We start from the raw sequence: 72,089 nt of genomic DNA, 5'->3' as shown, positions 1-72,089 counted from the left end.
CGAAGATACTTGGGTGGGAAGGTTGCACAGATCTGGACATCGACGCCAACCCAAATTCCAAATCCCTTGGTGGAATGTCTATCTTAGTACTTTAAACCAAGAGGCTAAAACAAACAACAGTGTAGAAGGGTGGCATAATGCTTTCCAAGCTACCACAAGCAGAGCCAAACCCACATTCCATAACCTACTAGAAGCTTTGAAAAAAGAACAAAGCTATCAAGAACTAAGAATGGAACAATCTGTGACCCAAATTGGTCCAAAACTAACTAAACAAACTAAACAAGTGTTCCGACTACTGCAAAGTCAAGTCACACTATATCCTACAACTAGAGGATTAGAATACCTGTCAATAATAGCTAAAAGCCTACTATAAAAATGTCTACAAAATATACTAATGTCTTCTTACAATAATGGTAAATATAAAAATCATAAACATTTCTAAACAATTATAAATAATACATATTTGTTTAAGAAACTTGTCAAAATTTGGGACATTATTTCTGAACAAATATGCAATATTTATAATTACATCACACATACACATTACATAAAGATCGACATTTCCCACCCAATAAAAAAAGTACTTTAAATACTTACAATTTTTGTAGATGAAAAAGACGTAATGAAGCAAAATACAATCCATACAATCCATTGCAATGTAGGACAATTCCAATATGGGAAACCCTCAAAAACCCGAAAATTATGTAAAAATGAAATAAACGCTCCAGGAAATCCCGAAAACAGTAGTGTGGACACTTTAGTATTTAAAGTGATATACACACAACTTTTAAAAAACGGTCACGCATATCAATGTATCAATCCAATACGAAACCCTCCAAAAACCCGAAAAATGTTTACAAAATTTAGAAATCCGCTCCTGGCAAACACGAAAAATAGTAGATACATGTCAAAATATAACCATAATAAGTCATACATTAGTTTCTCCGGAAAAAAACACGCTTCCTTCCATGTAGTTTTCATGCAAGGAACCGGAACCTGTAAAAAAACATACATAACGAAACCCACCCACAAATAGCCCATAACATTTGTAAATACGCTCACAATTAACATTAACCATGTAAGAAGACATTTCCTAACACTTAAAATAACACTAGAACTAAAACATACACGACGCATCTATAACGACGACATTTCACCTAAACGCTACATAAACAATTCATACATACACACAAAAACACTACACAGTTCGAATATACCCTCAAACATTACCACTCAGTTATAAATTGTATGTAAAATTAACCTTACCTCTCTCCACGCGAAGCAACTCCCATCCGCGAGCTTCTTCGGTCCTGAATGAAGCGCAATAACCTTACGCGGTAAAAAAGTAGTCCCCTTAAACCATTTTTGAAAAGGTATCATAGAAAATACAATGTTATAGTAAAAAAATATAATACATACACATTGTTATTTTAACAAATTAATACACTAGACTCATTATAATTTAAACTGTTTAAAAAATAGAAATATATTTAATATTAATTAATATATAGTAATTATTATATATTAATAATATTAAAAAATTATGTAACACTTGAAATAATATATGTAAATAATTTCTTATTGTGTACATTTATTGGAATAACTTTGTGTTTGTTTATAACTAAACATTATAATTGTTTATGGTAATAATTAATAATAATAAATAATATAACTTATTTATTGTTATTAATAAAAAAAATTATAACCATTTAATATATAAACAATGCCCTGAAATAATGTATTTTTATTTCTCTGAATGTATGTTTTTCAGAAAAGAAGAGATAAATGATTATGTTTAGTAATTAATAATAATAATAATAAATATATTTGTTATTATTTTTATTAATTATTACAAAATGTTTTATAATAATTTCTAAGTATTATAAAAGTATATAATTGCATAAATAATCTTTTGCCAATACCAGATATTATTATTAAACATATTCTTCCCCTATACAGTTATAAAGTTTACAACATAATATATTTATATGTTTCATTTAAAAACAACATTGTCTGAAATATGTACCAAAAAATTTCTTAATTTGTATTTCCATATCTTGAGCAAATATAATAATTGTCATGTTACTTTATAAAAATGTAAATTTAAAAAATAAATATTTAATAATATTAATATATAATATTAACATTATTAAATATAAATGGAAGAAGCTGAAAAAAAACTGGTTTTTTATTTATTTCAATATAAATACTTGTTACTCAAAGTTAATGATGATAAATATGTTTATTTACAGAAAAAATGTTGTTAAATAATTTTGTGTGATAATTTACAACATGTACATAAATGATAATGTGTTATTCTGCAAATACTACATTTCAAAAAAAATGTATGTTCTTTTTGATTGTGATTGTATTGTAGTACACATAAAAAAATTAAAAAATGTTAATAAAGTTTTGTGAAAAAAACCATTTTGCATTATTTTGTGATATAATAACACGGTAATGTACAATTATATGCAAATGTGCTGGACACTGACCAATTAATATTTACTATTGCTACTCCAGTCAAGCTAATATCATGGAAGGTGCTGGACACTGACCAATAATTATTTACTATTCCTACTCCAGTCAAGCTAATATAAGGGAAGGTGCTGGATAGAGACCAATGATTGATTACTATTCCAACTCCAGTCTAGCTAATATCAGGGAAGGTGCTGGACTCAGAAAAAAATTATATTCCTATTCCAACTCCAGTGTAGCTAATATCAGGGAAGGTGCTGGACACAGAACTATTATTAATTACTATTCCTACTCCAGTCAAGCTAATATCAAGGAAGGTGCTGGACACTGACCAATTAATAATTGCTTTTCCTACTCCAGTCAAACTATTATCAGGGAAGTTGCTGGACACTGACCAATTATTATTTACTATTCCTACTCCAGTCAAACTAATATCAGGAAAGGTGCTGGGCACTGACCATGTATAAATTAGAATTGCTACTTTAGTATAATGTTATTGTATAAAATGTTGTCAAATAATTATATATTTTTTATTAATTTTATTTACATTTATTTTTATTATATTTTTTGCAGAGTAGTACTAAATTTATTTTTTTGCAGAAAAATTTGCTACTTTTTGTCACTAAAATGTATTCAATTATTTTTAATATTTATATTATTTTTTTGCACACTTTATATTCCTAATACTAATATTATGTTGAATGTATGACATAATATCGACAGACCAAATATCTACATACAAAAATATCGACACAAAAATATCTAAATCAAAAATATCGGAGTCATATCTTCATAAAGGTAAGTACAAAAATATAGAAAAAATAATATCGTAGTACAAAAATTTCGAATTTAAAAATATCGTATTTTTAAAAGTATTATTAATAATGTAAAAATAATTGTAAAATACATAAAATTTTACAAATATTAAATAAAAACATTAAAACATATTAAAAAAATTAAAACTAATACATATACATTTAAAATAAAGTAAAAACTTAATAATTTAATGTAATTTTTTTTTAAATTTAATTTCATTGATTTAATATAAATTTATTTTATATTTACCCTGTACGCCTGTACCCCAAAAACCCAATACTGACCCTGAACCCTAAAAATATCCCTGTACCCCAAAAACCCAAAACTGACCCTGAACCCTAAAAATACCCCTTTATCCCAAAACCCAAAACTGACCCTGAACCCTAAAAATACCCCTTTACCCAAAAACACAAAACTGAACCTGAACCCTAAAAATACCCCTTTACCCAAAAACTGAAAACTGACCCTGAACCCAAAAAATACCCCTTTACCCAAGAACTGAAAACTGACCCTGAACCCTAAAAATACCCCTTTACCCAAAAACTGAAAATTGACCCTGAACCCAAAAATATACCCCTTTACCCAAGAACTGAAAACTGACCCTGAACCCTAAAAATACCCCTTTACCCAAGAACTGAAAACTGACCCTGAACCCTAAAAATACCCCTTTACCCAAAAACTGAAAACTGACCCTGAACCCAAAGATATACCCCTTTACCCAAGAACTGAAAACTGACCCTGAACCCTAAAAATGCCCCTTTACCCAAGAACTTAAAACTGACCCTCAACCCTAAAAAATACCCCTTTACCCAAAAAACCAAAACTGACCCTGAACCCAAAAAATACCCCTTTACCCAAAAACTGAAAACTTACCCTGAACCCTATAAATACCCCTTTACCCAAAAACTGAAAACTGACCCTGAACCCAAAAATATACCCCTTTACCCAAGAACTGAAAACTTACCCTGAACCCTAAAAATACCCCTTTACCCAAGAACTTAAAATTGACCCTGAACCCTAAAAAATACCCCTTTACCCAAAAACCCCAAACTGACCCTGAACCCTAAAAATACCCCTTTACCTAAAGACTGAAAACTGACCCTGAACACTAAGGTGTCGATTCCGATCCGGTAAAATGCGCTCCGAATCGTCGTACGGGGCGTTTTTTCCCCGTACGAATCGTATCCGTAGACGTCCCGTACGTACGATGAAGTACGATCCGTACTAGGTGCCGAACTCCGTACGAGTCGTACAGGACTCCGTACGACTCAAATCTCCGTACGAATCTCACTCGGAACCCGCTGTACGCGACATCGCGGCTAGTTTTTACGACCCAGCAAGTATGATTCGTATCGGGTACGCACCGTATGACCCTTTTCCTACGGGAGCTGAAAACAGTCGTAAACGCACAGTTCGCGCCGAAACAGGTACGGAACGCCCCCCCCCGGGTACGGCACATACCCCCCATGATCGCAGGGGTACGGCGCGTACCCCTGCGATCATGCGGGGTACGTGCCGTACACCCAGCGTACATGGGGTACGCATCGTACCCCATGTACGGTGGGTGTACGGCATGTACCCCATGTACGCTGGGTGTACGGCACGTACCCCGCATGATCGCAGGGGTACGCGCCGTACCCCTGCGATCATGGGGGGTACGTGCCGTACAGAGTGTAGGTGATCGTGCGCTTTTCCGTACGAATCGACGTGTACCGTACGAATCGCGTCCAGGTCGGCCGATCGGGATCGGAATCGTCCGGTCGTACGGCGTCCGTACGAGTCCTACGGAAACGGCTCCGGATACGATTCGTACGGACGGGGATTTTACCGGATCGGAATCGACCCCTAAAAATACCCCTTTACCCAAAAACCCAAAACTGACCCTGAACCCTAAAAATACCCCTTTACCCAAAAACCCAAAACTGACCCTGAACCCTAAAAATACTCCTTTACCCAAAATTAATTAATATGATTTAATTACCAATTAATTATTAATTAACAATAACAAAGAAGTTAATATATTAGCACATTAGCTGTAATTAATTTAATGTAATAATTAATATTATTTTTTCCCAATTAATTAATTAACAATAACAAAATATTATATATAAAAAATTACTCTAATTAATGTAATTAACTAATTAATATTAATTAATTAACAATTAATTACTAATAAAAAATATGTACAAAATTATATTAATTAATTAACTAATTAATATTAATTATTTACCAATTAATTAATAATTAAAAATATTTACAAACATATATTAATTAATTATTTATTTTAAATTACTCCCCACCCTTATCCCCTATTAACCCAACATCCCGCTCCTAAACATTAACTACAATTTATAACAATAACAAAGAAGTTAATATATTAGCACATTAGCTGTAATTAATTTAATGTAATAATTAATAATAATTTTTCCCAATTAATTATTTAACAATAACAAAATATTATATATATTAAAATTACTCTATTTAATGTAATTAACTAATTAATATTAATTAATTACCAATTAATTACTAATAAAAAATATGTACAAAATTATATTAATTAAATAACTAATTAATATTAATTATTTACCAATTAATTAATAATTACAAATATTTACAAACATATATTAATTAATTATTTATTTTAAATTACTCCCCACCCTTATCCCCTATTAACCCAACATCCCGCTCCTAAACATTAACTACAATTTATATTACTATTAATACATTTTTTTTTTTTACCTTTTTTCTACATATTATCGATATTTTTCACTTTGACTATTTATCGATATTTTGTCTTGTCGATTTTTTTGAGTCGATATTTTTGTACTCGATATTTTTTATCATTATTTTAATCGATATTTTTCCCAACGATATTTTTGTTATCGATATTTTATTATTGTCGATATTTTTAACTCGATATTTTGTTCATTCGATATTGTGGAGTCGATATTATGTCTAGTTACCGAAATAATCCATATCTAACACCAATAGCTCACAAAGGGGCACAAAGATAAAAAAATTCCTTTCTTCTAGACGCAGTAGCATTGGAAACATCTTGAGAGAGAAAAACTCTCTGACCTAGCCAGGAAACTTGACATTTAGATCCAGCTGTGGAGAGAACTGAAAGAAGAGCTGTGAATCTCAAGAAGAGCATAATGGTTTAGTTGAGGCAGATGAACGAGGCTCGAGTCGATGAGCCCTTTAGATACTGACAGAAGTGGTAGAGGGCATTTCCAGTAGTTTCTCAAGGAAGGAGGTAAAGAACGTCACAGGGTCATCACCTTCCAGAGATTCCAGTAATCCGTATATGCGTAGGTTATTCCTCCTATTCCTGTTTTCTAAGTCCTCAGTGTGTTGTTGGAGAGCGAGAACCGACTTTTCCAAAGAGGAGATGCGTTAAGAGTTAACTTGTATCTCTGAAACCTGCTGCTCAACAGGCGTAACTCTGTTATCCATAGTCGACCATTTCTCCTCAAGAAATTACATTTTATTATTGGTTTCCTCTACAAACGGGCACAAAGCGCGTATCTCCTTTAAAAGTAGTTCATTGGAGATAGGAGATGGTGTTTTGTCTGGAGATGGAGGCTTGTGTTTCAGGCGTTTAGTTGATGTAGTGGGTGGAGAAGATTTGTTTGAGGTGGGCTGCGTTGAGGAAGAACGCGTAGAGGCAACTCTCGCCATTTGGTTTGTGCTAGGAGGAGAACCTGATGCTGAGGAGAGTGAAGATGTAGCCACAGATGCACTCTTTGAAGGTACAAAAACAAACTTCGGATGACGCAGTTTGCCCATAGAGATCTAATGTCTTCAGTTAGTAGGGTAACTGAGGTACCTTTTATGATAAAGGAGGTTAATGACACCAGAAATTATCTGCTCAGAAACAGTGACGAGAATCAGTGTAGAGCAAGCAAGTAGATGACAGATGCAGTGAAGTGCTGTGCAATAGACAACCAGAGCATCCACCACAATGGAAAAATGGGCATACAGCAGCAGTGACACAAAGACCCCAGAAAATATTATTATTAGAGGGGCAGAAGCACAATTGGCAAGCCCGTCAACATACCAGCATAAACAGTCTGCTCACATAGGAGACTCCGGGGAAGCCAGCATGTGAACTGGCGGACATCTTGAGGAAACAAAAATAGCCCTGTATAAACAAATGGTTTAAAGCATGACAATAAGACAATTTCCTCCTCAGTTGTATGACAATTGGAGAAAGTCATGTAGAGAATCCATGCACCAGCGGAGGAGCCAGCGTATAAGGAACGTTCACATGAGAGCGCTGAGGTCCGAGAATTGAGACACGCACACTCAAAGTGGCGGGCGTCGTGAGGGAATACTTGCGGCGCTGAATAAATTCATTTAGCACGACGCGCCGAGAATCGAAAAAAATGCTCACCGGAGGCTGCTTACATTCCGGCACGTGTTGTGGGTGTTTGTTAGCGCCGTGCTGCAAGAAAAACGCATTAGAGGCTCCTGATTGTGTCCCGGTGCGGCAGAGAAGACTCTCTTGGCGGCCATCATGTTCACTGCCTTAGCCACTCCCCCTTAATGCAACCTCTTTAAGCGGTCCATCAGCCTTGCCTAAGCACATCAAAAGCAATCAAAACAATAGTAATCACGGGGATAATCAGCTGTTTAACAAAAAAGTGCCCCCCAGCTGACTCTCAGGAGATGTTCAATATTATCTCTAATGCAGGCAGTGAAACAATTACCTCTAGCTCTGGGCAAGAGACAGATTTAGATGCCCTGGATTTAGAAGCAAGAAAGGATCATATAAAAAAAACGATATAATAAACGTACGAAGGGACACAAAGGTAACAAGGGGCATCTAGTGTGGAAATTGTCAGGAAAGTTGAGGGAGACAGTAACTTGAAGAAAAAATGGGAAATACTATGGGACATGTATATGTTAATACTCCTAGGCTCAAAACAATGCTAAATGTATATTATGCACCTAAAAAACTGCATCAGTGTGGCTTTAGAATGGACTATCTGTTTTTTCACTGTGGATCCCGAAGGAGCTCAGCTTATCCACTTGTTTGCAACTTGTCTTATGTACTAGATTTTCAGGCACTTATTTTGCTATTTTTACAGGATTTCAGTGCATAAGAAATGCTATATTGATCATATTTAGTAAGTCGGTATAACCACTTAGAGTATATGGAGGAGCGTTCAGGGCTGGACTGGGAACAGCAACCAGCCCTGGCAGATTGCTGCTCGACCTGCCACGGGGTGGTGGAAGGGGGCTAGTAAAAAGCACCGCTTCTGCTTTTGTTACAGGGGGCTGATAGTGCAGCCCCCAAACCAGCCTCCAGTGACAAAACCAGGCCCCATGGCCAGAAAACCGGCCCCCACCCCTCTGGACTACCAGGGAAATGCCTGGTTGCCTGCTACAGCCAGTCTGGCCCTGGGAGCGTTTTTATTGTAATATTAGTTACCAGGGTATGCACTGAGAAATGCTGGCTTCATCCTGAACCTCCTAAATTCCGGTATTGGGGGGTTGACGTCATAGATTAATAAAACCTCAATATGGCTAATAATTAGGAGGTCAGTACAAATCGACACCAATTGGGTAGGATATGAGTTCTTGTCAAGCAATTGATGGACTTGTGGACTAAATAATGTGATTATTGTGGAAAAGGAGCATAATTTAGTAAATTATAGGAAAGGAGCCCTATCCAGTTTTCTGACACATATGCCCAGATTTATCAAAGTTTCATGCAACGCAATGCACCAAGACACTAAACTCATGCCGGACAAGCTAGAAAGAAAGAAGCTCTTAAAGAGTGTTAGGCAAGACATGACTATATATTGTTTGATGTCTAAATTTGAATTCTGGAAAATGTTTTTGATTAGCAGGCACTGAATGTGCTCTGTGGTGTATCAATGGGGGGTACTGAGACAAGAAAGAGTAAATGGGTGCTTAATATGGAACATAAAGAAAACTCAGGTTGAGACAGGCCCTGGTTAGAAGGGTTACAGCGACAGGGGCCACCAGCGAGTGAATATTACACATGACAAAAGGGGAAAAGAGAGTTTGGTGGATTGGACTGCAAAAGGCGCCTCAGGATAGTATAGCCACATAGTATAAGATATAATTCAGCTCCATTATTTGCTTCTGGTCAGTGAGGAAAACAAATCCCTGAACTGTCGGTACACAGCAGAAACAAACCAATCATGAGCATCCCATGAAGATGACTATTGTATTGCAAAAGTCGGTGCCCATTCACAGGAGCCTAGAAGATAGCAGATTTCACAAATCATGGGAACCATAGTGTAACAGGACTCTTACATCTTTTCTTATGTATTCATGTTTCAGTGGGCACATGAGTGAAGAGAAATGTGTTGACTTTTTTGCAAGATTATTCAAGAGCAGGGGTGGCTCCTCCGTTATGGAGGAGGAACGTCACCCCACTGAAAAATAAAATGATAACAAAACCATTTTATCATCATTTTATTTTCTTCCCTAATCCTACCATTGCCAGCCAAGGTTAGGGCATGGGTGGGGACATTGTGACAGAGCGTCACAGTAGGGAGGTATGGTGGGAACTTAAAAGTGTGATTGTTAGTTTGGCTAGGCAAACAGACCTGCTCACTTTGGTTTCTCCAACCCAGCTGTGTTGTACAGCCAGGTTGGAGAAAAGCTGCAGGCTCCCTGTACCTGAGCAAGCATCAAGTCAGTTCACTCAGGCCAATCACAGCGCTGCTCTCATGATGCTAAATATTATTACCAGCATGAGAGCAGGGCTGTGATTGCCCCCTGGGAGCCTGTGCAGCCTGACCAGCGTCAGGAGAGGTGCACCGAGTCAGCGGCTGCAGGTGAAGTTCAGTTGTTTAATTTATTTATCACCCCACCCCCGTTTGTGTTGCCCCACCACTTTCAGTTCAGAGCTGCTACCAATGATCAAGTGTGTTAGCAGTTAAGTGCAAATTGTAATCACCCTTGTTTGCCCAGTTATGAAATTAACATGGTTTTTGTGAGTGAAAGCAGGCAAAGTTTTCAGACTTCACCTACCTTTGGCAAGGAAAAGTGTCCCCCATCTAATCAATTGGGTTGTTTTCAAATGTAGTATGGCCACCCAGGAAGGGTAGAACATCCATCTGAAGACATGTGGCAAGGTTAATTGCTAAAGGGACAGCAATAGGGGCGGGGTTGGGTTGGCGACATGTTGAGAATTGGTTGTCTGACAGGATACAGTAGTCCTCATGGTAGCTGGAACAATCCTGTATGACCAAGAAGGGCTCCTGAAACTGCATTTTTTTATCTCTCCATCGGAGCAGTGAAGAAATGCAGAGATTCCAGAGTTCCTGATGACCTCTAATACATCGCAATTATAGACTTCTGTTTATGAAAGTGTACTTCAAACACGGATGCCTTTGTCGTGGCTCAAGGTGGCCTAATTTGTACAGGATTAGGATTTGTAACCCCGTTGGGTGCCGGCGACCGAGTGTCCAAATTGGCAGCCATTCAGCAACTAACTTTTGAAAGTCTTGGTTTGCCGATCCACGACATCACACCGCTACCACGATCAACCGTTTGATGTTACTAGGGATATATCCACCAAGAGACAAGGTACTTACCCCCCCTTCTATCGGGACTACTGTTGTAATACACTGATACGTGCGTCAGAGTGCCTGACATCTTAATGGCGGCAAACTGGGACATGAACGAGTTATGTTATTAACTTTAATTAAGTTGCAAAATACTTGTCGGGCAAAACAAACGGAGGAGCTAACACACCAAGTTGTGAGCTGAGGTACGCTTTATTGTAAGAAATGCTTACCACTTGCTGACAACCTCCGATGCAATGCCTGTGCCCAACTGAATGGCTGGTTGTGAATGATAGACTGGGTGTGCTCGCCGATCTGAATACTGCCGAAATCTGCGCTGCCTGTGCAGTGATATTACATCCTGTTTCAGCGCTGGCCCATGTTTGATGCGCGCCGGCACCAAGTTCATTCTGCCGGTGGTTTTGGAGGTGAGCTTGTTGGGAATGTTTTAACACTGCTCGGTGAGAGATTCTGATTTACAATCTACACGCAAAATGGCTGCCAACCAGAGATGCTGTATCTAAAATCGCTGCTAATCTGTTTTGCAGTGCATTGCGACCCCATTCCGATGGCCGCTTGGAGCTAAGCTCTGTGAAGACTCCGCGCACTGCAGCGCAATACGGCAACTTCATCAAAACAAACTGCTTTAACTACAAAATGTATGCGACCGGAAGACCAGCGGCAGCGACGGAGCCGAAAACCGCTGCATAAATTGAACATTTAAACCTGATTTCGGCCCCTGTAAACCCCAGGACCTGATGTGCAAAATGTGTAAAATGGCGCCGGCAGATAATTAGCCCGATGCCAGACGAATTAACCCCCAAAACGACCAGACAGTGCAATCCCTGCTGAGCTTCTGGGGCAATCTGCACCTGACTGCTCGGCTGAAGCCTGAGAATATCATCGGGGCTCCAGCTATGCCGACGTCGGACACGCCCTGAGCAACACCGAAACTGACCAGACACATCAAGGCGGGCAGGGCATGGCGAGTGCGTGTAATCTTTCTCCTTCGGAGTTCCTGTAACAGGGCTTTGATGTGTTTCTCGCCCTTCAGTGTATGTGCTCCTCTGGAAAAGTGCTCATACTGTTAATAATTCCTGCCAGACGTCATCCTGTTTACCTCAGCGTCTGCACGTTCAAAGCCTGGTCAGTTTCTCTTTCGTAATCTGGATTATAACACTCCCTCATTTCTGAACATAGTGATGGGGATCTCTGGGCAAAGTAAGGAGAACACCTCACCCAGCAGTAACGATTCAAATGGATGTGGGATGGGCTGAATGGTTTGATCTGCCCCTGCAACGCTGCCTCCTACCACCTCACTGTAGGGCTGTTTACATCTCCCACCGCCGGCAACGTGTGTGACTGCTGATGTGCCTGGTGGCAGTAGGAGTTGGTGCAGTGCCGTATGGTTGGGGGTACTACAAGTTGTAGGTGCTACAAGTTAAGTCGTAAGAGTACCTGGGTAGTAGTGGTTACTAAGTATTACTACAAAACACAAGTAGTTGTGAAGATAATGAATATTGCAGCAGCAGACTGTGGCATGAAGACTGTAAAGTTTTGGCGAGCCTGACTGTGGCATGAAGGACACAGAGCAGTAAATTGAGATTTAATCCCAAGCGCATGGGAATCCCATCTCAGAGTGACCATAACTGTAGGACCCGGAGGAAATGAGATGTAGGGTGGGACTTAATGGTGGCTGCACAAAGCAGCAGCAGAAGAGCTAGATAATGGTGGGCAACCTGAGAAACAAGCAAAGCAGTTTTGATCATAGATCCTGCAATAGGAATCCCTTGCCTGACCCTAAGATGGCTGCCACAGTTTTCCCAACCACCGGACTAATTGGCAGCCCCAGCTCCTTCTCTGGTTTGTTTGTACTCCCATCCCTCCACCTCCTTCTTTGCCTCTATCCTCTAGTTGGGACATGCTCTTCCACTACTTGACTCTGTTACTGTAGCCTATGTATCCATTCAAATTTTTTTTCCCTAACCTGAGCAACTTGGCTGATGCCAGGTGGAGCTGCTAGACAGCTAATGGGGAGATTGGCCCTGGTTTCCCCCTCGACCTACTCAGCCGGACATTGGACACAGCTCTTCCTTGTCTCCCTGCTATGGCTCCTTCCTCCCCTCCTTTCCCAAAAATTCTCTCAACCTCGTTGTTTGTTTACTGTATCTTACTACGCTATTGTAACTGATGTAACTTGTAATGCAATGTTCCTCTGGTTTTGTGCTCTGATACCTCCGGGTCTAGCCAGCGCTATATTAACCTTTTTAAATGTACACTGTATTGCAACAATCCTCTGGTTAAGCGCTCTGATACCTTCGGGTCTAGCCAGCGCTATATAATCTTCTTAAATCAAATACATTCACACCTGAGCAACATGGCCGATGCCTGGTGGAGCTGCTTGACAGCTAATGAGGAGATTGGCCCTGGTTTCTCCACCTTGACTGTCACCTACCCAGCCAGACATTGGGAACAGTTCCTCCTCGTCTCCCTGTTATTACTCCTTCCTCCCCTCCCTCCTACGAATTCTTGCAACATTGTTTATGTGTACTGTACCTTATTATGCTCTTGTAACTGATGCAACTTCTAACACAACGATCCTGAATGTAAAGCGCTCTGATAACCTCTTGGGTCAAGTTTGTGCTATATAAAACTTTATGAATAAATAAATAAAATACATAGTTTGCAAGCTTCACCCATAAAATGTATACAATCTAAAAAATATGAACATTCACATTGCCCGACCCTATTCACTAATAGCCTTTACCTTGTGATTAATGCCCAGCAAACCTGTGTCACGAAGTAATATCAGGCATACAAAGGGTGTAATCCCTACTTGTAAATAATATTCTTTATAAGGGTATTGGGTGAAAAAAAACGCAGTCATGGCACAAATGTTAATTATGCTGGGGTAGCTTAGCATGAATCCATGCATGTTTTACCATTCAAAAGGAACAGCAGCTAGAAGTAAATTGCACAGTTACAATAGTGATCAAGGCAAAATTGTGCTTGTACCAAAATACCCTGTGAAGGCCACAGGTTCATACCCCCATGCATTCCTAGGCACTCTTGCTAATGTCAATCTCTTTAACACGAGGTGGTGACATCAGGGTGGTAGAGAGGGCACATGAAACACCAAGTACTCTCAGGGCTTTGCAACATCAGGTGTTTAAGGAGAACAAGATGGGAAGGTGCTGAAAGGGGAGGTGGGCTCAATGGTTTAAATGCTGTAAGATCTTTAAAAGGATGGAGAGCTGATACTGATTAGGTGAACATCAAGCGAGGAAAGGGCCTTGGACACTGGTATTGAAGGAAGCCTTAAGAAAACATTGTATGATGCAAAAATGCTGTTGGTTCAGGTGATCAGGGAGGTAAATGAACATTGGTAGGGGCGACTCCTCTGCTATGGTGCAGGAGCGTCACCCCACTAGTAAAAGGCAAGCACAAAGAAGAAAAATAAAGGGCCATATTATCAAGCAAAGGCGATAGATTATCGCCGCTTTTATCGGCAGTTTCCTGCCGATAAAGCGGCGATAATGGGCTTGATAATATGCCCTTGTGAATTCCCCTAGCAGCCCAGGTTAACACCAGAACCTGGGCTGCTATGGGAATTCACAAGGGCATATTATCAAGCCCATTATCGCCGCTTTATCGGCAGTTTCCTGCCGATAAAAGCGTCGATATTTTATCGCCTTTGCTTGATATTATGGCCCAAAATGACAATAAAACTATTTTGTCATTTTATTTTCTCTTCTAGTCTGGGACAAGTGTCTGAATCAGGGTGGGGCCATGTCTCCGCATCAGCTGTGGGGGAGGGGGGAGGGGGGGTTGTAGTAGACGCGAAAATTGTGCATGTAGGCCAAATCTATATGCGCATTTTGATATCTTCAGGCTGTTCCTGGGAGATATTATCAGTGCTCAGGGCACATGCTCCCTCTACCCATGGAGTTCTAAGCCTGCCCTCTCAGCCCAATTCCAGTGCTTCTCTTATGCTGGGAGAAGTGCTGAGATTGGGGGAGCCTGTGTTCCTGGGGATTGCAGTGACAGGAGCAGCTAGACGTGGCACAACGTGAGAACGAGGGAGCAGAAGAGCGCAGGCCAGCGAGGGAGCAGAAGAACGTAAGCTGGCAGCAAAAGGTAATTGTTTAAACGTTATTTATTTATTCTCCCCCGACTGCCCCTGTTGCCCCCTCAAGTTGGATTGGCAGCAGCCGCTGCTGAACATTGGGCTAATGTGTAAATTGAGTGAATCTGAGTACTGTTTAAAAAAAGATAATAATTCTTTTAATATCACTGCCACGCTTCCTTATACATCCTTTATATGCCACTATTGTATATTTCATCATTGGATTGCGAGATAATTTGCAAGTTACTTTGGTACTTGCTCTGCAATAAATAGCTGCTTGCCCATGAGAAGGTCTTGGCGAAAGAACTTGTGCTAAAATCCATCTTATTGCAATGTTCCTCTATTTTTTGCTCAAAACCCTTATTGTTGTTAAGCTCTGCAGTGGCTGAACAAATTCTAATCAGGCCTCTGCTTCACGTCTGCGTACATAGACAGTCATATTCAGAATTTCCATAACAGCCACAGTGTTCAGCTGGTTTTCTTTGCACAGAGTGCCTGAACAGCTGTGCAAAACATCGGCGTTTAGTAGCGTGTGGTTTCTGTGGCCAGGAAACAGGATATTTTTTCAGTATGAAACATGCATTAAAATTTAAATTTTATTCATTCTTTCAAGATGGTTCCTTTCTATCACTTGAAGAGTGATAGAAAACATGGCCCCGGGGGTATTGAGTGCCCATTCTCCTGCCTTAAGTGCAAGTGGGGTAGTTGGGCAGTGTCCTAACAGCACTTCCGAGACAAAGGCAACTCTACTAAGCTTCTATTGAACTGTATTTATTTGAACTCCAGAGCATTGCCCAAACATTGCCTGGGGATCTGGACATCCTAGCGTAAAATAAACCAGACTTGGTTTTTATTACCGAAAGCTGGTTAGACAAAAATAATTCCCCTGATACTGCCTCTGTTCTTCCTGCTGGCAACAAATTCCTAAAATGCGATAGATAGGAGCGAAAGGGAGGCCGAATAGCCATAATTTTTAAAGATTGTTCACCTGTCTCACCGAACCATCGACACTACTTGGAGATCACAAAATCTTAGCATTCCAGGTCTCCAGTGGGGAATACAAACCTTTTGGTGGTGCAGATATTTACAAGCCCCTGGTTATAAGCCCAAACAGTGCCAACTACTAGCTCAACTTTTTCCCACTTGTCTGAAACATAATCACTTACTGGTCATACGTGATTTTAACATCCATTCTAAAGACAGGGACGACCCTATGTGCAAACAACTAAAAGGTGATATGCAGATTCTACAGCTCAAACAATTACCCACCCATGTTGCTGGGCACACACTTGATCTCTTATTTTCCAATATAGAGTCTATAAAGGTCGCAGGAATCAAGCCCCTTATCTGGATTGACCATTCTCTAATAAACTTTTCCTTCACTTTGCCAGTCAATCAGCTTGAGTACTCCTTCAAAAGGGCGAGAAGACCCTGGAACCTTATAACCCCTGAACTGTTTGCTTCTCATTTTCTTTAAGAGATCAAAGTACCCTAAGGACACTCCCAGTCCAGACAATGGTAGACAATTTAAATTCAGCAATAGCCTTCACATTGGATCAATGTGCTCCTAAGATAATGAACAAATTAACAGGGAAATAACCTCTGAAAAGTGGTACTTGCCTGGCCTTAGACTCCAAAAAAGAAAATGTAAATCTTTAATACATAAATGGAGAATGACCAATGATAAAGATGATAAATTATCATACAGAGAAGAGCTAAAGAAATATCACACAACCCTTAAACATGCTAAGAATGTGTATTTGGTGGAAAGAATCAAAGCAAATAGCAATTCAAACAAATCACTATTTAAAATAGTGAAGGAACTGTGCAGACCAGCTGGCATGTCACAAACCTTGACCCCGTCTGCAGACAACTGCGAGAAAGTTAGTAACTATTTCTTTTATAAAATAGCCCAAATCCACTCCGTATTTAAAAAACAGCCAACTCTAGAGGATATTGATCGGGAAGCTATGGAATCCCATCCTGGTGCTCGCTCTCATTTAGGAAACGTTGTCCCTTTTTCAGAAGAACAAGTTGCGAAGGCAATGTCAGAGGTCAATTCAGGATCTTTGCTCGACCCATGCCCACATTCAATATTTTCTTGACTAATAACAGTTATATGTTCCTAAATAACACAAATTCTTAATCACGCACGAGAAACAGCCATGTTCCAAGAGTTTTGGAAACAAGCAGTTGCCACCCCTCTGGCAAAAAAAGCTGGCAAGGATGTCACCAACTTAACTAATTATTGACTAATCTCCCAACTTCCTTACTTGTCCAAAGTTTTGGGGAGATTGATCAATAGGCAATTAGCCGACTATTTTGAGACTATCGATCTCCTGGATCCCTCCCAGACAGGCTTTAGGGCCTCTAACAGTACTCAAGTTACCCTGCTTGCAGTATTGAACAACATTAGACTATTGATGGACCAGGATAAAGCTGCTGCCCTGATCCTTTTGGACCTGCTGGCGGCCTTTGATACCACATCACATGTCTCTTGTTGAGAATCTTACTTGAAAAAGACCTTCACTCCAAAAATCTTCAATGGGTCAACTCAGTTTTTGCTTAAGAGAGCTCAAACAGTACAAATGGGCTCATTTTCTTCCAACCCCGAAACAATTAAGTGCAGTGTTCCGCAGAGAGCTTCCCTTAGCCCAGTTCTTTTCAGTGCTTAAGTCTCCCTTTGGCCATGATCGGTAAGAAATGGGGTATTAATAAATGGTCCTATGCTGACGATATGTAGTTGTTGATAGCTATTGAGGAAAAATACGGGAATACTAAGTGTAACTTGAGCAACAGAGTTAGACCTCGCATCATTGGCGTGAGTCTCCCTTCCATTTTTACTGATTGCATCTTCTGTTTTTGATCTGTTTTGCTGGTTATATACTTTGGGCACTGTGCCACTGCTATTCAGTGCCACAATGCAAGTGCTCCCTATGTTAAATTGAAGTATTGATTAGTGACTCTATGATTGGGTTATTTGATTTACTTGTCAGACCCTACTACAGTGCACCATGTATTCCCAGGGCTTGTAAATCAAATGTTGCTGGTGGGCTTGAAGCACTGGTTGTGCCACCCACGGAAGGAGTTTGTAAAGTGTGTCTCAGGCCTGCCATTACAGAGCCTATGTGCAGTCTAATACTGCCATGTCGACTTGGCCAGTGCACCCACTTGCCAGTTCCTAAACCTTCCCTTTTCTTCATATCAGACACCCCTAAGGTAGGCCCTGGGGCAGGGTAAATTGTAAGGATAAGCAAGGACATGCCCTGGTGTTTGTGGAATGTCCTAATAGTGAATTACAGCCATATTCATTTTTCACTATTGTAAGGCTACCTGTTCTCCATAGGCCAGAATGGGCAGTTTGATTAGTACATCTTATCATCCTAACTGACTCAGGGAACATGGTAGAAAATCGAGTTTAGCATGCCTGAACTCAGAATGATACAATACATCTTTTAGTGAAATTTATTTTAACGTTCTGTGTTTGAAAATACCACTTTTAAAAAGTAGATATTTTCTTGCCTAGCCATCCAAGCTTGCCTCTGCTAGGTTGTGATTTGTGTCTGGTTCTGTGAGTGACAGGGGCTGGGGGATTCCAGGAGACAGGGTGAGTCAGCACAGGATTGAATAGAGAGATTTACATGCAGATGGGTGGAAAGAGTTGCACCTGGGACCTGAATGGGGCTGTAACTTCCCTCCACAATGCTGGCTCCACCTCCTGTGGTGCGTCTGATGTCTCTGTCCTGCATTGTGAAAGTAAAGAAGAAGTCATGTAAATAGAGTGCTCCAGGACTGACCAGAACTGGTTCGGACCAGGCAAAGGCCTCTCTGCCTTCAGAGAACAAAGAGAAAAGTAGTATAAATATGGGGACCAAGACCCCAAGACTTTAGATCACTTCTGGAACAACAAAACGAACCTCTGCCAAGGAGAAGAACCAAAGGAAGCTGTAGGAGTGGACTGCCCCCTGCCAGTGTGCTGTGTTGCTGGGTTGGCCTACAGTGGTGTATTCAGTGCCAAGGAGAGGAGAAGGAACTTCGTCATCTTGCAGAATATTTCTCCAAGGGCTTGAACTTGTGCTTGCCTCCTGCTGAAGTCTCAGGGACAAAAGACTTCACCACCAGCTCCCCTCTGAATTCTTTTGCTGGGAATCCTATCTGCAGAAGCCTGCGAGTCGTTGGGACCTAGAAGTATGATGTAACGAAAGTAAGTGTGTTGCCGCCGCAGCTGTGGTTGTCGTATCGCCAGAGAAGCGTGCTGCCGCCGCATCTCCCCAGAAGCGTGACGCCACCGAGAGGGTTACCGTTGCATAATCGGAGAAGGGTGTCACAGGGCCTGTCGCGGCTCCAAAATGCAGAGTCGTTGTAAGGGTGCCAGGGCATGTACGCATCGTCTTCGCATTGTCGCTTCAAGGGCGCCAACTTATCGCATTGCACCGGATTGTCTCATCGCATCGAGGCGCCATCTTGCGCATCGCAACCAGGCCGCAGGATGAGAATTTACGCATCACCTCCACTCCAGTAAGGATCAAGATGCATCCCCTACTCTGTGCAAGCATTCAGCCACGCCGCATCATATCCCCCGAAGTACGGAGCCGACGTATCTCCCACTCTGCGAGCCTTTTGTTTGTTTTGCGTTAACGCATCCAGGTACTTTTGTGAGAGCTGTGTCGCATTTATCACCAACTTGAACTAAGTAACTTCTACCATCGTTAAGTCAATTTTGAGTACTGTATTGTGGATTGTTGTCGTTTGTGGTCTTGTGTTAAGTCTATATAAAGAATACTTATTTTTTATAAAACCTGTGTTGTGCCCATCTGTAGTGTTTTCACTGTGCTACTGTTTATATTCACAAATGCTTTACACACTGCCTCTGAGATAAGCCTGTCTGCTCGTACCAAGCTACCAAGGGGTGAGCAGGGGTTATCCAGTAGTGTAATCCCCTTTCTCTGACTTAGAAGCAAGGGTCCCTATTTGGTCAAAGGTGTATACCATTGTCAACTAGAGACCCCCAGTTCTAACAAACTGCCTCTCAGAAACCGCAGGTTGGATTACAGACCACTGCCTGAAGTTAAACGCTGAGAATTCTGAGATACTGCTCTTTGGTGGAGAACCCCTAGTTTGGGACACATCCTGGTGGCCCCAACCATTAGGCACTGCTGCTGAGCCTAAACCTGTTGTGAAAAACCTGGGATTCCTGGTAGATAATGCTCTAAACATGCAAGATCAAGTCCCGGGATTGTGTGGTAAATGTTTTGCCATGCTAAAATTACTAAGGAGAATTTTTATGCGGCTCCCTCTTAATTGGAGAAAAACCATCACTCTGGCTTTACTGACCAGTAATCTAGACTATGGTAATGGCCTTTATGTTGGCATCGCTGACTACCTATTCTCTTGTCTGCAGGTCATTCAGAATGCAGCAGCCAAATTGGTTCATAACAAGAACAAGTACAGCTCGGCTTTGGTTTGCTTAAAAGCGCTTCACTGTTTATCCATGAGACAAAGAAGCAAGTTTAAACTATTATGCTATGCACACAGAACTTTATTCAAACTTAGACCTAGAATCATGTAGGATAAACATGAATTATATGTCCCTTCACAAGACCTTAGGTCATGCAATCATGCTCTAGCTAAAATCATACGCATTAAAAAAAGTCAGTGCTGGAGGTCGCTCCTTTTTTTATCTGACTGCTACTCACTGGAACAAACTCCAGTTGGAGCTTCACCTCATTGATGAACGTATGAGGTTCAGAAAGAAGCTGAAAGTGTGTTTTTTCTCAGGACTCAAGTACTGATGTCCACGGGTTATTGTTTCAGACCCAGTGGTTTATGACTCATGTTATTAAACCTCTCCCAAATAGGTTCTCACTGATGTCCCTTGGGATGAATGTAGCATTCTACAAATACAAATACAAAAGTTCCTTGGAACTCTCTGCCATAGAATAAAAGCAACACTTAAACAGATAGGGCCCGATTCACAAAAGAAATCTGAGACAAAATCCTAACTTCATGACTTTCGGTATACACAAAAGTAATTTAGTAGTAGTAGAGTTAAGATTCCTAACTTTACTACTATTAAACTGAGATAAAATACTAACTTTATGACATTCGGTATTCACAAAAGGCATTAAGTAGTAGTTAAGTGAGGATTCCTAACTTTACTACTACTAAACTGCAAAAAATCCTAACTTTACGACTTTCGGTATTCACAAAAGGGATTTAGTAGCAATAAAGTTAGGATTTTTCTCAGTCTCTTTACTACTACTAAATGCCTTTTGTGAAAACCGAATGTCGCAAAGATAGGATTTTCTCAATTTGGTAGTAGTAAAGTTAGGAATCCTAACCTTACTACTACTAAATCCCTATTGTGAATACCGAAAGTTGTAAAGTGAGGATTTTTCTCAGTTTAGTAGTAGTACAGTTAGGAATTCTAACTTTACTACTACTAAATTCCTTTTATTAATACCGAAAGTCTTAAAGTTAGGATTTTGTCTCAGTTTACTTTTGTGAATCGGGCCCATAATGTATACATTCCATAACTAACCACTCAAACGTAGTCAACTTTCATATTTCATAATGGCATCTGGGATGAAACAAATAGTTTTGTAACTATATCACAAGTCCATGGTCGCAAAGCCCAAAATAAATTTAAAGTAATATTGAGGTGGGAGGTAGAGTCTCAGAAAGGAGTTGGTAGAGAGTTGACAGAGGAGGTATGAAAATAGTGTTGTCTACAAATGCAAAAGGTTTCTTTTTTTTTTTTTTTAAGTTTAAGTTTATTGAAACCAAAAACATAGCATAAATACAAAATCTAATACAGTCAATCAAAAGGTTTCTATTAACGGCCATCATAGAGCTGTACATTATAAATATTTACAAATCGCGTATTACACTCCCTACTAGGCTACGGAATTTACGGCTTCAGGAACAAGCAACGTGCCAAACGTGCAGTTATTGTGAAACAGACTTTTATCATCTAGCATGGAATTACCTGGCAATATTACCATACCTGGGAAAAGTCTTCAGTGATTGGTCAACTATTTGTGATCGGCAGATAGCTCTAGGCCTAATGCTGACACACCTGGGTGTGTTATGGTGCTTCCCAAGGCCACACAAACGTTTTCAGGACTGTCACTGTTGCTAGACAAGAGACACTTGGCAATGAGATGGGGTCCGAGCCCCTCTCCAGCAATAGACTCGTGGCACAAAGATTTTACTGCAATGATAATTGTAAAGCCTATACCTGATTGCAGCCCCCAAGTGCCCATCCTTGAGACTTCTGGCAACCATTGCGCAACTACATGGCCATGAGTCATGAGGAAAATCAAAATGTAAACAATATGCTCTGTATGTGTAGGTAACATAATTGTGTATGCATAAATTATTCAACTATTATAGCTGGTTGATGCTAGTCACCGCCCTGTTACAATTTCTGTGTGGCAGATTTGGTATGTTGTGAATAATGCTTTTTCTCTTCTTCTATTACTTGACTTTTAAAAATGCAAAAATAAAGACTGAAAAAAAAGAAATGTAATGTATAACTGTTTAATGAATAGTGATAAAAATCAAATTTGCAGGGTATAAGTAACATAGGGTGACGAAAACATTGGTAAGCCTTGATTTGATTTACCTACAGATTTTTTATTACTTTGCGATATGACATATATTCTAGTTGGGCTCAGATGAGTGTTTAACAAAAGGCATCCATCTCCTTGCTAAATCTATGTAACTTCACACCTAGTTGGCAGCACTGCCAAACAAGAGGCCACAGCTTCCAGTGCAAAGTAAATCTATGCAAAGGGCAAACGGGAAGGGAGGGAAGATTAGCCTTAGAGTTTCCTCTTTTACATCTGCCTCTGAATCACCTTTACAGAACTCTTCTATCAAATTTTTGGATCTGGACAAAACCATGGAGGTAATGGCATATGAATACCTATGGTGTTTGTTGGCAGAGGGGTGGAAATATAATTTGTAGATTAGAGGGCTAAATCTGTCAGACCTCCCAGGAAAGGAACTTCTGATCAGAAACCTTGGTCCGAATGGTGTTCTTAGAGTCCAATTTGTGACAGTTTTAGTCTGCCAGAGTAATGGGTGACCCCTTCCAGTAGTCATGATGCCACTAACACGTTTAGTGCCTAAGCAGATCGTGGCTCCAGAAGATCCCCCAAGAGGAAAACCCCTAGAGGGAAGTAATCTTTGTAGAACGTGGTATGACTCCACATGACAAGGGCTGAGACAAGGAACTAGACGGGCAGGTTCTGAATACCAGAGTACCAGTAGGAGCACAGGCAAAGTGTAAGACATCAACAAAGAAAGAAGGAACAGTCAGAAGCAAAGAACCAGCAGAAGTGCAGGAACCAACAGAAGCAAAGCATCACACCAGCGGGAGCAAAGAATCAACAAGAGTGAGGAAACACACCAGCAGGAGCGAAGAAGTGTTGCAAAGCAAGGAAAAATGAAACACCAACCCCTCATATACTTTCTATACAGAAAGTTGCATCAGAAAAGGGCTGCCACCATCTTGGATTGGAAATCAGGGAATAGTCTCCATAGTGCTTTCGAGGAAGAAAATACCCAGAGCTTCTTCCCAGGAATTCTGGGAAAGAGAAGGAAGACAATGGTGTCCATCATTGTGGCCCCCACGGAGAGAACTGCCAGAGGCTACACTGGTGGTCCTGCCGTTGTGAAGAAATACCCTTAAACTTGTGTGGCAGCACACCAGCAGTACACCTGCCCTGCAAGTAAGAGGTGAATGTGTCCTGCTCAATATAGCAGAAAGCGATGGAAGCCATCAGTCGAGGAGCGGGCCTTAAAGTTATCTGTCATGTATCAAAACTGAGATGTACACACATGGAGGTAAGTGGCAGGAAAAACATAGCAGATTTGAAAATGTGGGGCTGCATCTTGAATTTTGCGGTGCATGTAGGATAGCATTTAGTCATACATCTTGATCATAATACAGTGAAATATGGGAAGAAACTCCTGGAAACTTCAGTGCATTTGGTCAGGGGGTTAATATTAAACAGTTTTCCCCTTTAAAATACCCTGCTTGACTCAAAGAGATGATAATGGTAAGCAATCACTGCTGCGTGCAACAGATAATTCTTGGCTGCCCTTCAGAGGAGGGTAAAGAGAATGGTCTTCAGTTTTGAATTTCTGAAGGAAGAACTGCCCAAGGTAATAGTGGTTCCCACTTCCCACTGACCTACACAGTATCAGCATTCCAGCTCTTGCCATTGTTAGCTTGCTTGCCTCTGTGAACCTCCATCCTTGAGAAGAGAATACAACATTCTGGCTGGAACTTAAACACAGGACTGTTAAAACTGGACATTTCTACCAAAATGGAACTTCTGTTCTCTGATTGAAATGTATACATGCTTCTGTGAACAGAGGAGGCTTTTGCAGCTGCAGAGCAATCTAGAGGACCAATTCATACTGAACGTTTTGTTGTGGATCTGAAACAGAATGCATGAAGCCTCCTAGAATTGAAAACCATTGACTAAGTCTGCAGCACCTGTAAAAGGTGCGAAGACTATCTAAAAACTATGCGAATTTAGACTTCTTCCTAGCAGGCTTATCAATACAGAGGACTATTGAACAGATGTGTCTGACCATGTGGAGACATTTTGAACTACAGCTTCCAATCTTGCCCTGCTGAAGATGTGGGATCTCCCAAAACCATTCAAAATCAGAAGGTAAAACTTTTGACTTGGACATATCATAAATATTCATGTGCCTGTGGTCACATGCGAGTCACCAGCAATGAATATGTAGGCTTCTGTTGGACACACATCATACATTCGAACTGGAATTTGTAACAGGCTCTGTGGCCATATAATATATGTAGCACATTTCCTTTCATTGCACTGGGTGCACCTTTTAAAAGGTGCACCCAGTGCAACGAAGGGAAATGCGCTTCATCATGATGAAAGCGCTGCCCCGGGGGCAGCCACAAACTCGCACTGTGCCCAGGGCAGCCACAAACTCGTGCTGCCCTGGGGGCAGAGAATTGATGTGAATAATGGAGTGGCTGTTTTTAAGACGCTCTGTCTTTTCACAGGGGGCAAAAAACACCCGTTGCGTCCCCGTGGCACTTGTATAATATGGTCACTGGAGTTTTATGGAACCATTTGTATTCTTGCTACAACAGTCTCTACATTAGATTTTCTTCATTTTTGTAGTTTACTTTTTTCTCATTGTAACTAAGTTAGTAAGGACTTTGTAGTGTTAATGCTATGCCTCCCATTGATTTACAATCTGATATCCTGGAATATTTTTTAGACTATTTGTTTCATGCAGCAGATAATAAACTAACCCATAATCGGCACAGGCAGTCTGTAACATAATATAGGCAGTCTTTATTCAATGAATTAGTAAGTTTGAGATTTCAGTTCAGTTCACTATATTACCAAAAAGTCTTCATTAAATTTCAATCTTTAAAGAAAGGATACATGTTAAGCATTTACCTGTCCTATATAAGGTTCAATTAGTGTTATTCGTATGATGATCATCATCATCATCATCAGCATCATCATCACCATTATCATCATAAATTGTTATGTCAAATAGTATTTTTGAACATTCTGAACTCATTTCTCCATCCTAAATTAATTATGACAAATTTGCCAACAAAATCAGCATGACAAATATTTCTTTAAACACTTCTTATAGGTCACCAATAATTGACTCATTCTAGCGCCTGCTTTCAAGTTTACCTGGTGCATCACTTATGCTGGCTACCTAATATACTTCCTGTGTTTGGTAGGCTAAAGTATGCTAACTCTACCATATAAGGATCCTGCAAGTCACAGTGGACCACATAAATATTCAAGGTGCATTTACAATATCTCAAACTCAGTGGTGACTTGCAATGGCCTTTTTAATGTAAGCTTTACTCTTCTTACTCCTTACAATGCAAATTACAGCGAAGACATGAATGAATAAACAAGAAAAGGAAGCAGTATTTTTAGAGGCATGAGGATAAAAAATGAAAACAGAGGACAATTATTATTTAAGCACTTAATTTCCATCTGTATTTATGCATATCCAGTTCTCTGTGTTGTAAGGGTGGAAGCTGAAGCTTGTTCTTCCGTCTGGGATTACCTATGGTGCTCTAAAAAACAAGCATGCCTACTATTTAATTTTCTTTTTATGGATTCCGGTATTCACATGCAAATCTCTTCGTTGTCAATTTCGATGCTGAATTTACTAGGATAGGAGTGAAGCAGTGCTTAATTTGTAAACAGATAAGTGCCAGGGACCTCAGCAGGAGTCACTGCTGCTTGCACAATCTATTACCCCAGCCAGTGCTCTTAATGACAGCGCCAAAACAGCTACTAACCTTCACACACTAACAGGTTTTACAAGTCAGGCTTTATCAGACACCCAAAGCTATAAAATAGCTTGGGCCACAGGTATTAGTAATTTTTAATGTGTATTGAATTAATAAATGTTAGACCTGGCATCTTCGGTTTGGTTTGCCCCCTAACTTCTTACCTTCAACCCTCCTGGTTGCTGACTGTTTCTGCTGGCTTTAGGGGTCTGTGCACTACTCCACTGCTAACCAGTGGTAAAGTGCATGTGCTCTCAGCTTAAAACATAGTACCAAATTGGCATATTTAGTTGAAGTCCCTAGTAAAATGGCACTGTTTTGCCAAGGGCCTACATATTAAAAACTACTAGTGTGCCTGCAGCACTCTTTGCGCCACCCACTTAAGTTTCACTTTAAACATGTCCCAGGCCTGCTATTGCCGCCTCAATGGGCAGCTTTAAACTGCCATTTTGAACTGGCAAGATAGGCAATTTGCCAGGCACAAACCATTCTTTTTAATACATATAGGTCTGCCATAGGGTAGGCCCTGAACAGCCCAGAGCGTAGGGTGAAATGCTCTTAAAAAGTAGGACATGTACTTTTACATTTCACCTGTCCTGTTAGTAAAAAACGATTTGTTTTTCACTACTACAAGACTATCCCTCCCATAAGATAGCATTGATGTTATCTTATCACATGTAATAAACTGTAATTTCCAAATGGGAGCAGGTAAACAGCACTTGTTTGGTGACTTTGAAATTGTATGAAAGATTCTAACTTATGGTGAAGTCGGAAGTTAAATTGCAATTTTGAAAATTCCACTTTTAGAAGGTTGCCAGTTTCTTGCCATTTGGTGCTTGCAGCCTGTCTGTGTGCCACATTTCAGGGTGTAATAGCGATAGCTGCATCACCTTCACTGCATGGTGCATATATGATGCCAATCTTCTCATTACAGGCCCTCTTCAATGCGATCCTTAATGATGACGCACAACCGTACATCAAGAGCCTTGCCACACCTCGTAGCCGATACATCAATTTGGCTGCATGATACATCTTCAAAACAGAAACTCGCAAAGCTCAGTTAACCAGGATTTAGGTTACTTCGTTCTGTGGGCCTAATTGGATCCCCGTAGCTGGGCCAACTTCCACTGTGGTCAGCAGGATCTTGTGACTTTGTCCTAGTCTGGCACGACCAAATATCCACAGTTGGTGCTTTGTGCTTTTTGGCACTATTTTTAATTAAATCCTTATACTTGTATATCTCCAGTTCTAATGATTGAATTATTAACATTTTCATCTTGTTTTATTTTTTAAAGAAAGTTCTATTTTACTAACTTGGTATGGGATTTTTTTGTGTGGTGCATTAATTTTTTTTACTGTTTGACGTGTTGCGTAAATACTTTACACGTTGCCTTTAAGTTAAGCCTGACTGCTCTGTGCCAAGGTGCCATAGGATTGAGCACAGGTTTATTTAGGGGGGGCACGTGCCTTAACCTGACAAGGTTTGTGGTTGTTGCTTGACCGGAGTTCACACCCCAGTCAACCAACAACTCAATTTCTTAAAATAAACAACTACTGTTGTGCTCATCTCTAAATTAGACAAACAGTGTTGCATTTTGGCAGACTGTCATAGGTGTCAGAGTTAACAATTAAGTGCTGTGCTAAGCACCGAAAACCACTGGCTCAAATTAAGCACTGGTGTGAATGGCAAGTTACATGGGATGCAAAGTGTTTAGAGCTGCTCACTTCCCCCTCAATCAGCCAGTGCACCCATCCCTGTCAGCAATACCGTGTCATCAGCATGCGCGGAATGGAGGTGCATAGAAGAGTAACTGCAACAAATGATGGACGAAATGCTGAATGATTCAAACATTCTCCCCCAGTCAAAATATCTGGGTTAAATCCTGTGTTCTTTTGCCCTCTATGCCACCCCAGTTTGGACCCAGCCATATGCAAATCAGTCTTGACCCTGTGCTTCACGGGAACAGTCCAGACCAAACTGCCAAGCCAGGTCCTCCCTGGACCGGACACAAGCATCCTGGGACCAGTTTTGGGATATGTCACCCTTCATCAGCCAGGCTAGCTTGAATCCAGTGCACAGTGAACAAGGGATCCATGTCTGGGCATACCCGTCCCACTTAGGGCGGAAAGTGTAACTGCAACATGATGGACGGATTTCTGAATAATTCAAACATTTTTCCCCGTCAAAAGATCTGGGTTAAATCCATTGTGTTTTTGCCCACTACACCACCCCAGTTTGAACCCAACCATATGCAAATCAGTCTTGACCCTGTGCCTCATGGGAACAGTCCAGACCACACTGCCAAGCCGGGTCCTCCTTGGACGGAAACAAGTGAGTAGAAGAGTCTCATTTCTAACAGTGACCAACCGGCAAATGAAGATGACTTGCAACCTAGCACTGTGACATCACTATTAGGCGTGGGTGAAGTTGCATACAATAAATTATCTTATGCACCTTTCCTTTGTAACTGTCCTTTGTTATAAGAAAATTCTGCTGTAGCCTAATGCCCTACCATAGAAAATCACACGGTCCATATAGGAGTTAGCAAAACAGGAATCTATTGATCACATGAGATTACATTTGCATCTTAGAAATTATGCAAGGGTTCTTCGTTATCTATCTTACTGTAAAAGGTAGGGCGATTTGAACTGTAATACATCCAAGTCAGGCAAAGTTCTATTAATCCCGTTAGGACAAGTTTAGGGCAACAACAATACATTTTATTATGAACACAACCCAGTTATCCCCTTGCCTTACTGCACAGCAGATCATTATACACAGTATTTCCTCAGTTATACTCTTTGTTGAGAAGTTTTAACATTTCAGTCCGTATCCAGTTGAATGAAAGAAATGATAACTAAGACATAATTGTATGAGTCACTAAGCAGTCATGAGCCACTCATAATAGGGAAAGTTTTATTTTAAAATATATTTAAATTAAAAAACATAGTACACATACTATAGTCAGAAGTCCTAATATTTCTGCACAATAATTTGAATAATGTTCAGAAACAGCTTCTAGAATAATAATTTCGCATTACAAAAAAAACTTTTCATATATTTTTCCGAGTTCTGGGTGAAGATGAAATAGTTGGATTTGTATGTATGCAAACCTAGCATAATTATGCCACCAGGGAAAAACACCTGGGCCACTAGTATATAAAAATTCAAATCAAATTTGCTTTCTAGGAAGAAATGATAAACAGGATGCTGCATCGAAGCCTCTGAACTGTAAACAGTTTTCCTCTGAGAGAAAGTAAATACCGATGGGTAGAGATTTTTTTCTTTATAGGTCCCTCTGTGCACCATTATTTATAGCCACAATGAATAGAATGGAGTTGTGCTAATCTATGCATAATACATAAGAGTCTCCTTTCAAATGGTTATCTGTTTGACGATACACCTCACATGCTGGTGCTTTTTTGGGAACTAAGATGTAGTTCATTTTGTGCCATCAGGAATCCTAACTCAATTTTCTTCTTTTTCTTCAGTAAAAGCCAGGATAAGATACACATTTTCCAGTACCCCGCAGCATGCCCAAACTTTCTAAACAACAACACCAAGTATTTTTTTCACAAAATGACTTTTGTGGCTAATATCAAAGGGCCATAAAAGGGGAGCAATCTCAACTAATTGTATTGCCTGCTCAACAGTTTGATCATTACACTATTATCTTAACAAAACAATTATTTAACACAATTGACCGACTCACTACCTCCATTCTTTCCCTGAACTTCTTCCTCGGCTCTTCCTTCAAGTCCAGCACTAATTGAAAGCGCTTTGGGCCTATCCGGCATACTCACTGTGCGTGCTCCACCAACCAAAGTCAGCACACCACTCTCCTTTTGCGTCACTATACCTCAGCTTCACTGATGGCCTTTCACCTCAAAAAGTACCTGCCATTTCTTACTGCTTCTGCTAGCCATACCTGTATCATGAGAGCCTCGACACCAGCTGAGCTTAGCAATCCCAGCCATAAATCGGAAAGAGATGGGAGATAGTGAGAGTTTAAAGAACAACAGAGTACAGATGTTTCCTTGGTCCCAATCTGCAGCAGTAAAGTGCCAGCCACAGAGATACCACAATTAGCTGCACATGTGATGTATTATTTGAGCAATCTGATGAGATGACCACTTAAAAACATTCAATTTGTGGTGATAATGTTGGAGTTGGTTAATTCTGACTAGTGATTCCTGCAAACAAGTCAAATCTGCAAGTGACCTGCTCGAGGATATCTATACTATAAAAACACAGAATTAAACAGCCAGGTGTCTCGCTCGAAATTCAGAGAGTGAATCTGCAGTTGCCAAGAATTTGCTACCATGTAGAGAGGGGTTGGAAGAGATTTCTGGGTCCCTCATCATAGTCAAACTTGCTACCAACATATGCAATGCTGTGCAAGAAGGGTTCCTTGCTAATCACCTAATCATGCGGATTACAAATTCTTTGTCGCAGGAAATGGTTGTGCCTTCACCTTTCAAAAGGGCAGTAGTCACTTCATTAACGAAAAAGAATGCCTCACAACATACGAAGTCTATTGCATGTTTACAGGTCTTCCTTTTCCTAGATAGATAAAAAAACGCAGTCTCTGGGTTGTTGCAAACGCAAATTGAAAAATGGTTTATTGGACATTGTTCAATATGCGATTAATACTCCTGAGACTAAGGGCTTCATTTATAATTTGGTGGACACTAGGGGCGCGGACTAAATTACTCTGTCCTAATGTTGGCGAGACTGCACGCCAAATATATAAATGACCACTAAGCAGGAGGTCATGTCTAATCCATTGACTGGAACCGCAGTTCCTGCCAATTCATTTATCTGTTTTGTGCAGGGATGCATCAGCACGACGCATCCCTGCACTAAACAGGTTTATTTTTATTTTCCTAACAGAAAATCCTGAAACATGATTTCCTTATTGAAAATAAAAAAGTAATTATCTCCTCGCCATGAGAGTCATCTTCAGTGGTGAAGGGGTCATTATTTGCATTTTGGTGCTCCTCGCGGTCAGTGTGTGCCTGGTGGTGGTGGACAGTAAAGAAATGGCTATATGTCCGCTCAACCTGATTGGGTGGCTGGCATATAGCCATTTTTCCATTGGCTGTCACTCCTCTGGAGAGGTTTGTCAATAGCCGTGATGGAGTAGTGACCTGTTGGTGATATGTGTACTCTGTAGCAGTTGCTCTGGAGCATGCATACTAACAACATATAAATTAGGTCCTAAATCAGTTTTCTTGAATATTATATATTATATGTGATAATCACAGAACAAGACAATTTAACATTATTGATGATGCTGAACTTCCCTGCAGCCTTGAAGTGAGGGTTGGTTGCCATGGTGAATTTTAGTGAGATTTAGGGGAGACAAATCAGTTCAGTTTCATCTTATTGAGCCGGTTTTGGTCTAGTTGGCACTGAAAGCAACCAATGATCGTGAAGTTTTACATATTAGTGACTGAAATTCTAAACAGTACTACAATATTTGGAGCAAGCCTTTAACATTCATGAAACATATCGTATCACCAAATAATGGCTAAAACATTGTTACACCCTTTCTTGCTACACTGGAATGAATTACCCTGCTTTCTTTACTATTGATAGATGATAAAAGGTAACTTTGACCACTTAGTTTGCTTGATAAATGGTAGAGATATCTAAAACTAAAGTACATTCTTATACATTAACTATTCAACTGTTTAGGCTAGGTGATATGGTTATGTATCACCAAACAATAAGTTCCTTAGTTTAGCGGTAATTCTAAACAACATAATCTTGTCATGACCAAATTATGTTGGAGATAGCTTTTGTATGCAATTGCTCTCTTACCTCCAACAATTACTTTTGAGGAGTATCTGGAAGGGGTGCAAACATTTATATTCCAGTGTGTTGGATTTGGCACCATCGACATGGTCTTCCCCAAACATTTTGCCTTGTGCATGGTTTCTAAATCCGTTTTTGTTGGCTTTCAGGACTCTGTACACTTTACCACTGCTAACCATTGCTAAAGTGATTATGCTCTCTAAACATGGTATAACTGGCTTTCACCCAATTGGCACAATTAATTTACTTGTAAATCCATAGTTAAATAGTACTACATGCACCTGACATGTGCCTGTAAATAGTAGTGGGGCTGCAGCACTTATTGCACTACCCACTTAAGTAGTCCTGAAAACAAGTCTCAGGCCTGACATTGCAGGCTGTGTGTACCGTTATTAAACTGAATTGTCGACCTGTCAAAATAAACATTTTGCCAGGCTCAATCCTTCCTTTTTAGGTCGAGTCTGAGTCAGCGCGCATGCGCTGCTCTGCGAGGCTTGCTGTAGTGGAGTATGGAAGAGAAGCCCCGTCCACTCTTCGACCATATTTTTCAATGGCATATGTCATTGTCCATCGGGCTTCTGGTTCAGTAGTTGGCTTGTTAGTCCCTCCTTAGTACGGCCTTGTCTTAATTTGTAACTTCCCATGGCTACTGGCCCCTTGACTTCGTTTGTTACACCATATGTCTTTTTAAGTCTGAAACCACTACTTTCTTTAATGAGTAATTTATAATGATTGCTTTTTTTGTACATCATCAAACCTGGCCCTCCCAGTGCCCTGTCTGGGGGTGGGCCCGCCACCAATGTCACGCCGCTAAGGTCGCTAGCCTGTGACAAAGGACTGGATAGAACACAAGTGTAGGGAGTATTCTCCTGCCATGCAGCTTCCCCTTCTGTATCAAGCTTCTGCCACCCGTTGAAGACTCATGCTGTCAGCACAGCAGTGTAAGGGAGCAGCGGGTCAAATGCCTGCAGGGTGCTGCTCCCCGCACCGCACACAGCGCCCTGGCAGGGCAGTTCCACCCCACTCCGATCACCATCAGCAGACCTGAGAGGCCGCACATGTTCAGCAGTCATCCACCATGGCACAACAATCAGAGCACATGTCTATCGGTTCCTCAGAGTCCAGCAAAGCACGGCGAGCAGGCGGGTGGCACCTCAAGTTCCTGCCCTTCCTAATAGGCCTATACGTGTGGCTCAACGTTATAAGGGATCTGTGGGCCCGATGACCACAGGGTGCAGCCTTCCCCCACTACTACACCTAGGTAAGGTGGCTCCAAGGATCCGTGCCCCTCTGATAAATGGCAGCGGCCTCCAGAGGATACACAAATTCAGCAGTTGTCCGCAAGACCATGTCAAGCAGGACTCGGGTAGTGTGTTGGTAGGGCCCGGTCAGTAAGCAGGATTGTCCAACAAAAGTTGGCGTCTTCAGGGCTCCCCTAATGCTGGATGGGCAAATGTGTCATGACCCCGACATACCACTGCATGTAAATGCAGTTGCTGCAGTCAAGCAGTGCAATCACAGGATGGTAACGGCGGTGTGGTTTGAGTGCCTCACATCCCTGTGGCCAATATAGGGGTCCATGGATCTCATTATTCCTCCACAAATGGCCACTCCTCGTAGTCAATATTAGCCCATAGTGGCACCCTCAGCATTGACAGACAACCTAGGAGCTGGATGGCTGCCCATTAAGGTGAATGAAACAAGATAATTGGAGAAGGGGCGCAGAGCTCTACTAGCACGCATCCACCCACTTAGAATCCCAGGTCATGTGCCTCTGACATCAGTACCTACCTATGACATCAAAGAAGCTTTACAATAATGCAACCCAGCCCAAGGGGTCATCCAAAGTTGGGAACAGCATGTTGTACCTGGTCCAGAATCTCCCTGAATGTGTATGGTTGGTAGGATACAAGGGCTAGGGAGGGAGGTTAGCTCACAGCCCAGCAACAGAGTTCAAAGTAAATGTTCTGAATGCAGTAAATATGATTGTCATTGAGCTAACAGGAACACCAGATGGCACTTGGAGAGGCTGAAGTCATTTGAAGGTTTTAAAAAAATATATATTAATTTTTTTAATTTTTATATCTCCTAACTTAGTTCTATCTGGATCATCTTCAGGATGTTGGTTAGGCTAGTTTGTTATAGTGAAAACACAGAACAAACGACAGGGCAAAGGCAATTTACATGAGTTTAGAGGCAGCTTTGGAGGAATTTCATGTTCATAACACCAAAGTCAAAGATAATATGGATGGACATTGCCTAACAGAGAGATCAATACAGTCATTGAGCATACTACAGTCTGGCATAGTTAGGTGTAAAAAGAAAGGAATTGACTCCCGTAAAGTAAAATCTATTTTGTTTTTAATACAACAGAAACCATTATTTCCCTATAGTTTTAGAACTCGTTGAGCACGCAAAGATGTGCTTGTAGTTGAAGGATGATGCTTGCATGATACTGCAGTCATCTGAGAGAACAGAAGTATCATTAAACCCAAGTTGTCTTTAATGAAAGGTGTATAAAGAGGTGGCAATTTAAAGCAAAAAAAAAGAAAGCAGGGTTGTTGAGCTCACGATTGTTAAGCAAAGGATTGGACTTCTAATCTATTTATGACTAGGTCTGAAAAGTGGATGATCTTCAGCTCTATTTCCTCACTATCTAATATTACATCATAAGATATATCATTAATTGTGATACCTCATGACACAGTAGGTTCTGGGGGGGCATATGCCATTATCACCAAATACCCAAATTTGTATACTTTCCGCTCTATGGCTAAATACTTATGAGGTCTCAAAAGCGAGACCAATTGCAGTGCAAATGCTTGTTAATACATATAAGTCAATCCAAGGATAGGCCCCAAACAGCCCAGAGGGTAGGGTGCCATGTATTTAAAAAAGAAAGTGGACATGTGCTTTTAACTTCTTACATTTCCTGGTAGTTAAAAACTCTTACATATGATTTGCTCTACTACAAGGCCTGTCTGTCCCATAGAATAACATTGGAGTTACCTTATTACATTTGATAAGCTTTAACTTCCAATTGGGAGCAGGTAGACCGATCGAGTTTGACACCTATAGAATTGGAATTAATAGCCCCCCTTTAATGGTAAAGTTGGATTTTTAGTCACAGTTCTAAAAATGACACTTTTAAAACATTTGCAAAAGAAACAATTGATGGACGGAATACTGGACAATGCAAACATTCACCCCCAGTCACAAAGATCTGGGTTTAATCCATCATTCTTTTGCTCACCACACCACCCCAGTTTGGACCCAGCCATATGCAAATCAGTCGTGACCCTGTTCCTTGTGGGAACAGTCCAGCCCGAACTGCCAAGCCAGGTCCTCCCTGGACTGAAAACAAGCATCCTGGGACCGGTTTCAGGGAAGCACCCTTCATCAGCCAGGCTAGCTTCAATCCAGTGGTGTAGTGAGCACTGGACCCACGTCTGGGCCTACCCTTCCCACTGAGGGCGACATATGCAAAAGAAACAATTGATGGACGGAATGCTGGACAATGCAAACATTCACCCCCAGTCACAATGATCTGGGTTTAATCCATCATTCTTTTGCTCAACACACCACCCCAGTTTGGACCCAGCCATATACAAATCAGTTTAGACAATGGATTAAACCCAGATCTTTTGACTGGGAGAGAATGTTTGCATTGTCAGCATTCCATCCATTATTTGTTTGCTGTTATACTTTTTACACTAAGTGGGATGGGTATGCCCAGACATGGGTCCCTTGCTCACTGTGCTTCTGGATTCAAGGTAGCCTGGATGAAGAAGGGTGACATACCCTGAAACAGGTCCCAAGATGCTTGTTTCGGTCCAGGGAGGACCTGGCCTGGCAGTTCAGTCTGGACTGTAGTCATGAGGCACAGGGTCAAGATTTATTTGCATATGGCTGGGTACAAACTGGGGTGGTGTAGTGGGCAAAAGAACAATGGATTTAACCCAGTTCTTTTGACTGGGGGAAAATGTTTGCTTTGTCAGCATTCCTTCCATCATTTGTTTGCTGTAACACTTTTAAAACATTGGCATTTTTGTGTCCTAACCATTTAATGCCTGCAGCCTGATTCTGGGACACATGACTATTTGTTAGCTGGTAGTTGATCCATGTGTATTGCTCCCAGACAATGAGGAAAAAGGTAGCTACGTGTTGGTGAGATGGACTTCTCTGAGTTAACGATGGGAAAAATCTGTTACCAACTACTTTTGCACATCACAATGGCTCTGCCTGAGCACTCTCACAAAAGGTTTGACACTGGGCTTTTGTGATTACAGATGAGCTGGGGCTAGGACAGGGAGGAAGGGGCTACCTGACATCACAGGGGAGGTCCAACCCTCTTGAAGCTTCTTCTTCTTCAAAGTGGACAAAAAGTTTAAATATCACGCCTAGACATGACTCTTCATTACACTTCTGGACCTCTGCACTCTGCCAGGAAGAAGAACTGCTGTGCTTCTTAAAGGATTGCCACTCTGCCCCACTGCTGCTCTGAAAGATTGCTGTCCTGTTGTGCTGATCAGCAGTCCTGCTGCCTTTTAGCCTGGGTAAGAAGGACTGGGCCTGCATCTCCAAACCTAAGATCCCAGAGTGACTCTAAGGACCAGTTGGCTTGCCTCCTGATCAGAAGCCTCGGGGAAAGAACAGGCTCCCAACCACCTTGAACCAAACACTTGGAATCTGTAATTTGTGAGTCCTGTCCTCCCAAGTGGTGTGTCACCCAATCCTGGACCCTTGGAAGTGGGCCTGACGGTGTTTTGATAACCCATCTGTGAATACATCAGAACCAATGCGTCCCTTCTGTGGTACATCTCCCACAGAACCGGAGCATCACCTTTGCTCCTCGGTGCATTGCCCTCGAAACTGACACATCATCTCTGCTGTGAAGACTTCCACAATGCACAGACTTTGCATTAACATACTGGCACATCTTAGCAAGGAAACCATCTCGCCCAATGCAGTCCACAGAATCACCACTGAACTACGTATCTCCACACCCGGACATCACATTGCACTTTGTAGCTTCCCAAAACCATGGCTGCATGATGCATCCTTGACACAGGTCTCTGCATCTCCTTCCAGCCAGGATTAAGGTATACAGTTGGCCTAACTAGGTCCCTGCAGCCAACCTGTGCACGGGCAGGCGACCAGACAACTACAGGTGGTGCTTTATGGTCCTTGGTGCTATTTTCATTTAAATCATATAGCATTCCATATCTCTAATTCTACTGATTTGATTTATGCTGCTTTGGTCTTGATTTATTTATTGCAATGCACTCTATGTTTCTAATTGGTGTTTCTTGTGTTGTGATTTCACCTTAATATTGTTTGAAGTGCTGAATAAATATTTTACACATTGCCTATAAATTAAGCCTGACTGCTCTTTCCAAAGTTGCCAGAGGGTTGAGCACAGGTTAATTTGGGGTTTGCTGGTGACTTCACCCTGACTGCTTTAGTAGGGTTTCTCCCCCCTCAACCAGTAATCCAAATTCTTATGCGGTGCTTAATTAACACAAAGCATGCTTTAACACAGATAGTCATATGGCAATTGTGGAGTGTTCTATGGAATGGCATACTCCAGGTATAAAGGTGCAGAATAATGTTCTTTCATTCAGATGGGGCATGTGCAATACTTTACATGGGCAGTAAAACCATGAGGGATCAATGTCCATGACATTTGCCATTTTAGCAGAATTTTCTAGGCACATCCCTTAATGCACATTAATCCAGGCTATTTGCTCTAAAAAGACTACTGAAAAGGAATCAATATTGTGAACCATGGGCTTTGTCATACATTCTCAATAACTGTATTGTGAATCTTTGTAACTGCTGGGGACTTAAAAAAGTTGTTCAGCAGAGAAATAACCTATGCAGACCGACCAAAAGTAAAGAATTAAGAAAGAATTGTATTCTTGAATAGGAATGTATTAAAAACAAAATAATTGTAAAAATGCATTTTGAGAAGTATTCCTTCATATGTAAAGTAACTTAAATGATGGCATAAGAAGAAAACAAGTTTGACGTTTTTTATATTTTGATTTCTCAGAGTATCCTCCAAACCTACAAGGATTTTAGCTTCCCCTTTCAATATAGGACCTGATTTAGAGTTTGGCGGAAGGGTACTCCATCACAAACATGACAGATATCCCGTCTGCCGTATTACACGTGCATTTTATCCAATGGCACTTGTAATATGGCGGATGGGATATCCATCACATTTTTGACAGAGTAACCCATTTGCCAAACTCTAAATCAGGCTCTAAATTAGGTCACACTTGAGCCGGTTTAAAAATGCCTTAGCCTTTGAAATATGTCTTAATTAACCATGGAATTTGCTTAGATTACGTCTATTTTTAAACTGCCCTTAGGCCAGAAAAGATAGCTTTTAGATTATCTAAGGCCAGACTGACAGTGCTAATACTGTCTAAGGTTTATCGTAGGCCATTCAAAAAGTTTAGAATGTTAGACCCATAATCATTTTTTGGGATCTCAAATTTAGGTGAAATGTGGTACCCTTGACATTTCCTCTTTCTAAAATAGCAACTTAGCCACCAGACCACACATCCAGCCAACTTGCCAACTTTCCCCCTTGCCTTCCATTTGTTCCTGTACAGATCCTTTAATGTTGAAAATTTTCAAAATGTCAGTGTCGGTGCCTATCCAGTTAAACACAGGTATTCCAGACATACCTTCTAGTGAAGATAGGTCAAAGAAAATATCCCTATTTTAGAGTTAAAAATTGCTGCAACTTATGGATACCAACAATCACTATTAGGAACTTTTGCTGGGTGCACAGAGTGCACAATAGGTCAGTTTTTTCTACCACAATTAATGTGCTGCCCCCCCACCTCGGAGCAGCCATGAACTTGCATCTGCTCTAGGTACAGTGCATTAGAGAAAGATGGACCAGATGTTTGAAGATGCTGGTCTGCTTTTCACTGTACAAGTGACAGCCTGCAAGGAAAAGGGGGCAGAGATCCCCTGCAGGCGGGTGCAGTGAGTGAGTGCACCCACCTCATTACCCCTTCCAAAGGGGCAACCTCGCTGCTCTCTCTCACTCTGAGCCATCTCTTTATGAAGTAGTTATTGTGCCCTCGGACAGCGTCTTTAACTCTGCACCTGCATCAATAATACAGCACATATGCAGAAGAAAAATGCTTTCCCCTTCAGATCAAGCTGGTGCAAAACGTGGGCTGATGTGACCTGCATTACTAAAGGGGTAGCACAGGAATCTGTAGTCCCTGCTGTAAAACTAAAGTGCCCTTTGGGTGCAAAAAGCGATTGAACATGTCATGTTTTCATAATATGGCCCGTAGGTGTTCTCCACAAGGGTTGGCTGCCATGCTCGAAGATCTACATACTTTTTCCAAACACACGAGCAGAAATTGGTCTAAAAGTCAATTTTCTGCTGCATGTCTTCAGACAGCCACATTGAAATCACAGTCACTTAGCTTGTCTGCCTGCAAAGTATTTTCCATTGCACTGGTCAGACCTGTCTTCGGGCTATAATATAACCGAACATGTTTATACACAGTCATTAGCATTTTATCACTTCTAGGAAATTGGATATGAATATAATGCAATACGCCGTGCCTGATTGTATTCATTAATAAGCATAGATGTCCAGCGTGATTTCACAGTCAGAATTACACAAAACCTGAATGGAAGTAAATCAATTTTAATGATAATAACATTCACGCCTGTCTTTGATAAACTAACCGTGGCAATAGCTTGCTGCACTTTCTGTTCTATGGATATGTTATGGACACGTGTTTTTCATCTTTCTCTAATATTAAAGCACTTTTTTTTAGCAATATCGTTCTTATTAGCTTCCCCTTTTACATTTATCATTTCAAACATTAATGAACGGGCGTGGAAAATTAGCCACCTTGTAGACAGGCAGTTTTTAGAAGAAATCATTTATCAGCCTGTTTTGTTTTCTCCAAAGTCAACAGACACCATATTGGGGCTGCCATTTTTTTTGTATGTGGTCAGCAGTGCAGAAACTATTGATTCCTTTTTGGTACTTGATGTAAAACGAGGTGAAGTTCTCTTTTTTTGTTTGTTGTGAGAAAGGGCATTCGCGGTATTGCATTCTGAAATATTTGTCGTTAGAAGCGGTGACAGAAAAAGAACAGGCGCGAGAGCGTCAGTCTATCTGGGTCATCACCAGCAGCCGCCTGGCTGTTCATTTTTCGCCCGAGCTCTGTGCTTTCAATAAGTGGGACCGAGCTCGCGCTGTGAATGCGAAGCCGCTTTTTATTATTGCATTGTTCCAATGCCAATCGATCCATCTCCTTCAAGTGCCTGAATTGCAGAAATAGATGCTCCGGCTGACAGGTTCATGATCCCACTGCCATAATTGAGCAGAGGAGTTTGAAATGAATCAGTACTTTGCAAACACTCTTGTCAAGCGTTACGCTCAGAATAAGGCACAAATAAACGCAGCGGAGTCACAAAATGCACATTGTGTTTGTGAACACGGCATATGCAGATAGTGCTGCCAGTGGGATCAGAGGTAAACAGACTGCCATGACACTCTGTACTGAGTGCGCAATCATCTATTTATTCAATTTAGATGAAATCCCAGTACGAATAAATCTGTCCCAAGGAATAAAGACCTCATTTAAACTCAATCGTTAATTCTGCTCGCTGAGAGGCGTAAATGGAATGTCATTTCTCTTCGTACAGTGTAAACAGCCCTGCTCATTTCATAACAGAGCCACAATCTGCGCTTGTAATATTTTCTTTTCGCTCAAAATGCTAACCTATAGTTCGCCGTGATGCTTTGTTTGCTGGCTTTGCTCAGCGGAGCGTTCTCCCTTTATCACGTATTTCCCGCCAGTTAGACGGGACCCAATTTAAACAGCAACCTAACAAGGCGCACACACATTTCTGATGTTGCATAAATAACCATATAGGGAAAAAAAGAAGAAAAAACACATGTGTTAATGAGGAAGTAGATAGATAGATAGATAGATAGATAGATAGATAGATAGATAGATAGATAGATAGATAGATAGATAGATAGATAGATAGATAGATAGATAGATAGATAGATTGATTGATTGATTGATTGATTAATTGGATATATGTATAATTGGCTGGGCAGGCGGTTGACTGATGGAGCCAGAAAGGAATTAAAAAATAAATGAAAGAATTTATAGATTAGAGCTAGGTAGAGCAGTTTTAAAAGGTGTGTTGGTGCTTCAGGGATAGGAATGAGAGAGTGCAGAAGTTAACAGTCTAGTAAGTAAAGAAATGGCTATTTATGGCTATAAAGGAAAGCAAGATAGTCAGGGCCGTACTGGGAACCACAACCGGCCCTGGCAAAGTGCTGGGCCGCCCCCCCACCCCCTCCCCACTCGGGGGTTGGAGGTGCTGCCAAGTTCTTTGCCGGGGCAGGTTTTCGGCCGATTTTGCTTCAGGTCCGATTTTGCAGCTATGCTGCAAAAACGGCCTTGTAACAAAAACTGCCCCCAGGGGCCCAAAACCGTCCCACACCCGTGCGGCGCACCGGGGGATTGCCCGGTGCCCGCTATGGCCAGTCCGGCTCTGAAGATAGGTAAAAGTTGAACAAAAGAAGGCAGGAAGGTAGTCTTATTTAGCTATGAAATAGAAGAAAGATGTACTTCAAGATCCAGAATGATACAAGCTACAAACATCCACAACTCATGAACATGAGTCGTGTTGTGAAGTTTCTATGAGGTAGACAGAGAAAGTTGAAAATAATCAGTTTGTGCATGGGGAAACAATGAGGATTTGTCAGATGATCAGATATGTGCTCCCTTCTCAGCAGACCATGGAACAGTTTATCTGTGAAGTTCTGAATAAGCGACACCAGTTAATGGTATTTTGGTCCAGGATAGATGGAGTACCCATAATCTAATGATAATCAAATATGGGAGGAGAAAGAAGTATTTAGAAATACAACCAGTCAACTTCCAATGGAAAATCAATAATTACGAAAGACTGGAGTCCCAGAAGTGCCTTTATAAACCTTGAGTCTCTAGGAATTTTTTAAGATACCCTCACCCACTAGAATCAACTAGTGACATGCTTCATCGGGTTGGAACTCTAGACACCAAGGAGTCGAATACGATGTCAGTTGGAAAGCCTCTGACAGCTAGTTGGAAGCTTTCCGACCGCAGCCAGAGGCTTTCCAACCGATACAGTCGGGTCGCTGTTCAAGGACCTGATTACGATGTCGGCGGTCGGAACGTAAACCGACCAGGCATTCCAACTCGGTTCCGATCAGCTCTCTTAGTCTTCTTGCCATTCGGAACCAAACGGTAATCCCCTATTGACAGCATTTCTGCTATTGGGATTACGATGTTGTTTTCCCGCAGCCTTTCCTTGCTGGCCTGTCTGACACAGAAAGGCTGTGGGAAAGTGACTTTGGGGGCCCCAAGCAGGGCCCCTTTCCTCTGTGGCCTACAGTTGGTGGTCAAGGGGTACTTTAAAACACTGCATTGTGTGGCAGGCAACACAGGGTGCAGGGCTTTACACACACACCATTTCTCTATAAGAGCCTGTGTTGTGGCCGGTTTACGTCCGTAACACAAGTTCCCATAGAGAAAAGTAAGTATGCGACCAAAAAATCCTGAGTCGCATATTAATCAGGCGGTGGACCCGCCGACCGGAGATCGATCAGAACCGAGACCGAGACAGTGCCGGTTGGCGGCAACTCCGACCGACATCGTAATAAGCCCCATAGTGTGTCAGAGTGAGATCTACCCCCTCAAAAACGGAGCACCTCTAGTTGTGAGGCTTTTTGGATTCTCTCCAAAATGCCAATAAATTGAGCTAAGATTCCATTGGGACTTTATTTAATTTCTCATGACTCATGGTCTACATATTTAATACTGATAAAATATATGGGCAGTATCACAAAAAATAAAAATAATGTTCTCTCATCCAGGTCAGTTAGAGCAGTGGAAAAAGACCGGATACTAGAAAGAAAAATCTGCCAAAACCTGAAATGAAAATCGAGTAGATTTTTAAATGAAAATCGAGTATGGGAGCAATGTTGTAAATCAGAAGGCATCAAAGTTAGTAGGTGCACTAGTAGTACCAAATGAAAATAATGTACAAATGTGTCTTAATGAGGAGATGTCAAACGAGTTGGCCAGTAGAAAGGTAATCCTATGACGTAGGCCATTAACGCTTTTTTTGCCCCCAAAAAACCTTTCATATCTTATTTGCTTGTATGTCCCACTCCTAAATGGCAGATGTCCATCATAGCATTCAACATGTGAAACTCTTGAATCAAAGCGGAAGTTTGACTATTTGCTCAGTGTATATTAGACTGCAGATTATGTGATGCTTCTTGCTAGTGTCTTGCGTGAATTTTGAACAAATGTTACGACCTTGCATTCAGTATTCATATGAGACACCACAGATTGAATTTACAAAACTCCCGCAATATTTTCACTTTTTGTGAAACTTTGCAACGTTTTGCAATTTCCCACATTTGTGGATTTGACCTATGACCTTAAAAATACATAATGAAGAGTTCTACGTGTGGCTGATTTGGCACCATCTCCCTTTCTTGAGGGACATTTTCTAATGCATCATTTCCTCATTGTCCTCAGAGCAAAGATAACGATGAGAATGATGAAAATGGAAAAAAATGAAAGAACATTTTATGGAACAAGTGGGAGGTATTTCAATTACCAATCAAGTCCTTTATTTTGTATTCGTTTTTAAATTTGAAATTATCAACAGATATTTGTATTACTCCACAGATATTATGAAAACACAGGTGCAAGATACAATCACCGCAGCACAATCAGAGAGCATCTCTGGCTTTAAAGAGGAACAGAAAAAGTATCTCTTATAAAACGGATATGACTGATAAAACTGACATGACTCCTCAGTCAGCAGTTTACCAATCTTTGGACACGATAAGAGTGCTATAAAGTCATGTCATGAGAATGCAAATGTCCCATCATGCACCTGATAGCACAGATTGCAAGTAATGTCTAGCTTTCCTGTCACTTTTTCAATAACATGGCTATCCTGATGTCATATGAGTTTTCTGGTCTATTCTATCTTCAAAGACCCTTCGTGGTCTTATGTTATTCATTTACCTTAATAATAACAGTACCACTTTTATTTATTAAAAAACATTTACCAACACATTTTTCATTTTGCACTGCTCTAAAAACAGATTCACTTATAGAGATTATTGGATAATCGAAAATGCTTATAGTCTCAGGTACTATGGCTTATTATCGAAAGTTACACATTTTTTAGAATGTTTTAGATTGCATTATTATTATGTGTGTCCCCAAGTCCCAACAAACTTCCCCGCAACCGATGCATTAACCGGCTGATTATGTTTTTATCAGATTGTTTTTTGTATTTAATGATAATAGTTCATAGCAATTGCTACTAATGCCTGGTGAAATGTTACTCAATGTATCGACTTTGAAAGGAAGAAAGGTTGAGTATTCCCTTTTAAGATGCACATTTCATCAAGGTGTATCAACAAGGAAGGTTTACTTGCTGAACATTGCAAACTAACTAAATAATGTAACTAATAACGATGCTCAACAACGTTTCGTTTATGTTGATTGCTGAGAAATTATTTTTTTATCAGCATTTCTTTGATTTGTCACAGCACACTTCTCTCAATATTGGCAAGCCAAATGCAGAAATTGGGTCACAAGCGTTTTGAAACACGTTCTCTCCAGGCCTATGTATAATATTCATCAAAGAGTTTTTCATTCCATTGCCTCTTCAACAGTGTTACTACATATCGGTTTTATAGAGTTTATAAAACAATACATTAAATACAGTTTAAATGTGTTAAAAAATGCTTCGTTTTGCATGCTTACCCTCTTTTTTTGGACTGATGCTGTTGATGTTTAGACTTTATACACTAGGATGCTGCTAACAAGGCCCCAGTGCATGTTCTTTGACCCCTAAAAATCTTGTGAATTGGATAAGATCCTTAATTGGCACATTTATCTAACCTGTACATCCTTAGTATATGGTAACTTAGCCTGTACGTTAAATGTCCCTAATTGACTGCAGCACCTATTGTGCCACAATACCAAGCAAGTGATTGGGCCTGCTTCTACAGTCCGAGTGCACAGTTTTAAAACTTCAAATTTGACCCATGCGAAAGAAACATTTTCTCAAGCCTAAACCTTTCTTTTTAATTATTATAAGGCATGTTTGCTGAAATTGTACAATTCCTGGCAGTGAAAAATGTCTCAACGTTGTTTTTCACAATAGCAAGCCTGGCTCTACCATATAATAGCACTCAGTCACATTATAATGCCTAATTATGTATAACTTCCATGTACGAATAGTAGAACAACGATTCAAGTACAAACATTGATAAAAATGTAAAATTCAATCTAATGGTCAAGTTGGATTTTAGATTATTGCTTTGGAAAAGCCGCATTGAAAATTTGGCAGTTTCCTGCCTAAAGGCTCTAGTAGCCTTTTAAGAGTTAATCTCCAACTGTCACCTGGCAGTCTGCAAGGAGGTGTGAGTGGCTCACAGGAAAATAAAAAAGCAGGCATTGGGTGGGAGGGGGTGTGACCACTTCCTGAGAGGATGGCCTGGGGGATGTGACGGCCAACTGCACATGCTTCAGAGGGTCATCCACTGTCACAGGAATATTTAACTGACAGATGGTCTGTCCTATCCATTTTTCAGGTAGACAGGATGGCACCAATACCTGCAGGGAGAAAATCTGTTTCCGAAATTGTTTGCTAGGGGAGTTTCTTGTTTCTTTAGGCACATCTCAGGGGTGTGCCCAAAGCTCTGCTCAGGGGAAGATAGGTTCTATTATGTTGGATTTTAGCGGAAGAGTGCAGTGTGGGATTGCTTTGAGCCAAACCCCCAGGAAGTGATGTTAAAGTGGGTAAGTTTGTCCATGGGAACTTTTATCTTTCGGTCAGGAAGTTTCTCTCACCCACAAACCAGTGCTAGGCATAAAAGTGGCATCCCTGTGTACCTCTGACTTGTGAAAGACACAACAAGGACTGAACCTGATGTTAAACCTGCAGAAAAAGACCCCAAGGGCTTGGTCCGCTCCCTATTTGCACCCAGGACTAAAGAGTGTACTCCAAAGGATAGTTAACTTGCCTCCTATTAAGCTCCAGGAACAAATACCCTGCAAGAAACTCAAATCTCTGCTGAGCCCAACTGACATTACCTTGGACCATGCTGGATGTATCTGGCTGATTGAGACCTAACTGCCAAGTGGTGCTGAAAAGGTTTCAGATCCTTGTTTGGTGTTAGAGTATACCCTTTTGCTCTTATTGCAGTACTGGACACTTCGAAACCTATTGGGAACTTTTCTCCAATAGAAACAGAGTCTATCACTGAACTGCTGCAATTCGTAGCCATTGATGTCACACTGCTACTCCTACGCAACTTGCTGGTTTGCCCAGTTGAAAAGTATCCTGACTTCCCAAAAGGTTGTTAAGTCCAAATATAGAGGACATTACTTGGACCAATGCCTAGAAGCAACCCGCCATTGTCAGCTTCTCCTTGGGCCTGATTCTTAGACTTCACCTTCTCGGATTTTACCCACCTTCAACGTTGATACTTCAAATATCCCACTGGAGCTGATGATCATACAGAGGATCCGCGCTTCAACCAGGTGCCATCAACAAGTCCCTCTTCAGGTACAGCCAACATGCCTGACCCATTAACAACCTCATCAACGAGAAATTCTCTCCAGAAAAGCAACTAGTTCTGAAGTTAAGCTTTCCACTGGGTGAAACTTGGTCTCTGCATCCGACCCACGCTCTATCAAGGTGGTCCTTAACTATTGACTTTGACTTTGTCTAGCATGAGCAGATAACCACAGTTGACGCTTTGTGCTTCTTGGTGCTAGATTTATTTAAAACTTCCAAAAATCATATCTCCGGTTCTCTACATCTAATTTTTCCTGTTGTGGTATATATTTTGTCATTAGACTGCACTTAATTTGTATGAATTGAAATTGGATTTTCATTGTGTTATGCTTTCTACACTTTAACTGTTTTGGTACTGATCAGTAGCGGCTCCTTGAGGGAGTCCTGCCAGGCGGTGACACAGGGCGGGGGAGGGGTAGGGTGGGGGATAGTAAACTCCGGATTATTGCCTAACGGAGGTAAGTATACAAATAAATAAATAAAACAAATGTGTGCGCTGCATCGCCAAATGCGATGCAGCACGTGCAATGAAATTTGTTTTATTTATTTATGTGTATACTTACCCCTGTTAGGCCATAATCCGGAGTTTACTACCCCCCACCCTGCCCCTCCCCTGCCCTGTGTCACCGCCCAGCAGCATTCCCTCCAGGAGACACTACTGGAACTGATAAATGCTTTATACAATTCTTTTAAAGTAAGTCAGCCTGCTCTGGGCTACAACTACCAAGGGTTGAGCGTAGGTTTAAATTAAACAAACCCGCCTGGACCTAGTTTGGAACAGTGCCATTGTTACTTGAAGATAAGTAACATCCACTTCAACTAATAATCTTCTTTCTCACTATCGTCAAATATTTCCTGCCACATAATGTCAATTTAAGTAATTACTTGGACTGTCTAGCTATACACTTGCATTTGAGTATCGCGAGCAGGTGCATTGTTTTTTCATCACAACTCATCAGGATATGTACCCAGGTGTCTATCAGTATGAAACTAGTTATATAGATCTCAATAGCAGTGGCCATTTGTTCAGTGCCACATTGCACACATGAACAGATTTTTAAAAACGTTACACAAGGCAGCTCAGCATTGAAAATTGATGTACTTCTTTGGTCTGAGGTGCGAGGGCAGGACAGAGCCAGGTTAATTAAATATGGCCTACTGCTGTTCCCTTCCCTGTGCTGTATGGCCAAATAGTACCGATGGAACATCCCCATAATGCACAGTAGCACACGGCAATGCAAAGCGCTATCTAACTACGAAAATGACACTATTCCTGCACAGTCAATTATTTGCACTGTAAAGTAAATACCATATCAAGACTTTGCACCACTTTGCATCACTTTGTGCGCCTTGTGCGAGGGCACATTCTTCATGTATCTGCCTCGCTGTCTTTTCCAGATTTTTTTTCAGGCAGCAGGCATGAGTTTCTCGTGTATTCCCCTTCCCACCCCTTAGAAATGTTATGTCCCATTTTCAGCTCTTATGGAACAGATTATATTCTTTTGAAACCTTTCCCATGACTGCATGCATGTTTGAAAACATTACAGAGGAAGCGTAGAGTACAGCGCAGCCTAGAAGAAATTAGAAAGTGTTGATGCATGGTGACGTATCTGGGACATTCCCGTTCCACGGGAACAAAATGTGACTGCAATAAAGTACCCATGGCGCAAAACATTCTCTTAAGCTGCACAGACGGTACACATTTCCAATATCAGTTCTTGACATTTGCATAACTTTTTTCTGTCAAATACATTAACCCATTAATTCACAGTTTTAGTTATTGTTTCAATGAAACTTGATCAACCACGAGTAGGTCTCCTAAACATAGGTCATCAGAGCTGCTAAAAATATCCGCATGAAGACGGAACCATGCATAACTGCAAGCTATATTCCCATTATGCTCTGTGACAATGTTATTTTGTGGCCCATGATACAATTGTTTTTTATTTTGAACAAAACCATAATACATTTGAATTGTGGCGTAGAGATTAATCAAAATGCTCTCTTTGTCATTGCTCAGAAATTACATAGAAGAATGTTTATCAAAAAGACTCAAACCCACCCACAATTTTAGAGGGAAAACAGCTCGCAGTGCCTATTACATGTAAATATGAAATCAAAGAGGCACTTCATAGAATGCACTTCTGTGTTAGGTGATATGACATACTTGGGTAAGGCATTTGTTTTACAAGAGTGCTCTTAGGATTGATGTTTGTAAGTAGTTCCCCATGCTGGACAATATCCAACATTCACATCTCTGTAACCAGCACCCTGAGACACAGATACCACCAGATAAGGGGGAGAAGCCAAATCTGCACAATCATATTCTCACAACCACCATTTGAAGTCACCACTGAGTTGCCTGTGGTGCAGAAAAATATAACTTTATCAAATATTGGCAGCCATTCAACCACTGAGTACCTTCAAAGTCTGTTCCATGGTTCAAGGTATTCTTCTAAAAGCACATACAAAACTCCCTCTGGTTTTGCTTACAAAGGCTGAGAGATGAAGTACCAAATATATTTGGACAATAACGCTAGTCCTAAAATTTTTAATCTGCACTCTTTATGGGTCAATGTCTGCTGGATCGCACACCTACCCCTTGTACCATCTTCCATTAGATTTATACAGCAATGCATTTTCAAGAAGCCCAAGATAGTTAGAGACATCTGTAGTTTTAATGACGGAACCCTTTAGTTCCTAATGAACGACGTAGAGCTGTGATGTATGTGTCAGGGAAAAATACAATAAAAGCTTGTTTTAGAATGTTGAGTTCACAGTTACATGCAAATGAATACATGTACTATTAAGCTCTGTGTGTGGTGCAGTCATTGACAGGTATCAACTCTGGGGCAGTCTTCATATGGTATTTACTTTCCAGTGCAAATTCTGGATTTAGAGGACAACTTGATAAGTATGAATACCCTAGAAGTCCAAACTAGAGGACAAATAAATAATGGAATTTGTGTTAAGAATAAAAAACAATATACATTGAAGAAATAACGTATAAATAAATAGTATTTTGCAAAGCATGATGCCTTTATAAAAATGTAGGGACTCATTTATGAGGTTTTGACGTAGGGCAATGTCACAAGGAATCTTGCAGCGCTGCCCCACATCAAAACAAAAGGGCAGGAATGTGCAGTATCTATGTGAAATGGTGCATTCCTGTCCTTTTCCCCAGTGCCAGTGCACAATTGGCTGCCATGAGTCAACGCATGAACCCTTGCACCATGGTGCAAGAGTGCCTGTGCCGTGGGGATGATTGATTTTGTGCAGGAAGGGACACCTTCCCACACAAAATCAATCAATTCAGACAGTTTCATTCTTCCTAGTGTGCTACAGAATGCAGCACACATACAAATGGAAAGCATGAGGAGAAATAAAAATATTTCTCCTCGTTGCTCCTCCCTGTGGTGGCCTTAGGTTCCTATGCATTCCCAGGGTTACGATTTCTCATCTGATAATGTGTCAGGTTCCCTGGGTATTGTGTGGGAACACCCACAGCAACACCCATGAAACACCCATTCAAGCAGTTTTCTGCATGAAAGGGGCGCATATTTATAAGGCCATGAAAAACCACGTAAAGTGGCTTTACGTGGCCTTATAAATATGCTGTAGCACATTGTGCCACTAGATTGTCAAAAAAGTGACGTTCCGGCAGCCCAAAAATGCTGGTAGGACCTCATAAATGAGGCCCATAGTGTGGTCTGGTTCTGTTGGATTGATTCCCTGTAGAAAGTAATATAGGTAGGTATGACCCCTTTGTTTGTAAAAACACTTGTTGTGTCTTTCCCTCCTAGTCCATGCCTTTTATTCATATTTGAAGTGGGCCCCTATGTATAGTTTGAGTCATTGGCAGGCACCCATTCTGGGGAGGACGCTACAACTTTAGATGAGATAGGTGAGAAGTAACCCAAAGAACAACTTTCCTCACCAAGAGAGTTTGCTGTGGTCTAAGCAAACTCTATGTGTGTACCACGTGTGTCGCTGTCAAAATACAGAATTAATACTTTGAGCATTTGTAGTCAAAGAGCAATTCCAGCTTATGTAAAGCAGGTGAAGGCACCAAAAACGTGCAAATAATCTATACATTGATGGTCAAGAACCTGATCATCAAGTCATACATAAAGGTACTGTGCTGCAACACAAGATACAGTTGTACATTGTATGGAGTGTTCATGCTTGTTAGAAATGGTATTCCTGGTTGGCTGGGGTATGCACCCAGGCCAGGCAAGAACCACCACTCTAGTCACAGTAACATGGACACACAATATGGTAACCTGTGCTCATCCTCTTGTAGCTTTGAACAGAGCAATGAGGCTTATCTACAAAGACAATGTGTAAAGTATTTGTGCAACGCACACAGTAACACAATTAATACAGCACAAAAAGACTCCACACAGGTGTAGAAAAATAAGGAATATTCATCTGAGCAGAATAAGATCAACACAACAAAAACCCAATCAGTAGAAGTTGAGATATGACTTTTTTTTTTAAGTTCAAGAAAGATTTATTTAAACATGGTAAAATGAACAGGAAAAATAAATAAAAGAAAAAGGGAAAGGGTGACAAGAAAAGGGAGAAAGGGAAAATGAAACAATATCATGGGTACATCATAAATGTCTTATACAAGGAAAAATCATGAGTCAAGTGGAGCATAACATGGGTATAAAATTAGTACAATGTATAGGAAATTACAGAAAGGAGAACATAATTAGTGCATATTTGAACATTAAGAACGAGGGAATGTCAAGGTGATCAGGGAGGTTTGGGGACCTCCTGTTGAGTAGGTGACAAACAATGAGAACGGGTAGCACATCTATTAAGATACAAAACAACAGGGAGCCATAAGGCCTCTCTTTGCGGAGCCAGTTGAGGGGGAAAGACAAAAGTAGTGTCTAATCTATGGTTATGGCAAACATTGTACCACCATGCTTGAAAGGAAAGATCAGATGCAGATTTCCAATGAATGGTAATCTGCTGGAAAGCCACAGCCAGCAGCAGATCCACAATTCGCACGTCAAGCTGAGATGAGTCCCAACAAGGTGAGAGGCTACCCAGAAAGAGGTGAGTGTGAGAGAAGGGGATATGAGTGTGAAATATGACATTGATTTGAGCCCACACCGGTAACCAAAAGTCATGAACAGATTGGCATAGAAACAACATGTGAAATAAAGTGGCATTGGAAGAGGAGCAGGACCAACTGGTGTTTGGAGTGGAGGGGAATCTTTTATGTAGAAGAGAGGGAGTGAGAAGCAATCTGTTGTAGATGAAGAGCAGAGATTGCGTGAGAGAGGCAGCTCTGGACTACTTGCGCAGTTTAAGCCACAGCCTGTTCCATACAGGTAAGGGCCGGACCTCTCCGAGATCCTGCTCCCACTGCTCCTCCACTTTAGATTTGGGTCTAGGAAGTGTGGCAGACTGAAGGTGTTTGTAAATGGCTGAGGCTCTGGGGGTAGTGCGAAGGAGGGAATGTAAATTTGCTGTAGGAGTAGGGGTCTGAGTCTTTGTTTGTGTTTGCAATAATCTCTCATACACCTCCATCACCGCTGCCTTGAGCTATGAGATATGACTTTTTAAATATGCAAATGCAAAAATATTGCTTAGAAGTCACTAGTGGTCGAAAGGGTACTTGAGGTCACGAGTGATCTGTGCAAATCCAGAGTTCAAAATGACTGCGATCGACGGCAGTCCGGCTACATGACCCAGACAGGTCCTATTTATGAAATACCTTGGATGGAGCTTTTGTCAAAGTTGAGAGCCTACTGCGTTGTCGTCAAATTCCGTTGAAGTGAATGCAATGCATCATCACCGAGTGGTGCAGAGCATCGCCTTTGAGCCATGCAGGCTGTGGAACAGCTGTCATCGTGTAGCCTTTGTGTCGGCACTGAAAGACAATGCAGCTGAATTTCTCACGCAGTCAATGCAATGCATTGGTTTTGAATGAAAACATCCACCGAACCTACTTCTGAAACCCAGAGCTTGGAGGGGGCACCTCAGTCCAGGGTAAGACTCACAGAAGGCAGAATCCATCATCACCAGCAGTACTCCTTAGCCGCGGCGCAAAGACCGCTGCGGTGCAGGAGTTCTATTGAGTGGGTGGGGCTGCGTCGGCCAACGGATGTGAGCAGCATTACCGAGGTAGTGCTCGCGACTACCGTTGTCCGAAGCTCGCACGCAAGGGGTTAATGTAGGAAGTCTTTTGTGTTCCTGAGACTTCATAAAACAGTACCCACACCCTTAAAGATCACTTGGAATGCACAAAGTGTATTTGTCAACCAGCTCAGATGTGTACAAAGAGCAGTAAGTACAGCAAAATGTCCACTTTCTAAAAGTGGCATTTCTAAAACTGTAATGTGAAATCTAACTTCACCGGTAAGGAAAAATCAACTTCTCTCTGATCAGGAATTACAGCTTAAATGTGTTAAGGAATTCCCAATGCTGGCCTATGAGAAGGTTGGGCCTCACAGTAGTGAAAAACAAAATACACAGTTTGTCACTACCAGAAATGTAAATCTTCATTTTGACGACTCCACGGATTCTCAAGCCTCCTGTTTTCGGTACTAGTTAGCTACCATACAACTAGGACAAAGGGTGCAGGGCCCAACTGATTCAGTTGGACATCCATTGGAATATCTGAAAAAACTAACAATAAGTCTGCCCTGTGGTATGCCCCCCACCTCAAAACCCTAAAGAAAAACTGCAAGGTTCCAGAAAGGGAGTGGAGGAAAGATTATGGGGAATCTAAAAAAACCCAGTTATAAGTAGAAAGTTAGGGTTTACCACTCCGAAATTCATCTCACCCAGGCATCCTATTTTGAAACCAGAATAAACAAAGACTGGTCATTTCCCCAGGGAAATGTTTCAAATAGACAACATGTTGTTGTTGTTGGACTAATATCAGGGGAAGTTGTCCTTCTAACCTTTCTCAATTTCCTTCCCTCTCATAAGAGGAAGTGACTGGGCTTTTTACTAAAATTAAATAAGGATCCCCCTCGATTCAGCCCCTGTCAGGATCATTGCTCATGAGCATGACGTCATCTTCCCCATTTTGCTTTAAATGGTGAACTTGTCTCTGGAATTGAACATTGTGCCTCAGTCCTGGAAGCATGTAATTATCAAAGCCACCTTGAAAAAAACTAAACCAGGATCGTATCCTATTTCACATTTACCAGCATTTAGTAAGGTGGCAGAAAAACATGTCAATAGATTTCTTTCAGATTATCTGGAAGCCAACTCTTGTTTTTCACCAATCACAAACTGGCTATCGTCCCAGACACAGCAACAAGACCGTCCTTTTGCCAGTGGTGAAAGAGGCATACAAAATATCGCAGCTCTGGGCAACTGTGGCTATCGTACTCCTGGATCACAGTGCGGCCTTTGACACTGTTTACCACTCCCCACTTCTGGATATGGTTGGCAAAACTGGTGTCACAGGGAAAGCCTTGGACTGGGTTGGTTCCTTTCTAAAAGGGCATACATTTCAGGTATTTGACAAGGGATGTACATCAAACATCTTGCCTGTCACTTGTGGTGTTCTGCACAGGTCCTCACTCAGCCCCACGTTATTTAACATCTACCTGCAATGACATGGTAGCATCTTTTAGGATGTCTATAGTTACAAATGTAGATGACACCCAGTTGACTTTTTTCTTGACATCTGCTTCTGATCTGCCTTCAGTTTATGTGGGTTATTGCTGGGATCAGATAGCCAGCTGGATTACTCAACCTGGCACAAGCTCATTGGAGATAAAACAGATCTAATGATTCTTGTGAATATGTCTCCCGCCCAACACAACTTGAACTGGCCAATCCACCTGGACCCCTACTCGACTAGCAGGTCAACTATAAAAAGTCTGGGCATGTGGATTGATTGAAACAAAGAGAGGGGCAGAATGGACTATTATTTATCCAGGTCCAGCATACATGTCCGTTAATCAAGCTACACAATATTGGTATGCAGTTCCTAACATAAAATGCAGGGTTTATAGTGTTCCATGCACGGACTTCATAACTAATATGAATCCATCGGAGTGGGGAGAGGGAACCTCTCTTTTCGGAAAAAGACCCTCACACACCCAGCCAGCTAGGTGTCTTGCTCCATCATCTGGTCTGCTCCTTATCGGGTCGGCGGTGCTATACCCGATCGGCACCCGTGATGGGGCCTACTTGGCGGAGATCTTTTTTCCTTTTGCCGGTAGGTGAAGTGCGTGTGAGGGCCCTAAAACAGTGTAGGTGAGTGAGTGTAAGGAAGTGGGCTAAAATAGAGGAGGAGGTCCACTCAAAACAATTTTAATGAACGTGGCCCCTACCCTAATTAAAAAAGGAACAAGACGCGTAGCTTCACTCTAGGATATGGAGTCTATGCGCTTGTTGAGAAAATGGAGGTCAACATGTTTCTTGCCTTTTAACTTATTAGATGGCAATTCATCAGGACCAATAAGGATCTAACTACACTTTTTGGTAGTGGTCAACATGGGGAGAAAGAGTGTATGTGTCCTCCAATATAGCACCCTAAAAAGTGATACCTTGTAGATAATAAAAACACAAACTGCAATAAAACAAGAAAGGACAACAACATTAAAATATACTTTCCATAATGTTCTGATTAGAACTGGATCCAGGTGCATCACACAAATATAGCGATGCAACTAAGGCATGCTGAAATACCATCAATTTAAGTGACTTGTGTCATGCGTGATGTGAGCACACCGTGTCACTTCAAATGGTATAGTGTAATTACTACTGAGCAGAGGCAAAGAGCAAATAGCACAGTGAACTCACCCCATTAGGGTCACAGTTGCCTAACATCAGTAGTGGCTCGTGTAGACACTCGTATGTAGTGTCCTGGCAGTTGGAAAAGAGCATATGTCAAACAATTAACAGGGTCACTCACGGTAGGACCCATGTGCATTGATCACCGGAACATTGAGTCTGAACGGTGTAAACGGGCCCCCCAGAGAGGCTAACATGACTGCGTGTTGACACAATCATGCTCGAGCATCAAGAAAGAGACACACCAACGAGGAAAGGACATACCCCTCTGTACCTGCCCAGTCTTCCGAGGGACCGGTGGGTAACCAGTGAGTGCTCCGGAACATACCTGGCATGACCAGTGCACTCTATGGTACCCCACTCAGAACAAGGTCACCCGGGCCGGGCAAGGTGGTAGCCGCACCATTTCATAGGGCTTAGTGCACGTGACCGAATGCGGAAAGCCTTTAACAAGCCTAAGCCCCAATGTCCGCAATGTCCAGCCCGATCGAAGATCAAGGCGGAGTGGGAAGGCAAAGTAAAAATGCATCGCAAGCAGTGTTAAACCTCACAATTGGGGGTGGGGTCGCACACTACTCACACACCAGCGGGATCGCCCCTAAGGACTGTGGTAAGTGTAGTTCGTGTTCCGCAATGCATCTTCTTTCGATTCTCTGCTATCTTCGCCATCCCTGGACACGTGTTTCGGGGTATTTACCCCTCATCAGTAGGCAATATTTGGCAGCCACTGGCAACCCCAGAACACGGCCTAATCCCTGCTGATGAGGGGTAAATACCCCGAAACACGTGTCCAGGGATGGCGAAGATAGCGAAGATAGCAGAGAATCGAAAGAAGATGCATCGCGGAACACGAACTACACTTACCACAGTCCTTAGGGGCGATCCCGCTGGTGTGTGAGTAGTGTGCGACCCCACCCCCATTTGTAATGTTAAAGCTCCCTCGAGCAGTTGGCTGACGAGCCTGGGACCCCGCACCTGCGCGCCTGAGTGGTACTAAGCCTGGCAATATTTAGCAGCCACCGGCAACCCCAGAACACAGCCTAATCCCTGCTGATGAGGGGTAAATACCCCGAAACACGTGTCCAGGGATGGCGAAGATAGCGAAGATAGCAGAGAATCGAAAGAAGATGCATCGCGGAACATGAACTACACTTACCACAGTCCTTATGGGAGATCCCGCTGGTGTGTAAGTAGTGTGCGACCCCACCCCCATTTGCAGTGTTAAACCTCCTTGCTACTATTGGAGGGTGTCCTTCGTGTGTGAGGCAGGAGCACGCATGGTGCTCAATGACGCTACAACAATGTACTCACGGTTACTCCGAGTTCGGAACACGATAATCCTACCCGCACGAGGCCGGTCCAGGTAGAACTGGCAGGGGTGCTGCGTGGGGACTAAGTACCCGCGGCAGGTCTGCAGGGAGGGCGGGCCTTCCTATCGGAGCTCCGCAACATGTTCGGGAGACTAGAGCATGAACCGCAGAGCGGGCACCATGCTGGGAGACCCGGAAGTCTCGCTGTCTCATAGACCAATGAAGCAAGTACATGGGAGCCACTGTAAATCGCCTAGCCTGTCAATATTTTTATTAATGCATTTGATCTGTCTAGATGAGGAGTCCATTGTTGGTCGCAGCATCTCAAGCAATAGGTGGGAGAGAAGGTGTGTGATGCATGGATAAAATAACTTGATGTAGTTAACAGGGGGCACACAAAGTAAACCATAATAGAGAAGAATCTGGCATGGAAGAGCTTAAGACTATGTGCCGGTATGTACAGAGGTATTGTAATTGCGTGCTGCAGGCTTGGGGTATGATCCATTCCTTATCTGTAGCGCTGTGGATCTAACCCCAGCCTGCATCCAAGGTTCCAAAATCCGGTTGTGTCAGAAATCCCCTATAATATTAAGAAGGAAAACTGGCCTTGTAACTGAGTTCGTCGTAGTGGGACATGTGTAGGTGTAAAGTGTCATCACCATTAAATCATGAACCCTTGGGGTGTTCCATCATCTGGGCCCAATGTCAACAGAATTGCATGTTATTTTTTGTGGCAGTATGTATCCTAGGGGTGACTTTTTTGCAGGGAATTTTTGGGGGGTATGAGAGTTAGACTAACTAAGTCAAGAGACTCCAAGGGATGTTTTTGTTCAGTCCTGAACAATCAGTCGCTAGTCGGACTACCCACCGTTGTGCAATGCGGAACAATACATTTTTTGACAGCCCAGCGTGTGCTTCCAGAACGCTCCATTCAAATGCGTCTGGTGAATGTTGTGCATCTTTGAAATGGGTGGTCATTTTGGTGTTGCTCTTATGGCCCCTAAAGTTACTCCTGTGTTCCTTTACGCAGACTTTGACCAGTCTAGTGGTCATGCCGATGTACAGTAATCCACATTTATATTTAATTAGGTAGATACTGTTTGTGGTGTTACAGTTGGTGTGGGTGGCCATTTTCCAATGCACCCCATTCTGGAAACTGAGTTCCTTTGTTGCTTTTGTGAGGTGACAGACAGAGCATGAACCACACGGATAATGCCCTGTAACTCTTTCTTTGTTATTAATAAATAATTTTGTTGAGTTCTTAATGTGCTGCGAAAATTACTTCCTTGTTCTGGGTCGTACCATGACCCCCCCGCTGTGGTTTGCGGATGTCGAAAACTCCAGAGGGTCTGGAAACTTTGCTCGACAGGTTTAGTCTTTTCTGTTCTACCCATGGTTTAGCTATGAACGCCAACAATACTAAACTTATGGCAATAAATTCCCATTGACAATGCCATGAGATGGTGAGACTGGATGTAGTAAACCTTTAGAGGGTAGCAGATTTCAATTATTTGAGTAATGGAACAGCCAAATTATCAAGAGTGAGATTCTCCTTACCCATCATGCAGCAGCCACACTGAGCTTCATGAAAAATACTGCTTTCCACCCGCTGTCTCCCTCACTGGAAATCTGGAGAGCCCAAGCCGTGACTGCTGCCATCTATGGCACTGAAATCTGGTGCTATAGTAACGTAGAGGACCTGGGGATAGCCAACACAAGTTTTTGAGGGCTGCAATAAACCTTCCCCAAAGTAGGCCCCTGGCCATTTTTAAACCGGATGTGGAATCCATCCGATTACTGCCATAGTCAGACTAAAACCCATCTTGCATTAGCTAAGACTATGATTGGCTACCCAGCTGGAACCATATCGGAAAGAGCTGAAGGACATTCTTTGTCTGCCAAGAAATGTTGCTGTATTGCCATGGCTGAAGTGTGTTAAACAGACTCCTTACACACTGGGATTGCCCAAACTTTGGCAACATCCTGAGTTAATTAACTCTTCCTGTTTTTAAAGGGTATAACTTGTCTTTTGGGACTATGAAAGGTCAACATTATTCCAATCAAGAAATCATGGTAGAGTGGACGAGTACCTTTCAAATCAGAAGTGTAAACTAAAATGTTAAAAAATTGTTGATGAGATTGACCCTCTGTTCATAAGATCACTGTACATAAGATTAAGGCTAGGAACACTACCGCTTGCATCATTCACTAGTAAATGGAAGTGCAGCCAGGGGCAGCGCACTCTGGCCAGTTTGCAGGAAAACTGATGAAATGAACAACCATTTTCTGTTCTTTTGCCCTAAATATCAAAGACAACAAAGGTGCTGGATTGTGCCCTTGTGTAGCTACCTGGGAATACAACAATATAAATTGGCCTAGAGAGTCTGCAGGTCAGGTAGCGGGCCATGCATTGTTTTTTCTGTTGCCAAATTCCTTGAATTTGCCTGGCCTATCCACACCAAGATTATAAAACCGGTAGTAGCTTCTACCATTGCACCTAAAAAGGAATCAATTGTTTGTGCAAAAGCAAATGGCAGTTCTGTTGCTCTGGGTGGCCTGTGCAAAAGTATTATTTAATTATGTCCTCCTTGATGTTTACTGGTCTATTTCTAAGGTAGAACTGCTATTGTCATACGTTTTATAGAACTTATTTTCTTCAAGCACCAGTCTTTGAGTACAGCAACATGTACCTTTTACTCCCATTAACTCACTCTTTAAGGTACGGCTGTATCTGATTTCAATTTTCTTTTTAAAACTTTTATATGTTGTCCCAAATTTTGAAAAAGGTTTGAGAGCAAAAAACATTTAACATTTTTTTAAGTTTCTCAAGATTGTTGATGCGAATTGAAATATGAGTGATGTCATCTTTTTATATTTCTTTGGTGCTTTCAAGGTCTTTGAACGAAATAAAGTGTTTAAATGTAAATGTAAACAGATTTACTTATAAGTCCCTTGTAAAGTGCACTACATGTGCCCAGGGCCTGTAAATCAAATGCTACTAGCGGGGCTTCAGCACTGATTGTTCCACTCATTCGAATATCCCTTTAAACATGTCAAAGGCCTGTCGCTGCAGAGCCTGCATGTGCAGTTTAAACTGCTTTGTCGACCTGGCAAGTTAACCTACTTACCAGGTACAAACCGTCTTTTTTATTACATATAGGTCACTCCAAGGTAGAGACCCTGGACAGCCCACGGGCAGGCTACAGCGAATTTAAAAAGCAGAACAAATACTTTTAAGTTGTACATGTCATGGTAGTGAAATACTCTTAAATTAGTTTTTCACTAGTGCTGGGCTTATCTCTCCCATATGATAACTTTGAGATTGCCTTATTACATTTTCTAAGTGTCATTTCCAATTGAAAAGAGATGGGACCTCCAAATTTGGTGTATCTGGACTCATAATTGAAAAACACAACTGATGGTGAAGTTGGTTTTTAAACTGCAATTCTGAAAATGCCTCCTTTAGAACGTTTACCAACTAAACAGGGGTTAGGCCCTTATAAGGTAGCAAGGCTAGACCAGTTATAATTCAAACATCGCACAACTTCCAATACTGACACTACTTCTACACACCATTAGTTTCCTTCATGACCACTGTACTCAATAGCAGTGATCACCATGTAGTATTTAAGTCATGAATCATTGCTCTTTTTAAATAAAAATTGTCATACAAAAAAGAAAAATACGAATGCATCATAAGTGTACATTACAATATTTTATACCCACCCCACACCACATCACAACAAAGACAAGACAAAAAAAGTGTATTATGCATGGGTTTCCACATATATGTCACGGATAGGGACATCAATGAATTTCAATACTGACACCAGTTTCACATTTAAGGGTGTAAAGTTGTGATATAGGAATATGCAAAATTACAATCAAGATCATTTTCTATTTTTTAGCCCTGAGGAAGTCGTAGAGTACACCCCATTAATGATGAAACATGTGTAGACGTTGTGGTTAAGCAGAAAGTAGTGACCAATAGACAGAGTGATTAAAGGAAACTTTGGAATACAGATTGTTATTCTGAACAAATGCTTGTGTACTCTAAACACTTATTGCAGCGTGTCTTGAGGCAAGAATGTGCTATTGTCAGTGATTTTTTATCACGTTATTGGGCAGTTGAGTGAATCTCCCTACTGTTGGAAGCACCACAATCATGATAACAATGTGTCAGATATTGTTAGGAATAATCAAGTGAGCGCCAGGTCCTTATTCAATTACCCACATGCAACTCCATTTGCTGCATTCTGCCTGGCTCTGGAATACATCTGGATTGGTGACAAATGGCTTCCTCTATTCCCTCTAGATAGCCACACACAAAGTAAGGGTAGGTGTGACTGAGCAGCCATCTGCATGTTGATGAGTCATTATGATCAGGATGGGAGAGAGGAGCTGACACTTTACACCTGAAAGGGCTGTGTCCTTTCCCAGCACAAAGGATTGCATACCCCCTGGAGTGATTGTGGAGCCAGGGCAGGAATGGCAGGGTATTCTGCACTTCAAAGCATCTCTTTAAAGCCTCCCTACTTCAAAGGCCCAACTGGGTATAAGTACACCACCAAATTAAAACACTTATGGAACTGAGGACATTCTAACAGGAAGAAGGACTGCTCTGCTGCCAGAAGGGGCTATTACTTTGCTGAACTGCCTTGCTGTGTTGGCCTGCTGCTGGCTACTGCTTGCCTGTGGGTGAAAAAGATCGGACCTGCATCTCTGCATCCCAGAACCAAAGTGTCTCCAAGGGCTTGTTGGATTGCCTCTTATTTGTGAAGTCTCAGAGTTACTAAAGATTTCACTCAGCTACCTGCAACCAGCAACTGGACTCTGTATGCTGTGAGTCCTGCTCTGCCAAGTGGTGCCAATTTGATCCTGGGTCCTTGGAAGTGAGTTTTCAGTGCTGCAGTCAAGTAAATCCACGCATAGACAACATTTCACCAATCAGAACTGGGTAATTTCCCTTCACACTGCTGCATCGTCACTGCTGCTTGAACCACGAACACCACATCGCTGACAGCGTGATGCATCATCCCCCGTTTCTGATGCATTACCGACTTTGCATAGCTCTGCACCAACTCATTTCTTTCTGCTGCACGCATCACCTACAACCCAATGGGTAAATGATGACACATTGCCCCTATGCTCATCACATCTTTACTCTCGATGCATCTCAAAATTGTGCAGCTCGGAACCGACGCATCTCGCTTTTTACGAGATTGACAATGGAGCAGTTATTCAGTTATCTGTGGGTAGAGTACCCAGCGGCTCTATACAAAGATTGAAGATTACTGGAGAAAGTGTGGAACCCTGGACGACTTCTCAGATAACAAGGATCTTTTATTACATGGAGTTGCAATCGTGAACAAACTAGTGTTGGTTAGAAACGAAAGACAAAAATCTCTGGCGGGCATAGTCAGTGAATCCCATTCATGATTCAAAAGTGTTTATTTTTGATGGTAGGGTGGTAGACTGGGTGGAAGGCAGCTGAGAGTTCAGCAATATCAGGTGGCCGGGTCATCTTCATCAGAGGTTGTTAGAAACTGGGTACGTCGATGCAGAGGGTAATGCATTGAGCAAAGGAAGCGTCAATAATAGTGAAGAAGCAACTGGCCAATGAGGGACAGATTCTATCTATTTCTTTGTCAACAATAGTCAATGAATTACTATTGGATGCCATGACCTCTCTTAGATGAATTATTAAGAACATTTGTTTACATGCATATCAATGATAGTGGCAGTGCCCAGTGCAACAACAGAAGGGACTAGTATCTATAGCTGACCATTGCAGGTGATAATTATTTGATCTTATCAGGGACCGTCTTGCCATTATTAGTAGCTCAGGTGATCCTACTGTACCGCAGGCATACACCCCATTGAATTTAAAAGGTAGCACTCGCCTTGTAGCGTCATTAGAAGGCAGGAAGTTATCTGGCCAAAATTTGTTTACTTCTTCTTAAAGGAGTCCAAAACAGATGTAAAGAAATATTGATAAAGAAACACCAGCCTAAGCAAAATATATACACATAGTTTAGGGATATCACACTTGTGCGTTGACCCAGCAAAAATAAGGCACGGACAGCCATTGTTTTTGTTTGAAAAAACAGATGATGAAAGACAGTGTACTTTGTGTAATTATTTGAATAGTAAGTATATGGCACCATTTTGAAATAGAAATATGGAAACAAAAAATGGATTTACAGCTATCTTTAGTAGCCTTTTGACATAATTATTACAATTATAAGGGTAAACAAGCATAAGTGGTACAATAGTAATTGATAGGCTATTGTTGCTGAATTAATAGATAGAATCTATCCCTTGTGGACCAACTGCTTCTTCGCTGTTCACAGATAACAGCATCAAAATTCACCTAAATACTATTGATACACAGCTCTACTTGAAAGCCCCCTCATCTTCTGATATCCAAAGTTCCAAACAATGCGTGTACATCATTCAGACTAGGATGTCCAATGCCTACCTGAAGCACAACACAACCAAGACAGAATTCCTATTATTAGCTAATAATAACAAGCGAGATCTGGTACAGCCCTGGCTCAATATCAGGAATCTTGACAGCTTCAAACTCCAACTCTCACCGAATGCCAAATCACTTGGATTCACCCTGGACAGCCACTTCTCCCTAGAGAAATACATTGCCAGAAAAACATTGATGACCTGGTACCAACTCTCTCTTCTAAAGAATGCCATCTGTTATTCCCAGAAAGCAAATTCAAACTTGCTGTTCAAGCCCTTTTACTCTCGCTTCTGGATGATGGTAATGCCCTACTCCTTGTCTTTCCAGACTCCACACTTGGGGCCAGATGTAGGTAACCAAATACCGGTCGGTAAAGGCGGAAAATACCGAATTTCGGCCTTTACCGACCTGTATTTGGCCTTTGAGATGTAGGGGACCCAAAAACATCTGAATCGGCAAATTTACCGAATCGGTAAAGTTTCCGAATCGGTAAATTTACCGAATCGGTAAATTTACCGATTCGGAAAATTAAGAAATGGTAAAAATGACTATTGAGATGTAGGTAAACTCTTAAATACCGAATTTGCATGAAATTCGGTATTTAAGAGTCGGTATTTACCATGGATTGAAATCAGGTGGTAACTAGGTGCAGGCTATAAAAAAGGCCCCAAAATGCAACAGTTTCACCAGAATGGCAGCATTCTATGTGATTGCGAGGCGGCTACGGCTACAGGCAGAAGGAGAGAGGGTCTGGAGGAGGGAGGAGCAGGTGTATAGGCAGAGGATCACCCTATTCCAGCTAACTGAGCCAGAGATCCTACAAAGGTACAGGCTAGACCCCCAAACTATCCCGGACCTTATCAGGGACCTCCACCCACTGTTGGACCATCCAACCCCAAGGGCGCACGCCATCCCACCCCATGTGCAGGTGCTGTGCAGCCTACACCTGCTTGCATCTGGGAGTTACCAGAGTGTGGTTGCTGCGGTAGGTGGGGTGTCCCAGAGCTGTCTGTCCCGTTTCTTTAAGAAATTCCTAGACGCCATGTTGCAGAGAATGCATTACTACATCAGCTTCCCTGCAACGCATGCAGAACTGCTCAGGACAAAGACAGACTTTTATCAGATGGGGCATTTCCCCAACATCATTGGCTGTATTGATGGTACCCACATACCAATATGTCCACCTGCTGCCACAGAGTACATTTATAGGAACAGGAAGTCCACCCACACCATAAATCTACAGGTGATCTGTGATTCCAAGTACATGATCACTGACATAGTAGCCAAATTTCCCGGGAGTACCCACGACTCTTACATTTTCCAAAACAGTGGGATCTACGCACGCCTGACAGCGGGGGAATTCGGCGAAGGATACTTGCTAGGTAACACACTGTGTGAAACTCCCTTGATACGTATTGCAGATGGATGTGTTTGTGTGCATGTGAGTAATGTTTTTTCTTGTTACAAATAGGGGACAGTGCATATGCCCTCCGGTCCTTCATCCTCACACCCTACCTCAACCCTTCAACACCCAGCCAGAGGAGATACAGCAGGGCACACAAATCGACCAGACACTTTGTGGAGCGCACCTTTGGTCTGTGGAAGAGCAGGTTTCGCTGCCTACATAAAAGTGGAGGGGCCCGCCAGTACACACCAGTCACCTGCTGCAAGATGATTGCAGCCTGTGCAATGTTGCACAACCTTACGGTTAAGAAGGGCACCGAAGTTGACATCTCTGATTATGAGGACCAGGATGACGAGCAACCAGTGCCTGAACCACACACAACTGGAGTTGCCACACCAACTGATGGCAGACACAGACGGGAAGAGACCACACGCAACTTTTTTAAAGTAAGTAAAGAGACACAGACAGGTGTAGTATGGACCCAACATAGTTTAATTGTGTCACTACGTAGGTTACTAAAGCACAAATGTGCAACACAACTTATTAACATTCAATGATGTGAGTCCTGGGTCACTTCCCTATTAACTAAAATAATCATTTGCGTGCATGTTTACCAGTGGCAGTTGTTTGGTGCTCACTGTGCTCTCTTTGCGTTTGGTCTGTAGCCTCAGCATGGCACCTGCTGCTCCTCCTTGTCTCTACGACAAGGGAGCTTGCCATGCTGCTCCTACTTGTGCTCTTTTCACTCTCTGGCACATCTAGAGCAGCAGTTTGTGCTGTTTGTGCATTTAACAGCGCCTCAAGAGCACTGGTCATCCTGGCCATGCCCCTAGTGACCTCATTACTGTTTTGGGTTAGTCCCTCCTGCATGTTTATGCTTCTCCTGCATAGTAGGGATGTGGCTGTGGCCAGGCGGTTGATGGCTTTATTTTGTTGATGCGCACGCTGCCTTTCCTTGTGCCTTGATGCAAATTCATTGTCTAGTTTGGTGCACAGAAGCTGCACCGATTGTGACATTTCACGCATCCCTGCAGCCATTTCTTTGCTGACATCTACTAGTTCCTTAATGCCCCTTCCTATGTCTCCCATGTTGTTGTTCAGGTTCCTCATTTGGCGTTGGCAAGACATGATGGCTTTTCCCTGCATCCTCTGGATTTTTACCATGCTCCCCTCCAGGCCACGGAACACACTTGAACACACGTCCAGCTGCACTGCTTTCTTGGACTCTGCGGCGTCTTGCGCCAGTATGGCCCACCTCTGCACTGGACTGCAGTATGGCAGAGCTACCATCCACAGGCAAGGTGTGTGTGTGTCTTCCCCCTCCATGTCACCTGCTGCTGACTCCATTACCAAAAGTGGGGCAACAACAAGCCTCCTGCTTGGTTGTGATGCAGGTGTTGTTTCATGCAGTGATGCTGGCATTTCTGGGGATGACAGCAACAGAGGGGATTGTACGCTCCCGCTGAACCTTCGGATGAGCCCATCGGAACCTGAATTCCGTAAATCCCTTAAAACTTTCTTGTTCTCCCTGTAAGCCTCTGTCTCGGACCATCTGCTTCTGATCAATTAGCGCCGGGACACCCCGTTGGGGTAGCTGCACGCTTTATAAAATACACAAAATAAATAAATAAAATTGTGATGGTTCTGGGGACCCCTGCAACTCTGGAGCATTTTCTGTGTCTTGTGAAGGAGGATGGCTGCTGGGTGCACCTGGGCCCTGTGATACATTCTGTGCACTTGGACCTGGCTCCTGACTCTCATCCCTCTCTCGTGCCGTGCCTTCAGTCTCCTGGGAACGCCTGTGAGATGTGTCACCTGTGGACATATGAGCGTACATTAGCTAAGCGCTACTGTCTCACACTCACTACAATTGAATCTTTTTCACTTTCGCTTTATTCTGTCTGCAATCATTTCCCTAACTTGCTGGTTGCTGTGCTGTATGACATGGTCTTACATTTCCTGACTACATTTCCCATGATGCATTGCTCCTGTATAGTGCTAGCAGTACTGGACTGGGGTTCACTTAGACACAAAGGGTACAGGTAAGGATGATGGTGTGGGGGGGAATGCTGTGCATGCATCTTGCCTTTTCTGCTTAGAGCTCTGGCTGAGCTGTCTACATCTCCCAGTCCGCAGACGCTGTCTGGTTCTATGGTTGAGGCCACCATCTCCTCCAGGTCAGTAAGGGGGGGTGCTGGGTTCTTCCCTCCACCAGTTTTTCTTGCCTGCTTGTGGTGTTCAGCCACTTTTTTCTTTGTTTGGCTCCAGAGGTCGTAGACCCTCTTTTTCAGGTCCTCTGTGTCTCTGGTAGTCACTCCAACTGCATTTACTTTGTCAACTATGTCCAGCCAGTATTTCCTTTTGGCAGATTCTGCCACAGTGAGGGACTGCCTGCCAAACAGTTTTTGGTGCACCTTCACCACCTCCTCAACAAGGACCTGCAGCTCCATGCAGCTGAATTTCAGTTTCCTCCTCCTCTCAGGCTGCTCTTTGTCTTTGCGTCTTGCCATTTTTCAGATTTAAAAGTGCACAAAACTCTTTCTGCTGCTCAGTGACCCTCTGCTCCAATTGCCTCTCCAGAAGCTTCTAATTAGTTGCAGCTGCCTGTATAGCCACTTCCTGGTAGGGAGGGGGAGGGGGGTAGCACCTGATTGGCTGCCTACTTAAGTTTCACTTTTGTTTTCTTTCCGATTCGGTATTTACCAAATCGGTATTTACCGATTCGGTATTTACCGAATCGGTATTTCCCATTTATTCCTATGGGCCAAGCCCATAGGAATGAATGGGAAATACCGTAAATACCGAATGTCCGATTCCGATTTTTACCGAATTTTTATCTACATACCATTTACCGATTCTAATTTACCGAATCGGTAAAATTCGGTATTTTAGAATCTGTAAATTTGGATTACCTACATCTGGCCCTTGCACTGGTAAGGGGCACTCTACATGCTGCAGAACATCTCATCTGGGTCCCGAAGCAATATTGCCTCATCCTCTCATTGTAATGGGATTACATTAGCTCCACTTGCCACCCCACAGCATCTTCAAAGCCTGCTGCATCATTTACAAAGCATCACAAACAGCATTCCGCTTAGCTTGCAGATTACTCGCCATCTTTGGTGGGTCTAACCACACACACAGCCAGGACACCATCAGACTGCAGATGAAGTATAAAAAAGTAGACAAGACGACAATCATTTTCCATTCATGCACCAAGGATCTTGAACATCATCTCGAAATCTTTCAGGATCACCCCGACTCTCCTCTAATTTAAGAAGTTGAAGTTGAAGTTAAAAATACTTGTTAAGCGCACGGCTACCAGGCGGATGCAGACCCAGAGAAAGCGAGGCACAGATGTTAAGGCGAGAAAGCTTGTGAGAAGAGGAAGGTCTTCAACGCTTTACAAAACTCAAAGTAGGAGGCAGAAGACCTGATGGAAAGTGGAAGGGTATTCCAAAAGGAGGGGGCGAGGACAGCAAACTTTGTGCCACCAGCTTTTTTCTTCCTAAAACGGGGCACAGAGAGAAGGGACTGGGAAAAGGACCGCAGCTCTCTACCAGGAATATAAGCTTTAATTTCATAGTTGATAAAAGCTGGGGCGGTTCCGGAGCGGGCCTGAAAGGTAGTACAGCCCATCTTAAAAAGAGCGCATTCTCTAATAGGGAGCCAGTGAAGGGCTTTGAGTAAGGGCGTGACGTGATGTGATTTAGGAAGACCATGGATAAGGCAAGCAGCTTGGTTTTGGACCAATTGAAGGCGCCGGAGATCGTAGGCCGGGACACCATTGTACAAGATGTTGCCGTAGTCCAGGCGAGACAAGACCATGGCCATAAGAATAAGTTTCAAAGCAGAAAAGGAAAAAAAACGGGAAATCTTACGGATTGTGCGAAGAGTCAGAAAGGAAGATGAAACCACTGCGCTAATCTGGGAATGCAAAGTGAGATGGTTGTTAAGTTTTATCCCTAATGTTTTAACTGAGGGGGAAGGTGAGGGAGGGGTGCCTAGGGCAGTGGGCCAAAACAAAGGGGTCCAGGGACTGGGGCAACCACCTACAAGTACCAGTTCTGTTCTATATGGGATTAACTTAAGGTGGTTGTAATTCATCCAGTCCCAGGTAAAAATCATAACTGATTGGAAATTATGAATGGTGCCAGGGGAAGGAGAAAGGTTAAAAATAAGCTGGAGGTCATCGGCATAGTTGAAGACCGTGACCTCCATCTGCTGTAAAGCAAAAATAAGGGGGAAGATGTATAGATAAAACAAAAGAGGGGAAAGGGAAGAGCCCTGAGGGACACCGCATTGGACCTTGCGTGAGGGGGAAGAGAAGTCTGCCAGATGGACAGCCTGTGTGCGGTCACTCAGAAAGGAGGCGAGCCAAGCCAGTGCCGGTCCCCTGATGCCAGCCGCCCTGACACGGGTGAGAAGGATGGAATGGTCTACCATATCAAAGGCGGCGGACAAATCAATGAGGACCAATGCCTGGGGCGAGTTGGTATCCATCCCCTCTCTGAGCTTGTCCATGACAGAAAGGACAACTTTTTCAGTGGAGTGTGATGGACGGAAGCCAGCCTGGCACGGGGCTAAGCTGCCACTATCCTCCACGAATGCACTGAAGACTTTAGTGACGTGGCGCTCCAGGACTTTACCCAGGAAGGGGAGGAGGGTAAAGGGGCGATAGTTGGGAAGGGAGGAAGGATCAGCACCAGGTTTCTTTAGAATAGGAACTATTACCGCTGATTTGTGGAGCTCTGGGACGATCCCCCGCTTGAGAGAATCACTCTCAAGCTCTCAGAGTTGAAGACTCACCTCTTTAAAGCACACTACACACCAATACTCCAACCATCCAAAACTAAGCTTCCTTACCTATTACTCGCTTAATTTAAGCTTGCCTTTGCCATTTGGCTAGGTTTGTGATATGAAATTGCATCTACATACATATATACAAACATTCTCTGAAAATACTTACATAAAACAAAGTGCCTAAGTTTCTCAAGTTCATGTCTCAGTAGATCACTAACTCTTCATAAATTTAGGTCTCACCCATAGACATATTTAGCTGTTTGTTTTTGAAAGACATATTGTGTACAGTACCAGTAGTTAGAGTAAACTTTAAATCACTCCATTGGTTGGCTGTCTTGTCAATCAAATTTGTTTGTTTCTTACTTGATGGATTTTCTTCCACTTCCAGTGTTTGTTCCTCCACTGGTGGATATCTTTTTTTATAATAATTTTGATTGCATCCTTACACATTTGACACTAGGAACTAGTTTTGCCTTTTTCTCTCAGTACTTTATTTAAGTACTTTTTGCATGTTTCTTTTAGTACTTTCTTTCAGTGCATGATTTTCTTCCTCTGTACCGGTGTCCTCCTTTCCCTTCTTATCCCTGTAATAACCATATGCTTTCGAAAACCTTACCTGTGACTTCAGGACACTTGTTAGCAATGAATTGTATGACCTCCATTTTTTAAAGAGGTTGTGGCATTTTCCCTTGCATTTTCATTCTTCCCAAAATATTTTTTTGTAGCAGTGCCCTCTGCATCACATTTCATCCCTGGTATTCTCAAGACTAACCATGTTGTGAGTCCAGCATCACCTTATTAGACATTGAAAATTACATTAGCAGAAACACTTTACACGCACGCCTCCTCCAGAAAGACACTGCCTGTAACGCAAGTCAATGGTCAAATACCGTATTGACAAAACACGTGTTGGCTGGCTTGCTAAGAAATGCAACATTAAAAGCGAACATTCCAAAAAGGACACCATTGTCTTCATCCTTCATCAACTTTAATTGTGTTGTATTGTTTCTTACTCATATGCGTGTGCATAGGAATTGTTGTTTATACTTAGTTGGACCTCTGGGTCCCAATTATATGGTTTAGGGGTTTTTCCCTCGCCTGTGGCACTGCATTCAACTGTTTTCTCTTGTGTAAACTCATTCTATTTGGTGAAGCGCCATTTGTAAACCTGTGAGAATCAATACCCCTCCTTTTGCTTGTGTACAACTGAGTCAGGTTAGCCAGCTACCACGTGAGACATCCTGTAGATATGGACAGAGATAGAATAGCAGAGGAGCTTTTTGACAATCTAGCAAAGAGGAGCACCATTAGCAAGAGCACGGGAAGTGAGTACTCCCAGTGCAGAGAGGGTTTCAGAGATAAATTCCTGAGGCTTGAACGACTGAAAAAGAGTGAAAACTCAAAATGGTGGGATGGGGCAACACTGAAGCAATACTCACGCTTAAATCGGTACCCAGAGGTTTGTGATCACAGATATTCCATACCTACGACAACCTAGAGGAGGCCCTCCTCAAACAATGGGAGAACACACTAACTAATAATTCAAAAACACTGATGGGCATATGTAACGGGCGTGGGAGAAATGGGCAGGAGGCGTGTTCTCGTTAAAGTGGGTTTTAATGAGGCAAACAGGTAATCAGTACAAATCTTTCGGGCAGGGACTGTTCTGCGGGGTGACCAACTCCAATTACTCCTTCTACTTCTGGGCTTGTTCTTCTCGCTTCTCCAATGCAGTCTGGGCTCCGTCGGGTCGGGGCTCCATCGACGTCCGTCGTGCCTCTCGACAAAACAAACACAGCAAGGAGCCAAAACCCGTGACACACTCTCTAGACGTCCTGTATGTGAAGGGGGTCAGTGCTCAGGGATAGGGAAACCGGGATAGGGGAATACCAAGGACTACTTGGTAAAACCGCCCTTATGTCCAACCCAGCCCCTGATCTTGCTCCGTACCTGGGCTAGCCACACACCTCCCCCGGGTGTGTGGCCGGGCGGATCGTGGGGACGTTGGCCTCCTGGCTTAACTTCCGTCTCAGGCGCCGATTCTCTGCTGCTCTCCTCGTCCTCCGTTCTTCTCCTCGTCTCCTCTGCACTCCACTGACCACTCTGCTCCTCTTCCTTCTTCCTCCACGTTCCTTCGCTTCGGGTGAACAAGCACACCGGCCTGTCTGCGTCTTCCGCATTTGACGTACAAGCGTCCTCGTTTAGACCCGCCCATTCCACATCTGACTGGAGATTAAAGGGCCAGTGCACATCGTCTTCGCCCAGGGAGACCTTTCCGTACTCGACCTCGGATAAGTCATTCTGTGAAGGGCAAGAAAGAAGGGGGGAATGTGTTGAGAGTCTCTGGAGGGTCCCCAAGTCCCTTTCTGGAGGGGCCTGTCTGTACATCCCGTTACAGCATACTAATTGAAAATGCTGAAGAAAGGTCTCCAAATTACAAGCTGAGATTTCATCACTAAAGCAAGAAATTAGAGACCTTGATTTAAAAGATGCAACTATGTCAATTTGAATGAAATTGTATT

The sequence above is a fragment of the Lissotriton helveticus genome, chromosome 8 (genome assembly GCF_964261635.1).
Source record: "Lissotriton helveticus chromosome 8, aLisHel1.1, whole genome shotgun sequence".
Classification (NCBI taxonomy): domain Eukaryota; kingdom Metazoa; phylum Chordata; class Amphibia; order Caudata; family Salamandridae; genus Lissotriton; species Lissotriton helveticus.
This window is presented reverse-complemented; position numbering follows the sequence as displayed.